This window comes from Balaenoptera ricei, chromosome 1, assembly GCF_028023285.1.
Source record: "Balaenoptera ricei isolate mBalRic1 chromosome 1, mBalRic1.hap2, whole genome shotgun sequence".
NCBI lineage: Eukaryota > Metazoa > Chordata > Mammalia > Artiodactyla > Balaenopteridae > Balaenoptera > Balaenoptera ricei.
Window position 1 is genome coordinate 25,652,801 of NC_082639.1, and position 60,948 is coordinate 25,713,748.

The 60,948-nt window shown below is 51.3% G+C and overlaps 5 protein-coding genes across 9 annotated transcripts in view; 2 read left to right on the plus strand and 3 right to left on the minus strand.

The window, feature by feature from the left end:
• The window catches only part of HDAC1 (histone deacetylase 1), a 43,177-nt gene extending 32,735 nt beyond the window's left edge, over positions 1–10,442 (plus strand). The window contains exons 4-14 of one of the 2 annotated variants that reach the window (XM_059918007.1): positions 2,445–2,519; positions 4,152–4,290; positions 4,751–4,892; positions 5,992–6,084; positions 7,286–7,394; positions 7,476–7,616; positions 8,217–8,325; positions 8,419–8,549; positions 8,806–8,958; positions 9,498–9,546; positions 9,825–10,442. In XM_059918007.1, coding sequence (XP_059773990.1) covers positions 2,445–2,519; positions 4,152–4,290; positions 4,751–4,892; positions 5,992–6,084; positions 7,286–7,394; positions 7,476–7,616; positions 8,217–8,325; positions 8,419–8,549; positions 8,806–8,958; positions 9,498–9,546; positions 9,825–9,852 — 1,169 coding nt within the window. In that variant the 3' untranslated portion in view covers positions 9,853–10,442. The remainder of the gene's footprint in view (positions 1–2,444; positions 2,520–4,151; positions 4,291–4,750; positions 4,893–5,991; positions 6,085–7,285; positions 7,395–7,475; positions 7,617–8,216; positions 8,326–8,418; positions 8,550–8,805; positions 8,959–9,497; positions 9,547–9,824) is intronic. The other variant, XM_059918012.1, reaches the window with a different exon arrangement.
• A 267-nt stretch (positions 10,443–10,709) lies between these two features.
• Positions 10,710–13,008, minus strand: MARCKSL1 (MARCKS like 1). The gene is made up of 2 exons (XM_059896633.1): positions 12,726–13,008; positions 10,710–11,904 (listed from the first exon to the last, which is right to left on the minus strand). Exons 1-2 carry the CDS (start codon positions 12,810–12,812, stop codon positions 11,395–11,397), a joined length of 597 nt encoding a protein of 198 aa, XP_059752616.1. The 5' UTR covers positions 12,813–13,008; the 3' UTR covers positions 10,710–11,394.
• A 21,492-nt stretch (positions 13,009–34,500) lies between these two features.
• On the minus strand, positions 34,501–37,436 carry FAM229A (family with sequence similarity 229 member A). Its single transcript, XM_059918097.1, has 3 exons — positions 35,148–37,436; positions 34,920–35,066; positions 34,501–34,726 (listed from the first exon to the last, which is right to left on the minus strand). Exons 1-3 carry the CDS (start codon positions 35,282–35,284, stop codon positions 34,624–34,626), a joined length of 387 nt encoding a protein of 128 aa, XP_059774080.1. The 5' UTR covers positions 35,285–37,436; the 3' UTR covers positions 34,501–34,623.
• TSSK3 (testis specific serine kinase 3) lies at positions 35,843–37,471 on the plus strand. The gene is made up of 2 exons (XM_059918110.1): positions 35,843–35,987; positions 36,744–37,471. Exons 1-2 carry the CDS (start codon positions 35,843–35,845, stop codon positions 37,403–37,405), a joined length of 807 nt encoding a protein of 268 aa, XP_059774093.1. The 3' UTR covers positions 37,406–37,471.
• A 601-nt stretch (positions 37,472–38,072) lies between these two features.
• BSDC1 (BSD domain containing 1) lies at positions 38,073–60,741 on the minus strand. Of its 4 annotated transcripts, XM_059918044.1 has the most exons (12): positions 60,702–60,741; positions 60,376–60,436; positions 54,861–54,977; positions 53,601–53,651; positions 52,351–52,518; positions 50,943–50,997; positions 48,888–49,003; positions 48,398–48,466; positions 48,150–48,228; positions 46,723–47,202; positions 41,040–41,143; positions 38,073–39,554 (listed from the first exon to the last, which is right to left on the minus strand). In XM_059918044.1, the coding sequence occupies exons 1-12, from the start codon at positions 60,710–60,712 to the stop codon at positions 39,522–39,524; spliced, it is 1,344 nt and encodes a 447-aa protein (XP_059774027.1). In that variant the 5' UTR covers positions 60,713–60,741; the 3' UTR covers positions 38,073–39,521. The 4 variants fall into 4 exon arrangements, with proteins under 4 accessions (XP_059774027.1, XP_059774036.1, XP_059774008.1 ...); XM_059918053.1 differs by lacking the exon at positions 53,601–53,651; XM_059918025.1 differs by lacking the exon at positions 38,073–39,554 and having other exon boundaries at positions 40,330–41,143.
• Between the last annotated feature and the right edge of the window lie 207 nt (positions 60,742–60,948).

The window sequence follows — 60,948 nt, forward strand, 5'->3', positions numbered from 1 at the left end:
AAGTCAGGTTTCCTTGCTCTTGGCTAGAATGTAATTTAAATGCTTTGTGGTCACTTTGAGAATTTGAGAATCTTAATCAGAAGTTCTGACATAATTTTTAATAATTAAAAATGGGAACATAAATAAATGCAATTTTTATTTTTGGCAGATAGTCTATCAAAACATGAGGCTTATGGTAGAAACATGATAAAAGGGACTTGTGCTGGTAAAATTTGGAGGCATTCTTGTCCATTTTGTAGATGTATAAACTGAAACCCAGGGAGGTGAAATGACTTTCCCAGGGTAACACAGCAAGATAGTGGTAGAATGGAGAATGGAACTCCGGTTTCCTGATTCTGGACTATTTTAAAATATGTTGCACATAAAATATTTCAGACACACACACACAAAATATAAAAAATAATGCAATGATCATCCATGTCCCTACAACCAGCCTAAGAAAGAAAACATTGCCAGTACAGTTGAAGCCCCCCGGGCACCTCTTTTTGATCACATGCCCTTTCTCTTCTACTCCCCTCTCCACCCCATTCCCACCACCACCAAGGTGTAAGCACTATCCTGAAGTCAGTGTTTAATCCCATGTGTCTCTTTCTGCAGTATGCTTTTTAGTGCCTTCTTGACCTACGTCTGCCTCCCCATCTCTCACCCAGTATTGCTCCCTGTCAGTCTAAAGCCAGCCTAAGAATGAGAGAAGTATTTATAGTGGGAAGAGGGAAAACCCATAGAAAAGTCCTCCCTAGTCTCACAGATTAGTCCCAAGTGAGGGTCTGCTCTCCCATTTTACGCCTTTTCCATCTGTAATCACACAGCTCCCTTGAGCTGGGAATAATGGACTGGCCATTTGAGCCACATGTTGGTTTGGGGCCTGAAGGAATATATTTTTTCTCATTTCTAAAATACCAATTTCTTGTCATGGGAGCTCCACATCTCAAATAGGAGTATAAGCAAAGGTTGGAAACCCAGACAGCCCAAACCCACTGAAGGAGGAAGCAGCCAGAGAGGGAAATCAATTGCCGATGGATAAATAAATAGCCTGGCTTCAGGGACCAAAGTTCTTATTGACACAGCCTCCCAGTGTTTACCTGGGAAGTGGGGGAGAGAACCACCTACTGCCTACCCCCATACGCACGCCACCCTTCCTCGGAGCACTGTGCTTGGCAGGGCACCAGATCAGAGCACCCTCCAAGTTTAGGGCAGTGCCAGAGGTGGTAACTCTTGTGGTTATTGCAAACCTTGAGCTTCAGCTGTGTCTCAAGAGGTCACCACAGTCTAAGCTGGGCTCTCCTACCCTCCTCACCCTAGGGCTCCTCCTCCTTGCTCTACTTTGGGAACCCCTGTTGATAATAGTGCATGCAATGGGAAGGCTGGGACAAGAGAACAAGGATTTAGCCCCACCCCTGCCTCTAACTTCTGTGTATCATTGATGTCTCAGCAGTTTCCTTTTCTGTGAGAGCAGACTTGGAGCCATAAGGTTCCTCTGTAGCTCTGAGTCTACAGCCTTCAGGTGTGCTTCCCTTCCTGTCTTTTTCATTTTATTTGCATTATTGTTCGCATGTGTTTCCACATTATGTGTTAGTTTGTACTTTTACCCCTTAGGCCTGAAATAACTTTCCTCCAGTTGTCACTTGGTATAGTAGAAAGAGCACTGGACTGTGGGAGTCAAGACACCTGGACTCTGGTTCTACCACTGCCTGGTTATATAACCTTGGGCAAGTCACTTAACTTCTCCACATCCGTTTGTTCCTCTGCTCAGTGGGGTTGATATTTGTCTCGTCCAGCTTTTATGGGGTTGTTAGGAGGATCAAATGAGACTGTGTATGTGAAATTACTGGGGAAGAGGCCAGAGTATATTTTCGTAGGCTTTTAGGACAGGCAGACCAATCCTTGAATACCGCCTGCCATTTACTGACAGTTGACCTCTTTGAGCCTGTTTCCCCATTTATAAAATAGGACCAAATCCTACCTCAGGTGTGTGAGGATAAACGACACCAGGTACTTAAAGCACTGAGCATAGTGTCCGGCACATTGTTAAGCATCCAGTGGATGACAGTATAGGTCTCTGTTCTTCACTTCCTTGTTGGCCAGCTGGAGTGAGGTCCAGGAACAAACCCAGGCTGGAATAAGAGTCTATATTTTTCTCCCTCAGGAATGAACCAACATTTTCCAAGTACTTACTTGCTAAATGCTTCCCCATATAAGATTTCTATCAATCTTCTCAACAATTGGGTAAGGTGGATGTCATTATTGCTAGTTACAGATAATGAACCAAAGCTCAAGAAAGTTAAATGACTGGACCCAGTCACACAGCCAGTAAGTAGTAGAGCCTGGACAAGAACCCAAGCCTTCTGAATCCAAATTCTGCATTTTTTTCCATCAGCTCATAAATATGTAAACAAAAACTAAAGGAAATTGTGGAAACTAATCTTTTCCTATGTTTTTTCAAGTTAACGTTGGTGAGGACTGTCCGGTATTTGATGGCCTCTTTGAGTTCTGTCAGCTATCTACTGGTGGCTCTGTGGGTAAGGAATATACATCCCTCCTTAAAGGCTGTGCTGGGTTGTACTAGTGAGGTCTGTCTTTTAGGCCACTGTCCCAGTGAGGCTGACCTGTGACCATGTAAAATGGTCCTGTGAGTTTTTACCTTAGGTCTTGGAAATGTCCTTCTGGTTTAGTCCCAGCCCAGGTTCAATCTGACATGGTACAGACAGGTGTCCTTGGCTGTCCTCTCCTACCAAGACATCCTATATACAGGAACTCTCTGCAGACCTCATGGGCTTGTTGAGATGCTGTACATAAAAGTAACTTGTGAACTGTACAGTGCTATAAAAATGGGAAGTGTCATCATCTGTGTCTTACAAAAGAGCATGGTAATTACCTTTAGAGGTCAGAAATACTCCCCACACATCTCACACTTCCATTAGTAATGTCTAGATTACCTCCAGGATCACTCTACGCTTTCTTTTTTTTCTTTTAAAATATAGGAAGTTTTTTTGTTTTTTTTTTTAAATTAATTAATTAATTTTGGCTGCACTGGGTCTTAGTTGCAGCGTGTGGGATCTTTAGTTACGACGTGCATGCGAGATCTAGTTCCCCAACAGGTGATCGAACCTGGGCCCCCTGCATTGGGAGAGCGGAGTCTTACCCACTGGACCACCAGGGAAGTCCCACTCTACCCTTTCTTAACAAATGTTTATTTTTCTATGATCATTGTTTTTTCTTCTCCCCCCTCGCTACCACCTCCTAATATAATCTCAGAAAACAGAGAAGTGCACAGGGAAAAAAACTGACTACAATCACACTGTCAACAGATAACCATCGTTACCATTTTGGTGTTTGTACATCCATGCTTTTTTCTGTGTGCATATATTTGGACATAACATATATACATCTATATTTTACAAAAAACGTGTCATATGTATAGTTTTGTGCCTACATTTTTTACTCAGTAAATCTTTTTATTTATTTAATTTTTAAATTTATTTATTTTTGGCCACTCCATGCGGCTTGGGGGATCTTAGTTCCCCGACCAGGGATTGAACCCCGGCCCCCGGCAGTGGAAGCGTGGAGTCCTAACCACTGAACCGCCAGGGAATTCCCTCTATGTTTTTATTGCTGTTAAAGTTATATTGCCACAAAGGCACTTGCACACATAGTGTGTATTTCTCTCTCACTTCTTCTTGGACCTATTTGTACTTTAAGCCTCTACTACATTTGATATCTTCAAAATATTTTGACCATGAACCACATTTAGAAGTATTTACACTTGCAATCCAGGTTATGCATGCACGTGCACAACACCCTCTCTCACTGAAGCCAGTTTCACAAAACAGTGGTTACCTTTACTGTTATTCCGATATTTTTATTCTAGTCTGTCTCATTTAAAAATATATATACTAATCATAACCCACTAAACCAATTTTAAGGCCTACTAGTGAGTTACCACCTTCAGTTCAGAAAACAGTTTTTTTAGAGTAGCCAATATCATGTTTATTCCTGTTGGAATAGGGTAGGGGGAGAGGACTGGCTTGTGAATTGTACAATACAGCTGTTGAATAGGCAGGTCCTACCTCTCACTGGGTTCCCTTGGCTTCTTGGGGGAAAGGGAGAGAGTGGCTTGATAACAGGCTTGTGTTCTTTCTTCCCACGTCCAGCAAGTGCCGTGAAACTTAATAAGCAGCAGACGGACATCGCTGTGAATTGGGCTGGGGGCCTACACCATGCAAAGAAGTCCGAGGCATCTGGCTTCTGTTACGTCAATGATATCGTCTTGGCCATCCTGGAACTGCTAAAGTATGCCTTCCTGGCCTTGTCTCTTGGAGGAGCACCTTAGGCCAGGTTCCCATTTCCCTCTCCCCCGGGCTTGCCTCCCTAGTTTGCTTTTCCTAGCAGTGTGCTGGCTAGGATGTGTTCGGTGAGTGTCTCTGGCCATCTTCTCCTTGACGGGGTCTTGATTTGATCTGAGCCCACGGCAAGATCAGGGGCAGGCGCTGCTCAGATCCTGCCTCCAGAGTGTCCTTGTGTGGCTGGAGTTGACCCTGGCTGTAGAGTAGGAAGATCGGACTTGATCGGCTTGGTCAGGCCTCTGGAGACACCCTGCCGCTCTTCCACCTTCCTTCAGCCAGTTTCCACGTCTCTGGTGCTTAGAGATACCTGAGGGAGGCAGCCAGCCCGGTAAGCTGGGACCTGGCGCCCTTGGCGCGTCCCACTCCCAAAGAGCCCCCAGAACCCCCTGACCCCCTTCTGATCCTAGGTATCACCAGAGGGTGCTGTATATTGACATTGATATTCACCACGGCGATGGCGTGGAAGAGGCCTTCTATACCACAGACCGAGTCATGACTGTGTCCTTTCATAAATATGGAGAGTACTTCCCAGGAACTGGGGACCTACGGGTGAGAACTCCCTTCAGGGGCCAACCAGCTCACCCTCAGCTGCCAGCTCTTAACTCTCCTATCTCATGTCACCAAAAACCACTTCCTGCGTCTTCTGCCATTCAGAATACCACACCCCCGCCTGGGACACCTGCCATGGTCTCTTCCCCTCTCTTATTCTGGAGGAAGGGAATGATGGTACATAAAGGGTTGGAAGGGATGGGGGTCTCCTGACTATTGCACTTCCCTCCTGGCCACAGCTGAGTTGCATTACACTATTCACCTGTCCCAGACAGCTTGAATTTTAGGCTAGAAACATCAGGTTCTTTCTCATGGGCTAGGAATTGGGACCTTTATGGACCATCTCAAGGGTCCTTAATATTTTTAGGTTACCCTCCCCTTTGACCATCTGACTGAAAGCTACGTACTCTCTCCCCATAAGTACATGAAATTTTACATTTGATATCAAATAGTTAATAGACACCTCCTCCTACTGAAGCCCATCCATGGACCTCAGGATAAGAATCCCTGGAAGCTGATTCATTAAACTGTTCTGCTTGTGAGAGCATGAATACAATGAAACCAGCCATTTTGCCATGCCAGTGGCCTTGGGTGAAAAAGTGGCACTAATTCAGTTGTTTGCTATGGCAAGCATTATAATAACTGAGCCTTTACAATTTTGAAGAATTCTTCCATTTCTGCTTTCCTTCCACACCTCCCTAGAGAGGAGAGTGGTGGGTAGAGGAGTGAGCAGTAAAGCGCTCTCGAAAGGAAAGGGTTGTTGTGGGGTAGGTGTTATTTCTATGGTCCAGCCCCCAGCCACCTTTAACCCAGTCCAGAGGGAGAGGTCTCATGCTGTGTGGTAGGATATTCAGTCTCTGGTCCCATAAATGATTCTCAGCCTGGGTGCAGACTCAGTGGTGTGTCCAGAGACGTGAGTGAGACTTGTTCCACTAGTGAGGGAAATGGTGCTAACCTGCTCTGTCCCTGGCCCACCTCATGGGCCCAGCTTATCTCTCTTAGAACCACTGCTTCTTTCCTTAGCCTTCCAGCCCTCATCCTTGAACTTCCTCCTAGCTTCATCATCTTTCAGTTTTACTTTAATGTGCTTCTTGATTAGGATATTGGGGCTGGCAAAGGCAAGTATTATGCTGTTAACTACCCGCTCCGAGATGGGATTGATGACGAGTCCTATGAGGCCATTTTCAAGCCGGTAAGTGGCTTAGGCTTATCCACCACTGGGCTATAAACAGGATTGATCTAAGGGAGGGGTAGCAAAGCACCTCCAGTGTACTTCGGGAATTCTCCCCACTGAGAGGCTGGCTGGAAATGAGATGTGTTTGAACCCTGGATTGCATGCTGTATGGCCAGTTAGGGGAACAAAATTCATCCAGATATTTACTGATGCCTTCTGTGGGTCAGGCTTTCTGCTGGATACAAGAATAGTTAAGACATGATCCATGCCCTTGAAGACCTCACAGTCTGTGGTGTGGGAGGCAAGCACGTCCCCAACAGCATGTGGTCAGTGCTGTTTTTGAGGGATGAACAGAGGAGCGAGAGAGAAACTGCTGCCTGGGCTGGGGAAAGGGTAGTCAGAGATGATTTCACAGAGGTGGTGACATTTGAGCTGGACTTTGAGAAATGAGGAGTTACCCATGTGAAGGAGGCGGGGGCTGGAGGGGAGGGTTGGCATTCAGCAGAGGGAACAGCACCAGCAGAAGCATAGAGGTGCCAATACGTAGTATGTAGGCCAGTATGATGTGGGGGAGGAATGTTGAAGGATGTGGTAGGAAATGTTTGTCGGGGTCAGTATTTCAAAGGGAGCCTTGAATGCCATGCTGAGGAGTTAAATGTTCACCTGTAAGCAATAAGGAACCATTACTAGAGTAGTAACCTAGTTAGGTTAGGTTAGGTAGTCGTTTAGCAAACACCAGGTGCCTACTATGTACCTTGTAGTAAGGGCGACAGAAAAGCCTAAGTTATGGTCTCTGTCCTCAGTTACATTAGAATCTAGTTGTGAGAATGAGATAAACAAAAGTGAAGTGCCTCCTCACAGTATAAGGCTCAAAGTCTGTAGGACCAAACGCATAGAGCAGATGCAGCTAAGGGTCAGAAGGGCTTCTTGGAGCAGCAAAAGAAGGGAAAGATCTAGGGAATTGATAAGGAGGCTGTTTTAGGCTCCTTATTAGAGCTAGAAGCCTCTTGGAGATCCTCTCAAATTGGAAAACTGAACAAATTGGGGAAATGAGAAGCCCAGGCTGGTACTCCCTTTTCTCTACCGCTCAGCCTGAGGGAGAGTGGAAAGGTAGGAGTGAGTGATAAGGAACCGAAGAAAGTGCTCCACCTACACTTTTCAGCCTGAACCTCAAATAGCTTTTCTTGAGGTTGGTAATGACCAGGTTGTGTCCTTTCAGGTCATGTCCAAAGTAATGGAGATGTTCCAGCCCAGTGCAGTCGTCTTACAGTGTGGCTCTGACTCCTTGTCTGGCGATCGGTTAGGTTGCTTCAATTTGACCATCAAAGGTGAGACCAGGTAGCATAGAGACCCGGGGGCAGGGTCCTGCTGGGTGCTCCTGTAACTTGGCACACCTTCTCCCACCAAAGGGCACGCCAAGTGTGTGGAATTTGTGAAGAGCTTCAACCTGCCTATGCTGATGCTGGGAGGAGGTGGCTACACCATTCGTAATGTCGCCCGGTGCTGGACATACGAAACAGCTGTGGCCCTGGACACGGAGATCCCTAATGGTAATAGCTGCAGGGCCAGATTGGGCTGGGCAGCGTGGGAGCTTACGTGTCCTTGAGTTCACAGCCCCTTTCCCATTGGCTCTACAACCTCTCCTCTTCAGACTCTGATTCTCCTGCTGTCCTCTTGTGGTTTTCAGACCATAGCTGTCAGTTTTTTCTGAGTCCTTTAGTTGACCGTGTCCCCTGTCCCTCAGCTGCTAGTCTGGACAAAATTATCAGTGCTTATCTATAGCTTTGGAATTCATACTCTGTAGGGTAACTGGGGTAGTAAGTGAGGGAGTGCTCGCAATGAATATTGCCTAAATTTTTCTAAACCAGGGGCTTCAGCCTGCTCCATACACACACACACACACACACACACACACACACACACACACACACACACGTGCACATGCACACAAACACACCACTGGTGTGGACACTGGAGAATGGCTTTAAAAAAAATTGAAATCCTATAGGTACCCAAGCCTCACCCTATCTTGGAGGCATGCTTCTCTGTTTGATAGCTGGGCTCACAGGTCCACATAAACCTACAAATGCTTTTCTCAGGGTCCCATGGCAGCCAGGTCTCTTAACTCTCTCACCTTCCGCCCCAATTAGAGCTTCCATACAACGACTACTTCGAATACTTTGGACCAGATTTCAAACTTCACATCAGTCCTTCCAATATGACTAACCAGAACACTAATGAGTACCTGGAAAAGATCAAGTGAGTATATCCTCCCCCACACCCCAATTGAACATTCCAGGCTCTGGTTGGTCCCTGAACAGAGCCCAGCCACCTCTCTACCATTGGCCATAGACAGCGACTGTTTGAGAACCTGAGAATGCTGCCCCACGCACCTGGGGTCCAAATGCAGGCCATTCCTGAGGATGCCATTCCAGAGGAGAGTGGCGATGAGGATGAAGAAGACCCTGACAAGCGCATTTCAAGTAAGACCCAGACCCAGGGGCCTCTACCTTCCCACTCTGCAGGCAGTTCTGACTTCCCTCCACTGTTCCTGGCTCCACATTCTCCCCAAGCTGCCCACCTGTTGAGAAACCCAAGTACCTGTGCCTGTAGGGACAATTTATAGAGAGTCCAGGTCCCCTTCCCTTGGTGTCTTTTGGGGGAACATGCAAGAAAGCGCTGGGCAGACCCTGAGATAAAGAATCTGCTCTCCCACCCATATTTCCCATTACCTCCCAGTCTGTTCCTCGGACAAACGAATTGCCTGTGAGGAAGAGTTCTCCGACTCTGACGAGGAGGGAGAAGGCGGTCGCAAGAACTCTTCCAACTTCAAAAAAGCCAAGAGAGTCAAAACAGAAGATGAGAAAGAGAAAGACCCAGAAGAGAAGAAAGGTGGGTTTGGGTTGGGCCAGGACTTGGATCTTGAGCCCCAGGCCCTGGAGGAGGAATTTATGTAGGGCACTGGGAGGAGGGAGCTGACTCAGGCCCTGCCAGCTCCTTAGGGCTCTTCCTTAGCTACTTGGGCCTTTCACTGGTTCCCAGAAGTGGCAGGGCCCACAAAAGAATGAAACTCAATTCGTCATCTTCACTGGCTGATTGAGCCCTGCCAGGCTCCAGAGCCAGGGACATGCCTGGGCTCCCTGTGGTCAGGAGCGTGGCTCTCACATACCACCCAAGCCCTTTTCTCAGTGCTTCACCCGTTTCCCAGGGGGCTGCCTCCACCCACCGGGTTCAGGCTCTAGCAGGCTGGGAAACCGGTCCAACCTGTTTGTCCTCTGCAGGGCTCGCTGGGAGGGCCTGGAATGGGCTTTTCTCTCTTTTGTATGTCCAGTGAGCTGTAGTGTTGGGGAAGGGGTTTCAGAGTAAGTGGAGATCCCATGGGTCTTTCCAGAGGGGCTGCCCTTGGCCATCCCTGCACTCTTATGTTCTAGAAGCCACAGAAGAGGAGAAAACCAAGGAGGAGAAGCAAGAAGCCAAAGGGTGAGGAAGGAGCTGTCTGTCATCTCCCTGGCATTGGAGCACCAGCCCCTTTGTCCCACCACGCTGAGAGGGAAGGCGCAGGGACAGCTGGTCCAGCTTACAAAGGCCTCTTTCAGGGACCAGTCTGTCTGTCTCTGCAGTTCTAGGCAGAGCTAGGAAGCCCCAGCCTTTAGCAGTCACCTGGGCAGCCGGGGTCCTGTGGAAGTCATTGTACCCACACTTTTGCCTCAAAGCCTCTAGGGTGGGTTATCTCATGCCAATCTCTGTTCTCTCCACAGGGTCAAGGAGGAGGTCAAGTTGGCCTGAACAGACCTCTCCAGTTCTGGCTGCTTGCCAAGTTGCCCACCTTTATCCCACAACCCCTCAGATTTTATATTTTCTATTTCTCTGTGTATTTATATAAAAATATATTAAATATAAATATCCCCAGGGACTAGACAGGAACCAGGGCCCTGAGCTCAGGGCACACGTGTTAGGTGAGCTTTTCTAGTAGCTGCCTCGCCACCCATCCCTCCCAAACTCTTAATTTTGAACCATAACGGATGCCAGACCTGGGTGGAAGGGATACACTTAAAGCAGCCATAGGACAAAATCTTGAAGCGCCTGCTTAGTAGCTTTGAAAAGGTGCCCTTATTGAGCATTTTAGAAGGGGTGGCTGGGTCTTCAGGGACTCCCTGTTGTTCTCAGGCTCTTGTCATCAGCCATTTTTAGATTGATTCTGTTCTCATACCTTCCCACTGGCCCCCAGTGAGCCAAGAAACTCACACTGCCTGCCCTCTCTGTCCTCCCCCCAATTCTGCAGATGAAGATTGGTAGTCTAGTTTCCTTTTTGAGATACTATTTTCGTTTTTGTGAGAATCTTTGTAATAAAATGGTACATTTCTACACCCTCCTGAGCTTGTCTCCTAGTAGTATCCCTGGGTTCATTTCGACTCCACTTCTCTGCCCTTCTGGTGTCCATGAGGATCTGGGCAACCCCTCAAAAACAAAAGAACCCCACAAACTTACCTGTCTCAATCCCCCCTCAAGGTCTGAGGTAGACCAATCTTCTCACCCTACCCCAGAAGACCACTCATTAAAAAGCACCACTAAAGGGACAACATTTATTCCTTTTCCAAATGTTACAGTAAAACCAGGTGGAAGAGAATGGTTTTAGCAGTTAGAAAAAAAAAAAAAAATTACAAATCTGGGGTTTGGCCATTAAAAGTTATTTACAACAATGGGAGGGGAAAAAAAAAAAAGACAACAAGAAGTTGTTTCACATTACATACCTCCCCCCCACCCCAAAGCTTAATACTTGCTTACCAAGTCAAAAAAGAGACACAGTTGATTCACAAGCTGGAGGTTCGAACTTGAGTAAGACATTTAGAAAAACCTAGACAGGGGCAGTGTCCTCCCCAGCCCAGGGGCCACTAGGCCCAGCACAGGAGACTACAAACAACGGGAAGGTGGACACTCAGGGCGTGGGAGTAGGCACCCCCACCTCTGGCTCAGGGATTTGGGGAGTAAACAAAGCCTACTTGGAAAAGAATTGGGGAAGAAAACCAGCAATTGCCTTCTGGACAGGTGGGGACAGGGAAGGAGGCAGGGACAGGAGCAGGAGCATTTCACATCACTAACCTAACTTGGGAAACTGCAAGGGACCATCTTCGACTGGCCTTAAGAGGAAGACCAGATGGATGATGGGAGAATCCACAGGAGGGAGAGGAGAGGGAACGTGGCTAGGGGGCAACAGCCCCTTCCTTTCTGGGGCACAGGAAGGCAGCCAGGGCACCAGGTCCAGGCAGTGACCTCACAAGGACAGCACAGTTTTTGCAGCTTAGAGATCACCCACCTGCCCCCACCCAGCTACTCATTCTGCTCGTTCGCTGGTGTAGGGCCACTCTCCGGCCCCGAGGGAGTGGATGGCTCTGCGGCCTGGGGCCCTGCCTCTTCTGTGTCTCCTCCCTTGGAGGCAGCGCTAGCCTCTGCCCCTTTGGCCTGGGGCTCCTGGCTCTCAGGGGTGGCGGCAGCCTTCCCTTCCAGGGCAGTGCCTTCCTCGCTGCAGGCACCGATCTCCCCCTGCTCCTGCTCTTCCTCTGTGGGTGAGGAGGCAGACGAATCACCCCCTCCCTCCTTCCGATTTCTCTTGAAGGACAGGCCACTCAATTTGAAAGGCTTCTTGAAAGAGAATTTCTTCTTCTTCTTGGGGGTCTCCTTGGGGGGGACCTCCCCCTTGGCCTCAGCGCCCTGGCTAGGGGGTGCCGGCTCGATGGCATCGCCAGTGGCCCCGGCTGCCTCCTCTGTTCCGTTCACGGGGGTCGACTCCCCTTCACCTTTGGGGGATAAGTCTCCATTGCTTTTCACGTGGCCGTTCTCCTGCAGGGCAGAGGAGACAGCAATGAGGGCCGGGGCTCTTACTCCCCTCCCCCAGCCCGCCTCTGACCTCTTCCACGCAACGGGGTCCCGACTCATTCCGCCGCACCCCCAGAGCCTGGTTGTAGCCTCACCCCACAGCCGGCATCCCGTCAAACCTCTCCCTCCTGCCCCGCACAGGCGCGCAGGGGCCGCGGCCAGCAGGAGGCGCTGGGGTCCCGGGGCCCCCACCCACTTCCCCGGGGGCGCGCTCTCTATTCCACGCAGGGCCGCCCGCGGCCGCGTATCCCGGGCTGGCGGGCGAGCCGTGCAGCCGATATTGGGCGGGAAGCCGCCCCGGGGCGCTGTTCCCCGCACCCGGACGGCCTATTTTCCCAGCCTCCTGCTTTGTGTAAACGGCCCCCACCCACCTCAGGCTCTCCCCACCTCGCGGCTCCTCCCTAAAAAAAAGCCGTGGGCTATCGAGGTCGAGTCTGCGGGGGGAGTGCCCTCCCCTCCGGCCCCCGCCCCGCGGCCCCCGGGCGCCCCCTTGGCGCGGCCCAGCAGCGCCTTTGTTCCCCGCGCGGCACTCCGGGCGGCCGGGGGGCAGCGCCGGGGGCCGGGGCCGCGAACAAAGAAGGCGGCGGGGCCCGGCCGGCGCCCCCTCCCCGCCCCTCCCCTCGCTTCGCCCGCGGGGGCTGCGGCGCCGAGAACAAAGGGACCGGGCGGGGGAGGGGGCGCCGCGTGTCCCGGGCCGGACAAAGCGCGCGGCCCCGGCCCGAGGCCCTAGAGGGGGCGAGGTACGAGAGGAGAGGGCCGAGTCGGGCCGTGCCGAGCGCACCCACCTGTCCGTTGACCTTAGCGGGGGAAGCGCCTGCTGCCTCCTCGGCGGTCACGTCGCCCCGGGGAGCCTTGGAGCTCTGGCTGCCCATGGTGGGGGTTCTGCTGGGGGGCGCCCGGAGCCGCCCCGGGCTCGCGCCGCAGGGGATAGTTCGGTCGGGTGGGCCTGGCCGCCGGAGGGGTGGGGCTCGCGCCTGAGGGGGAGGGGTGTCGGGGGGAAACCGAGCTGCACCCCCGCTCCGCGCCCAACCCGCTAGCTGCACCCGCCGCCGCTCCGCTCCGCGCCAGAATGCCGCCCGCCGCCCGCCGAGCCGCCTATATATATGCGCCCGGAGCTCGGGGCGGAGCCGGACATTTAAATGAGCGCCCAATCGAGGGGCGGAGGCGGGCTCAAGTCGTGGGCCCCACTTGAGCGGTGGGCGACGCTGGCGGTCTGGTCCCCCCAACCCACACGGCTCCCGGGGGCAGGTGGGGTCCAGGGTGGGAAGGAGAGCGGCGGGTCCCTGAGGCGAGCCCAGAGGCGAGCTGGGTGGAGGGGGGCTCCTAGAGGAAAGAGGACAGAGCAGTCATCCCCTCCTCTCACCGCTCACCTCTCAGGTGGACGCCCCAGCTCCTGGAGTGGCCCCCATCGCCTTGGTCCCGCATTGGCAGCCCCTGTCAGTCTCCCCCTAGAACTCTTCGAAGGGCTCACATGCCCAGACTCGTCAGCCGGCTGGTCCCGAGTTATGCTCCAGAGAATGTGGTCATGGAAGTCGCAGGGCCCTAGCTGGGTTTTGTGCCCCCTCAGGCCGGGAGACCGGTCCGAGGTCCCGCCAACGTGCCTGCCTGTCCCGGCCAGCTTGGGAGGTCTGACCCACCGCAGGGTCACTCTGGTCAGACTGGTGAGGTTGTCCCTCATCCCTCCTCTCAGTCTCTTGGTGGCCCGTCACACTAAGCCCCCACAGATAAGCTCACCTTTGGTCCCTCCTGCTCTCAGCCTGGACCATGACAAAGTCCCATCTGGGGTGGTGCCGTGATCTTGAGGGGCATCTCCATCCCCATGTGAAAGCCGAGGAGCCTGAGGCTCAGAGACCTGGACATAACCTGTCTGACTTCGGTGCTCTCCCTTCACATCTGCTCCCCTACATCAGGGTTCCCCGAAGCCGGCAGAGGAGGCCCGCGGGTTGCGGGGGGCGCTCAACAAACCTTAAAACACTCCAGTTCCTGAGGAGGAGGAGCCTTGGATGGCCCCTTCAGGACAGCCCCCAAGCTGCCCAGTCCAGCCATCAGCCCCACCTGAGTAGGGGAGCCCGGAGACAGGGGCAGGGTGGAGGAGGCTGGGGACTCTCCAGCTGGAGTCTCCTGCCACTCCCCCTAGTCCGGGCCAGGGGGAATCCCAGAGTCCTGGCTGGCCCCGGTTGTGTGTCTGGCTGCCTGCCCTCGGCCCCCAGGAGGACGGGGATGGGGGCTGGAGGAAGCAAAGTGTTGCAAAAGCAAGGCTGTGTCCTGGACAGCTCAGCACGTCCCTCCCGTGCCCCCTCCCTCCTACAAGTATGGCCTCCTGGGAGGCCTGAGGCTGTGAGGTGTGGAGACACCCCAGGGCCTGAGAAATCAGGAACTCCCACAGATCTGACAACAGAGGGGCGGGGAGAGCTGAGGTGGCTTCTACACACCAACTCATTCCTGTAGCCTCCATCCCCACCCCCACTCTGAGACTACAGAATACTCTCGGCTTCATTAGCACCCCCCATTTTACAAACTAGGACACTGAGGTTCAGAAAGGGAAAGTGACATGTCCAAGGGCACATAGCAGATACCAGTAGCTGAGGGTAAGAAAGAGTTTGGAGAGACCTGCAAAAAGGGGCTGGGGGCTGTAAGGAAAGTCCTGGAAGGAGTCTCTGTTGAGATCTGGGGCTGCCTGGTCAGCGTGGGAGGCGAGAAGAGCTAGCTTTGGGGAGAGGAAGGGGCACTATGCCCCACTGCAACTCACTGACAGGACGGTGACTTCTCTACCCACCGCCACTAAGGGATGGACGTTGTGACCCGCGTCTCTGTCTCGGCCACAATAGGGAGCCCACAATGCTGCCAGGCGCGGCCCGCACTGGCTGGCAGGGCTCAGATGGAGGGTGTGTGAGTCCTGGAGGAGTTGGAGTCCGAGGTTAGGAGCAGATGCTAAGGCTCCCGATTTCCAGGCGCTGCCCCGTGGGGATGAGAGGCAAATCGCCGGGATGATTCCAGGAGGACAGAGAAGCATCAGGGCTAAAGGACCCCGAGTCCCCAGAGCCCCAGAGGGAGGCTAGTCCACAGGGGAGCCCAAGCGTCCCCCACCAGACATTGAAGGAGGCTGGGGAGGGGGCACCTGGGAGCTGAATCCCTCAGCAAATCCAGGTCCCAGCCGAATCCGGCTTCTGGAAGAGGGAAGAGGCTTAGGATGCTGCGGGTGTGAGTGGGGGTGGTATAGCAGACCCCACGGCCTCCTCCATCCACACTCGGCTCCTTCTTCCCCAGCTGCTGCCCGCCCAGACAATGCGCCCATTGTTCTGTATCTCCAGGGGCCTGTGTGCAACTGTGTGCGTCTGTTTTTCTCTGTGTGTGACTGTGTATTGCTCGGTATCTGTCTGTGTGTGAGAGACTTTGTGACTCTGTGTATGTGTGTGTGTGTGACCAGGTGTGTACTTTTGTAGTTGTGTGAGTCTGCATCTTTGTTTGGCGATGTGTATTTAGGGTGAGAGAGAGAGACTTGGTGACTCTCGATGACTTTCTGAGTCTTTCTGGGTATGTGCCTGTCCGTCCTTGAGGTTGTGTTGGTGACTGTGTCTGGCTGTGATCGGGTGTGTAACTATGAGTTATGTGCATAAGAGAGTGGCTACTTGGTGTTTGTGTGAGTGGCTGTGTGTGCCTCAGCCAGGCAGGTCGTGATGCTCAGGACCTTTGAGATGTGAGCTTTTGCCAGGGCAGAGTGGCAGGGGAAGGAGGAGTGGGCAAGACAGGGGGACTCTAGGATGGATGGGGGAAGCTGCAGAGTCTAGACTGTTTCGCACATCCCCCATCTGTCCCAGTTCTCCAGTGAAGGCTCAGACGCTGGTCCTGGCCTGAGATGCTCCTAGTCCCCATGGACAGAAGGGAATGGGACCCTGGGAGAGCACTGGGTGGGGCTGAAGGAGGGCAGAAAAGAGCACCGCCTCATCGAGAAGGCTGTGGGGACACTTTGAGGCCTCTGAGGAGGGCCCTGTGGTGGTGATCAGGTTAGACGCGAGGTGAGGGGTGAGGGCAGTATCTTGTCAGAAATGGAGGATGGGACTTCCTAGGGGAGGGACCAGCATATGCCAAGGCCTGGAGAGGGGAGGAGACACCAGGGGATGGCCAGGTCCCAGTGGAGGCCTCAGGAACGGTGACTTGGCACAGCACAGTTCCCAGCCCCAGGGTCCCCATCTCCTTCCCGGGAGCATCAGCTGGACTCGGAGACCTTAGTTCTGGCCCCAGGTCTGCCTCCTGCTTTAACCGTAAGCCAGTCCTCTCTCCTCTTGGGCCTCAGTTTATTCATCTGCACAGTGACAGCTTGGCCTCTGTGATTCATACTCATGGAGACTGGAGTTCCTCCTTCTGCTCCTGCATGGCAGAGCGCCAGCTGTGAGTCACGCAGGGCCCCTGCCCTCAGGGCTTTCCTGGCAATGCCTTCCGAGGACAAGAAAGAGCCAGAGCAGGGTCAGATGAGGGGCCTGTGGGGCGGGGGGGGGGGGGCGCTGGGGATGGAGGAAGGGCTCCGAGGGCACAAAGGGGAACAGCAAATGGTTTGTATGGGGTGGGGATGAAGGTAGAGGCCTTGTCTGGAGCAAGATTTAAGGGACAGGATCCTAGGATTTGGGGACTGGCTGGCACCGGGATGGGGGTGGGGATATGGGAGTGATGATGTTGTAGCCCACATTTCTGTTTTGGGTGACACCTGCCAAAATGGATTCATGACTGAGATAGGGCATCAGAGGAAAAACAAACTTGGGAGAGAGTTGCTGAATCTAGCCTTGCTGAGTTGGAGGTGCCCAGGGAATATTTGCGGGGGACATCCAGGAGGAAGTCTGAAGTCTATATGTTTCAGCACATAGACATGTGATCATGTTTCCTGAGCCAAAGGCCAGGGCCCAAAGGCTAGGGTCTGGCTGGTGACCTTAAAGGGATAACAGATAGAAGTTTTTCAGTCAGAACTGACCCCAGGAAATCTGGATCTCTGGTTGCTGCTAGTAAGAGGGTGACTGGAGCCAAGCAGTGCATGAGGTCACCCAGGAAGTCCCCGGGCGGTGGGAGCTCTGCCACTGGTGGGGCCAGCAGCAAGAGAGGGCCCCAGGAAGGGAGCCAGCAGGGAGGAGGAGGAAAAACCCTAGAGGACAGAATCATGAGATCCTTGACCACACGGGAGAGTTTTAAAAAGGTAGGAATGGGGACTTCCCTGGTGGCGCAGTGGTTAAGAATCCGCCTGCCAATGCAGGGGACAGTGGTTCGAGCCCTGGTCCGGGAAGATCCTACATGCCGCGGAGCAACTGAGCCCATGCACCACAACTACTGAGCCCGCGTGCCACAACTACTGAGCCCGAGCGCCTAGAGCCTGTGCTCCGCAGCAAGAGAAGCCACCGCAGTGAGAAGCCCCCGCACCACAACAAAGAGTAGCCCCGGCTCGCTGCAACTAGAGAAAGCCGGTGCGCAGCAATGAGGACCCAATGCAGCCAAAAATAAATAAATAAATAAATTTACTTTTTAAAAAAAAATGTAGGAATGACCAACGGTGATAATAATCATAGCTGCCAGCATTGATTACATGCCTATTGTATGCCAAGCCCTGTGCCAACTGCTTTCCATACGTTACCTCGTGACCCGGTGAGATGTGTGGCATCATTGTTCCCCCTTACAGAGGAGGACACTGAAGTCCAGGGAGGCGGAGTGTTTATGTGAGCAGAAGAGGAGGAGGTCAGGACTCAGAGGAGCGCGGCCGTGCTGGGTTCAGCCGGAGGCCTCCACACAGGGTCCTGATGCTTCCAATTTGGGAGAAGCAGTTAGGGATGTCGGCAGGGAGAGGCAAGGCAGCTGCAGGGCCGGGATCCCTGGGACTTGACTCCCCAGCACCATGGGCACGCTGGGTTCCGGCTTGTTTGTCAGCAGGACCCAGGTGTGCAGCCTTCCTGCCAATCCTGGGCCTTGAAACTGGGTCTGGATACTGGGGCACCTCAGGGGCCCTTCACTGGGACCCACCATCCAACCAGTCACCACATCACAGAGACAAGGGATTCTGGAAATTCCCTTTCAGGATTTTAGGCCACCCAAAGCTTTCATTTCTCCCTTTCCCTCCCTCTTCCCCTGGTCTCTGTGTGTGTCTGTGTGTGTGTGTGTGTTGGGGGTGGCTGTGCAAACTGGACAGGACCCAGCCACTATCTAATAGAGCTGTATCTCTGGGGCTCAATTTCTCCAATAGCTAAAGGTGTGTAATCCCAGCTTGCCTGCCTATCTCCCCCAGGCTCAGTGAGGTCACCAGAAATTCAACCCAGTTATTCTGGGCTGCCCTCAGCCTCTCCCTTCCTCCCTCCCTCCCCTTTCCCTAACTTTCAGTTTCTTTTCAGATCCTGGGTGCCTTTGGGGGAAGAGGTGGCCAAACCAGTGGAATGTGGACTGCTAACAACTTTCCAACCAAAACCCCCCATTTAGGGGAAGTCCCTTTAACAGGAAAACTGAAACTCTCTCCTAGTCCAGTTCCCAGTCCCATCCTTCCCTCTCCACACTGCTCAGACCTTAACCCGTCACCTCTCCCATTCAGCTTCGTCCCCCAAATGATCTGGATCCAGACTACAGCTACCTTCCAGCTTTGTGACTCTGGACAAGTCCCTTCCCCCTGCTGAGCCTCGCAACGCCCACTCTGTAAAACAAGGACACCAGGTGCCACTTCGAGTTGTGGCAAAGGGTTCAGTGAGGTACTGCTGTGCGGAGGCAACTGTAGTCGTGAAGAGCTGGCTCCGTCATATCCCAGCGGTGTGGCTTTAGGCCCTATCTGAGCCTCAGTCTCCTCATCTGTAAAATAGGAATGATGATCATACCTACTGCTCAGGGTTATTGTGAGACAAATGACCTAGTACCATGACGTAAAGTCCTGAGAACCAAGCACTTGAGGCGCAGAGCACGCGGGAACATTCTACAATGTTCCCAAGTGCGATTACATGAAATGCTGGGCAAGGGCCATTCCCTTCCCTTCTCTTCCCTTCCTGCCCTAGGGAGAGGAGGTAGGTGTCTAGGACCACCCTGGGATAACCTTGCGCCCCCTCCATCAGCTTTCTTCTGGGGCAGGTGGTGGAGGACTGTTCTAAGGATGCTGAAGTGTTCAGAGGGAAATTTATTTGGCTCAGTCAATTCCTTAAATGGTAAAGGAATCTGCCTCTCCCCAGAACCCTGAGGATTTTCTTTCTTTCCTCTCACACCCCAGAAGTATCCCCCGGGGACCTCCTTTTGGTGACTTTTCCCAGAAAAGACATACTCTGGACCCCCCTCCAACGCACACGTCATCTGTCTGTCTCCTCCCAGCCTCTCACATTCTCCTTCCCTCCCATCTGTCTGCACAGGGAGGCCTTACATCCCAGGGACTGGCCCTCAATGCTCCATGTTGTGGCTCAGAGAGATCGGGCTCCCAGCCTCACTTCCTTCCTCTTGCTCCTTGGCCCACTGATCTTTAACTCTCCTGACTTTTTAGTTCCTCAGAGCTGAGCCTCTCCCTCCCCAGGGCCTTTGAACAGGCTGTTCCCTCCACCTACAGTGTCTCTCTCCACTTCTCTACTTGCTGAATTTCTACTCTTCTCTTAAACCACTCCTGAGGACTTTCCAGATTCCCCAGGAGGAAGGGATGGCTCTCCCACCACCCGCTCCACACCTCTGGGCTTAGGGTTCCCACCACTCGGTTTCCCAAACCAGGAACCTGGGCTGCATCACCAGGCCACCCCCGTCAGCTCATCATCCCCTGTCTCCACCTCCATAACTGGCCCTTCTCACCTGGACCTGGGCCATTTCATCAGCTTTCTCACCTGTCTTTCTGCACAAGTCTAGCCCCTCTAGCTGTTTTCTGCCTCAGGGTCACTTTCCAGTAGAGGGTGCTCAATAAATATCTGTTGACTGATGGAGTAAATGAGTGAAGGAATGAATGAAAGAGTGACAGAAATGTAGAATCAAGCATATCCCCCTTGGCCTTAAACCTTTCCATGGCTCCCTACTGCCCTCAGGACAAAGTCTGTGCCTTATATTTAAGGTCCTCCCTGTCTGATTCCCCATAGCGCACTCTGGGCTTTTCCCCAAGCTGTACGCCGTTCTCCTTCCTGCATTCATGTAGCATTGTCCTTCTTCCCTGCTATGCAGCAGGGAAACAAGATGGGTTGTTGAAATAATCCAGGCAAGTGATGATGGGGAACCTGCACTAAAGAGAGAAGGGAGAGTCAGCCAACACCAACATTTCCTGAGCTAGACTCTATCCTCAGTGCTCGGGACTGCGAGTGTAGCCTTGGAGCTTAAGTTTGAGATGACTATGAGGGTCCCCGTGGAGACACCAGGCTGGCAGTTAATCGATCTATGAGCCTGGACTTCAGAGGCGAGCTTGGAGGCCTCCCCGAATTTTTTTTTAAATAAATTTATTTATTTATTTATTTATTTATTTATTTATTTATTTATTTATTTATTTATTTATTTATTTATTTTTGGCTGCTTTGGGTCTTTGTTGCTGCGTGCCGGCTTTCTATAGTTGCAGAGAGTGGGGGCTACTCTTTGTTGCAGTGAGTGGGCTTCTCATCGTGGTGGTTTCTCTTGTTGCGGAGCATGGGCTCTAGGCGCACAGGCTTCAGTAGTTGTGGCTCGCGGTCTCTAGAGCACAGACTCAGCAGTTGTGGCGCACGGGCTTAGTTGCTCCGCGGCATCTTCCCAGACCAGGGCTTGAACCCGTGTCCCCTGCATTGGCAGGCAGATTCTTAACCACTGTGACACCAGGGAAGTCCGGCCTACCAAATTTGAAGCCACAGGACTGGATGGGATCCACCGAGAGGAGCAGCTCAAGAAGACAGTGCCGGGGGCTCTCCAACTTTGAGACTCTGGGTGGGGGACCAGCAGGGGGATTCAGCTTGTGGGCAGAGAAAGGAAGAGAACCAGGAGCAGGGGTGTCCTGAAGGCTGAGGGAGTAAATGGCTTCCAGAAGGAATGCGTGATCTGCCATGTCAGATGCTGCTGAAGGTGGAGGAAGACAGAGGGGGAGAGGTATAGGAGGGGTCCAGGGGGCAGAAGTGACAGGTCTTAGCAAAGGACTACGGATGTCGGGAGTGAGGAGGAAGGACCGAGGATGGCGCCTGAGGGTCTGGCTTGGGAAATGGGTGGAAGGAGGTGCCAAGCCATACACAGAAGGCCTAGGGAGGAGCAGCAGGGCACCATGGAAAAGGAGAGGTCAGCTTTGGACAGGTTGAGTTGAGGTGCCTTTGGAATGTCATTCGGATCTATGCATCTGGAATGAAATGTGTGTTGGAGAGAAAAAGAGAACATCCCCCTGTGTGTATGTGTGTGTGTGTGTGTGTGTGTGTGTCTGTCTGTCTGTCTCTGTCACTCTCTCCTCTATCTTTTTTTTTTTTTGGCCGTGCCATGTGGGATCTTAGTTCCCTGACCAGGGGTCAAACCCGTGCCCCCTGCATTGGGAGTGCAGAGTCTTAACCACTGGACCATCAGGGAAGTCCCTCTCCTCTATCCTTTTCTATGTGTATTTATGAGAGAATCTATATGCTGACCGTTATGAAATCTCTATCTCCAGCCCAGATCTCTCCAGAACTCTGGCTGCCCTTGGAGATCACCCCGGATGTCCCACAGGGACCTACAAGACACAGAAAAGCAGGCTCAGGACACAGATTAGAAAGGACAGAGTTGGAGGCGAGATAAACCAGGGAAGAGTTGATCAGACTGGTCCAGACAATGGCAAAGGTGGCCTGAACTAGGCAAGGGCAGAGGGCAGAGGAGATGAAGTGCAGAGACATTCAGGGAGCGGAGAGAACCAGAGATGGGGGCGAGGTTCCATGTGGAGGGAAGAGGGGCTAGAGGAGGAAGGGAGACGGCTCTAGGGGTCCGCTGGGTGTGGAGAGTGGGGGCAGCTGCCCTGCAGTCACCTGTTTATGTGACTGAGACCCCTCCCAACAGGGCAGGGGAGGAGTCATAAGTGGGTCTTACGGAGTGGGGAGGGGGCTGCTGTTGACCACAGTGTGCGTGAGTCAGGGTGGACACCCGAAGACTCCTTCCTTTAGCCATTGGCACCCTCTGCCGAACCCCTGCAGGGAGGCATGAGCGGGATCCACTCCCAGCCTCAGTCCCAGGTAGGACCTGCGAGAGTGTGTAAAGGGGAACACAGGGACAGGTGCTCAGGGCCTTGGACCTAGTTGAGGGCCAGAGACCACTTGTTGCCCACCAGAGTGGACTCTGAGACCCTGGGAGGGCTCTAGGCTTAGAGATGCCACGATGGGACCATGTCCCTCCCTTGCTTTAAACCTGTCCATGGCTCCCTACTTCCTCTTGGAGAATGTCCACCTCCTTGGCCTGGCCTTCAAGGTCTTTGAAGCTGCAGGCCCAGCTAGCTTCATCTTAGGCAGAGCCCACCTGGCTGCCAGTCTCACGGTTCTCTCAGCAGGATGACTGCTTTGATGATACCATTTCAGGCTGCAAATCACCAAGCCTTTCTCCATGCTGCCAGTTCTTCTTGGATTGCTACTCCCTGTGTAGGGCCTGCCCATCTGTCAAGATTCAGCTCAAGGTACCCCTCCAAAAGGCTTTCTTGATCTTCCAGAGGAGTCACTGTGCCCCAAACAAACTAATGTCACCCTCTGTGGCACTTTACTGAGCTGGCGTATGTCTCTGCCTTTCTCTTTCTATGGCCTGTGAGAGTCTGGGGAGCAGGAACAAGTCGGGTTCACCCAGTCTACCCCATGGGGGGTGGTCATGGGTGCAGTGGGACATTCAGGGGTGGCTACAGAGGCCCTCCCAGCCCTGTGGGTTCAGTCTAACTCAGTGTGTGTGGATGGGGAGAACAGAGATCATCATCCCCCAAAGTAGGGAGAGCCAGAGAGCAGTGAACGCTGCTTTATTCGAGCAGTGAACGCTGCTTTATTCGAGCAGTGGAGGGCGGAAACATGGAGACGCCAGGGGATAGGGCAAAGGTGGACAATCTTCATCCACTGAGAGGGGACACAGGACTGTGCAGTGTTCCCAGGCCATCTTCCTGCTCATCCTGGCTTGGCACAAGTTAGCCTCGGGACCATGATGAGATGAACCTGAAGCCTGTCTTCTCAAATCCCTGGAAAACAGACATCCATGACACTCCTCTGGGACCTGGGGCACAGGTTGTGTAGCTGAGCACCCTAGACTGTCTGGGGTCTCGTCCAGCTCTGCTGTGAACTCGCTGGGTGTCCTCGGGCAAGTCATTTAATGGCTCTGAGCCCTGATCAGTCTCCTTATCTGAGAATAATGGGAATAACAATGGTACCCACCTCAAAGGGTTGTGATGAGGCCTGCGAAGTGTTAGCATAATAACTGGCTGAAAGTAAATGTGGAATAAATATGAGTTGTTAGGATTATAACTATTCTATCAAGAGACCTGGGTTCTGGTCCCAGTTCTGCCATGTTTTCCTTTCTGGATCTGCCTGAGTTTCCATCTAAAAAATGGGATATTGAAGGATTAAATGAAATAATGGATGTGGCAGAGGCTCCTAAGATGAGTGATGGTCTCTTTCCCTCTGAGGTTCACCTCCCTGGGGCTGCAGAGGGGTTGTCACCTCCACTCTGTCAGGTCTTTATTGGGCTCTCTGTCCAGGCAGGATCTGCTGCCGCAGGGCCAGCCCATCTCCTCCTCTTGGCCCATGAGGCAGAATGAGAGGAAAGGGCTGCGGTTGCCCCAGCAGGGACTGTGGTTACACAGGACGAAGGACTTCCTTCCAGACTGCAGGATGCTATCCTGGGAAGGAGCCAGAGATCGTGGGACAGAGGCTGCTGAGGGGAGGGATTGCTTCCAGGGGAATGTCCAGACTAGGCTGGTTAGGCCAGAGTGGGCCAGTGGAGTGCATGAGCTCAGCAGTGACCTCACTTCCAGAGAGCCTGGAGGGGTCTTGTTTAAACCTGCCCCATGGCTCCCAAGATCACAGAGACAACAGACAGGAACAGAGACATAGCCAAAGGGGTATTCCAGGACAGACAGCCAGGGGCAAAGGGCCACCCACGAGACATATGCATGCTGTTCCCTCCACCCAGAACACTCTTCCCAGGTCTGGAGTGGCTGATCTCTTATCCTTCAAGCCTTGATTAAGAGTTACCTCCTCAGACAGGACCTCTTGGCCAACCGATTCATTCATGCAATCTTTAGTGAGCCCCAGTTATGAGTCAGGCACTGTTCTAGATCTGTGAACAAGACACAGTCCTTGCCCACTCCATATAATGTAGCACCTGGCCCACCTCGATCTTCTCAAAGAGAGCACACTGTTTATCTCTTTTTTTTCTTTTCTTTTAAATATTTATTTATTTATTTTGGCTGCACCGGGTCTTAGTTGCGGCATGCAGGATCTTCGTTGTGGCATGCGGGATCTTTCAGTTGCCGCATGTGTGCTTCTTAGTTGCAGCATGCATGTGGGATCTAGTTCCCTGACCAGGGATCGAACCTGGGCCTCCTGCATTGGGAGCACGGAGTCTTACCTACTGGACCACCAGGGAAGTCCCCATATCTCTGACTTCTTCTTTTTTTTTTTTTTTTTTTAATTTTTTATTTATTATTTATTTATTATTTTTATTTTTGGCTGTGTCGGGTCTTTGTTTCTGTGTGAGGGCTTTCTCCAGTTGCGGCGAGTGGGGGCCACTCTTCATCGCGGTGCACGGGCCTCTCACTATCGCGGCCTCTCTTGTTGCGGAGCACAGGCTCCAGACGCTCAGGCTCAGTAGTTGTGGCTCACGGGCCCAGTTGCTCCGCGACATGTGGGATCTTCCCAGACCAGGGCTCGAACCCGTGTCCCCTGCACTGGCAGGCAGATTCTCAACCACTGCGCCACCAGGGAAGCCCCTCTGACTTCTTTTTATTGTGGTCTTCCCAACCAGAATGTAAGTGCCATGAGGACAGGGACTTCAACTGTTCCTTTCACCAAAGTGAACTCAATGACTCAGAGTATCAACCTGGCACAATCCTCTAAAATAGGCCCTTGATAAGTATTTGTTGAAGAAATAAATGGACACAGAGACCAGGGATAGACAGACACACAGAGAAAAAGAGCCATGCTCAGAGGTGATGTAAACATTCAGAGATGCCCCAAAATATGAAGCACACACAGACACACACAGGACAGTGTCCTTCAAGCAGGCCGCTTCCCTTAGGTCATTCAGTTTGGTCATCAGGCCTGGGGCTGGGGTGACTCCTGTCCCGGAACCGACCCAGTTGGTGCCCAAGGTCATGACCTATTCTGGTTCCCACACTCCCTGCGCGGGGCACCAAGTTGGCATTATGTTTGAAGAGCTCTCTTTGGAACTCTATTTTACTCCTTTAGTTGTCTTTTGATGAACAGAAATTTTAATATAGTCGAATCTGTCAATTTTCCAAAAAATGTTTGCGGTGGTTTGAGAAGGGCAGGGATGAATAACCCCGAAGAAACCCACGCCCGGCCCGCAGGGCCTCTCTCACTGCGGCTCAACCCCTCTGGGTCCTCGAGCCTGTAAGGCAGGGCGGACCAGCCTCGTGCCCGGGTATCACCCTTTCCCCACCCCAACCTCCGTCAGGCCCCGCCTCTAGACCCGCCCCTCCGAGATCGCGCCCTCTTCTGGCCCCGCCCCTCACCGGCTCTCACGGGCGCAGGGGAACTAGATGTCTCTTCCTCTTGCCCAGATATTGGTAGTTAATATTCTGCCTCCGGTGCTTCCACCTGGAGGGAGGGAAAATTGGGCCGACAGGACGGCGGCAAGGCTCCCCGCCCCCTCTGGGTCTACGTCCGCTTCGCCTAGTCCCTTCCGTGGTCAGCCGCTTCAGGCCCCGCCGTCCCCACCCAGTTCCGCCCACTCCTCCCGCTCCTAGGTACAGTCAAGCCCAGCCTATCCAACCCCTGTCCGACCCTCGCGTCTGGGGATCCGCCCCTTCCCACAGACCCCTCCCCTGCCGTAGGCACCGCCCCTCCCACCCAGGGCTTCCGCCCCGCCCCGCGCGCTCACATGAGGCGCGGGCGCGCGCTGTAGCAGCTGGGCCAACGCGCCGAGGGTACGTCCGCCAGCCCGGTGGCACCCGGCAGCAGCAGCAGGAGGTTGCGCGCCGGCCAGCGCCAGGCGGCGCCTGGCGGGCGGCGACGCTGCAGGCTCAGCCAGTAGTCGCCCAGGCTGCGGTGGGCGGCGGGCGCCGGCATGGCCGGGCCCCGGCAGCCCCAGAAACACAACTCCTGGTCAAGGCGGTGCGGGGGCGTGGCCCGGGGGCGCCTGCGGGGTAGACGGGCAGCGGTCACCCCAGGAGGCACGACGGGCGGGGAGTAGGCGGCCGCCTCGTGTCAGACGCGGCGGCGCGAGGGTCGGGGTCACTCCTGGCCCATGTAGAGGGGTGGGGAGGGGGATTGGAGGCCCCCCCTCGGGGCCTTCCCAAGGATCTGGACTCCTCCTCCCCCCCAGCTGCCAGCCCGGGGCCCTTCATCGCGCCGGCACCCTCCCCCGGGCCCCCTCACCGAGAGAGAAGAAAATTCACCACGAAGTGGGCAGTCTCGGTGAATAGCATAGTGTCCAGTCTGCCTGGCCCGGCTTCGGCCTCTTTAATACCTGCTGGGACTTGGAGGGGGAGGCCTGAAAACCCGTAGTCCCCCCGGGCCCCGCTGTTTTTAGCAGGAGGCGTCAGCTGGCAGAGCGGGGTGGGGCAGCGCCAGCCCCTCTGGCGGGGTCTAGTCCGTGGTCTGTCTTCAGCTGCTTCAGTGGGAGGGGGTTGGTCACCAGTGCTGGAGGATCCCCTGAGACCCTCCTCCCCCAGGGACAGAAAGGCAAGGACAGGCAGAGGCAGCAAGAGGGGGCCCAGGATAGGAAGGTCAGCTGCCGTTTGGATAAACCCTTCCTTATTTCACCCAGGGGCCTCCAGCTTCTGCTTACACACCCCTGATGGTGTGTTCAGGAAGAAACCACACCTCAAAAGGCCTCACTGCTCCCGGGCTTAAGAGCCTCCCACCTCTGCCCCCGTGGCCCTTACAAGAGCCTTTCCCCTGCTCTGGGGCACTCTTAGATATCAGAAGCAGTAGGCTCCTCAGCCACTTCTAGTTCAGGAGTTCTTATCTGGAAGCCAGGAATGAGTTTGTGGAGACTTAGGAGGCCCGAAACTGTTTGCAAAGTTCAAACACACATATATTTCTGGAAGGAAGCTAGAAAGGGTCCCTGACACCTCCCCCAGCCCCACCCCCCCACCCTCCCGCCAAAAAAAAAAATTAAAAGCCCACATTTTTTGCAGAAAGGAAAACAGTTTCAGAGAGGGGCAGAGAAAAGCCAGTAGTAGGACCCAGGCTTCCTACTACTCTGCCCATCCTTACAAAGGGTGAGACAACCTCTCTGTGCCCTTGTCCTGCTCAGGGCATGGGGTTCCGGGCTCAGAGCCCAGGCTGGGCCCTGCTGCCCCACCCTCTGGGGATCCTGAGGAGCATGCTGGCCCCGCTCCCTTTCCCACACTGCCTGTTTGGGCTATTTCCCCCCAGTGACTCACGCTGGCTGCTGGGGAGAGTGGGCAGCTGTTCTGAGCCCCCAGAGCCCTGTACGGCCCTGACTTGCCCCCCGCCAATTGTGTGGCCATATTTGGGGATTCCACCTCCTCTTTTCCCTCCTTGGGGAATTTCCCTCCTCTCATTCCTTCCTCCTTTACCTATTTCCAAGCTCTCCCTCCCTGATGGCTCCTTCCCAGCAGCAAACAAACAGGCTCTAGTCTTTCCTATGTTTGAAAAAGAAGAAAGCCCTCCTTCGACCCCAGGTCCTTCTCCAGCTCCCCTTCACAGCCAACATTCTTGAAAGAGTTGTGTACACACGTTTCCACTTCCTCACCCAACCCCTGCAGTCTGGCTTCCTCCCCCGCCATTCCACAGGGACAGCTCGTCAAGGTCACCACTGACCTCCCTGTTGCTAAATCCAAGGGATGCTCATGAGTCTTTATCTGATTTGACCCCTTAGCAGTGGCTGACTTCGACACAAACACTCCCTCCTATTTGAAACACTTTTGTGCCCTTGTTTTTCTGGACACTGTGGACTCTTGATTTTTTTGCTATTTATTTGCAACCGTGTGGTTGCCACCACATGGCAAATTTCTCATCCTTCACTCACTGCCTAATCATGGGTGTTCTTGGGCCTTCTACGGTCTGTCCCAGGGGATCTCATGCATTCCCATGCCTTTGGTGCCCACCTGTGTCAGAGACTCACTTCTCTCTTTCAGCCCAAGCCTCTCTTCCCTGCCCAACACCTATCTCCTGGCCCCGTCCCCCTGGATGTTTCACCTCACAGCAAACATGCCCCACACCTGCCCTTCCTCCCATGTTCCCCAGCTTGGCCGTTTTCTCGGTTGCCTGAACTGGAAATCTGGGCTTGGTTCTAGACTCTTCCCTGTCCCTCCCTTTTCATATTCAAGCAGTTGGGAAATCCTGTCCTCTCCAGGATATGTCTAAAATCCAATTGCTTCTCTCCATCTCCACTGCTAACACCTGGTCCAAGGCCCCATTGCCTTTCACCTGGGAGCCTGCAGCAGCCTCCTGAATGATCTCCCCGCTGCTACTCTCAATCTCTTATGTGGTCTGTTCTCACAGAGCAGCCAGGGTTGTCTTTCCAAAACGTGAATATGTCCCTCTTCACCGTGTCTTCAGCACCACGTTCACTCGTGGCACAGACAAGTCCCAGGGCCAGGGATATTTCCCACCGCCATGTCCTTGTCTGGGTAACTGCTTCTCATCTCAGTTCCAGTGTCGGTTCCTTAGGGAAGCCATCCCAGATCCCCCAGCTGGCTCTGCTATTCCTTCTCCTCTCAGTGCTCAGCCTCTCTGTAGACCTATCAAGCAGTCATTCACTAGCCAGTCTAATCTGCAGACATTCTACCAACTCCTGAACCCTTCCATTCTAGGCCCCGGGATGTTAGGATGAATATGACACAGCCCCTGCCCTCCGTGAGTCCATATTGTAACGGGGTAAACAGGCATTCAACAGGGATCAAGGAAGAGATGAGTACACAGTGGGACAAGCAGGTGCTATGGGAGGGGAAGGACAGGTGGTCAGAGGAGGCTTCTTTGAGGAGTGACAATTGGTGGAGATCTGAGAGGTAAGGGGGATAGGAGGAGGCTATTCCAGGCAGAAGGAACAATGTGCTGAAAGGTGGGAAGAAGGTTTTGTGAAGAACTCAGGGGTGTCCACATGGCTGGACAAGTGATGTAAAGAAGCCATTGATGAGATTTAAATAGGAGAATTACATGGCTGGGTTGTGGTCTTTATAGAATAATTCTGGGCTAGAGGAATCAAGCAGGGAAGGAAGCACAAGACCGGTTAGGGGGCTACTGGAGTAATCAAGATGAGTAGCGATGGGGGTCTGATTCAGGGCAGTGCGGTGGAATTGAAGCAGAATAGACTGTGGGCACCAGAACTGGGGATTGGAGAAGAGAGAGGGAGTGAGAATGATTCCAATGTCCTTACCCCAAGGGCAGGTGAGGAGAGGCCAGTGGGAGCTGGGACACCCATATTCCTGTGGGGTCCAACCCACTGATCTACCTGGTGTTAGGTTGCCTGAAGTCTTCCCACGGCCCTCATCCCTGCTTTCTCCGAGAGGAGCGGATGGAGTCCCGAGTGTTAGATACCTGCTAAGGAGGCCTAGGAAGAGGCGGGCGGGGGGAGGAAGGGGAAGTTGGGTCAGGGTCCAGACGTGATGGGGTTGCAGGGAAAGTGGCATTGGGGTTTCCTCAGAGTCTGGAAGCTCCACTGTCTCTGGCTTCACCTTGAGACCCCCCAGTTCTGAATGCTCAAACTCAGGGCCCAGTCCTTAGGAGTTCTGGGGGCCTTTTAGGGGCTTCAAGTCTATATCTGAGAAGCCACAATGCCCTGACAAGTCCCCAGGACTCTAGAGAGTCACTAACATCAGTGTGCACTTCCCACGAGCTGGCCCACTGCCTATTACCTGCATGATCCCCTGCAGTCCTCACATTAACCCTCGGAGGCATGTAGCTTACTATCCCTGTTGTACATACTAGACTTCCATGGTTAAGGGACTTGCTCAAATTCAAACAGCTAAAACGATGCAGAAAGAGGATTTGAACCAAGGTTTGACTGACATCAGAGTCTGTGCTTTTAACTCCTGTGCTATATTAAGCCTGTCGACCCCTTGGTTGATTGGCTCAGTAAAGGGAGGAGGCTTTGTGGGGGATTTGCTTGTGGTTGGGGTGGCTGCCCCCTTCTCATATCAAGCGATGGGAAAGGGTAGCGCTGACGTCAATTGTTGCCATGGAGATATAGCAACCCTTTCCCTGCCATCTCCATGGTAACCTGGGGGGGTCCATCTGTACTTCGCCCCCTCCTTCTAAAAGAGGGTCCCTTAGGGAGGGGCTGTCTAATAAGGTGTCTGAGAGAGAAGTCAGGGAAGGCAGTGATTCAAGTATCCTCCTTCCCCTGGGCCCCTCCTCATTCCTCAAGCTGAGAATGAGGCTGGGATGAGGGGGTCCTGCCTGGGGGTCTGGGGAAAGCTTTACCCTCTAGGGTGAGGGAGGCAGTTCTGCCTTTCCAACCTGGGGATTCCCCTGGAAATGACCACCCCCCCCCACCCCCCCACCCCCCCCACCAAGTTCCTCAGCACCTGAGCAGGACTGCCAGGAACTTGGCAGAGGGAGGCGAGAGAGATTCCCCAACCCTCTCCAAGGCTGGGCATCACCCAGCCCCTGGGGACACGGCTGGCTGGCTCTCTGCTATCCCTTGAAGCCAAAGGTAGGAGCAGCAGCAGCCTCTCTTGCTCAGTGCTAGTGGTGCCCGACATTCCTGCCTGGTGCTCTATGTGCATGACTTTACTGAAAGCTTCCACCAGGTTTCATTAGCCCCATTTTACAGATTTGGAAATAGAGACTCAGAGAGGCTAAGTATGTAGCCCAAGTTTGCACAGCTAGTAAATGGCAATCAGGACTCAAATCTAGGACTAGAGTTTAGGCCAGTGACTTTTCCAGGGAGAAAAAAGGAAGAAGCAACAGAGAACATGATGGAAAAGGAGAAGAAAAATAGAGTGAAGTGACCAAGGTTGGAGCCTGTCGTTCTCCCTGTCACCTACAGAACAAAGTTCAAACACAAGGCCTCCCTGATTCAGCTTCTCTTCTGTTAACTCATCCCTGGATCCCTTGAATCCTGAGCTCTGCAAGGGCAAGGGATCTGTCAGATAAAGGCCTGGGTTCTCAGCACCTCGTGTGGCCCAGGTAGGTGTTGGTGAAAGTTGATTGAACTGAGTTCCTTGAAATTGTCCTCCACTTTCCTGCCTCAAGGCCTTTGTCCACAGTGTTCCTTCCACCTGGAATGCCCTTTCCCCTTGCTCATGGCCATTCTAGAGCTATGTAGCCCCAGGGTCTGGCCCACTGGCAAGGTGTTTGTCTGTATTCTTTGCATCCCCCACTAACCAAGCATATGGGAGGTAGCAGTAAATCTTTTTTGTTTGTTGTTTTTCTTTTTCCTTTTTTGGCCACGCCACACAGCATGCGGGATCTCAGTTCCCTGACCAGGGATTGAACCCGTGCCACAGCTGTGAAAGCCCGGAATCCTAACCACTAGGCCACTAGTAAATCTTTTTAAATTTTATTTTATTTTTAAAATTAAAATAATTTTTTTGGCTGCATTGGATCTTCGTTGCTGCGTGCTGGCTTTCTCTAGTTGTGGCGAGTGGGGTGAGCAGGCTTCTCATTGCGGTGGCTTCTCTTGTTGTGGAGCATGGGCTCTAGGTGCATGGGCTTCAGTAGTTGCGGCACGCAGGCCCTAGAGTGCGCGGGCTTCAGTAGTTATGGCGTGTGGACTCCGTAGTTGTGGCTCACGGGCTCTAGAGCGCAGGCTCAGTAGTTGTGGCGCACAGGCTTAGTTGCTCTGCGGCATGTGGGACCTTCCCACGTCAGGGATTGAACCCATGTTCCCTACATTGGCAGGCAGATTTTTAACCACTGTGCCATCAAGGAAGTCCCAGTAAATCTTTTTTTAAAGGAAAGGAGTGTCAAGAAGATTGGAGAAAGGAAGTGAGGGAGATAAGAGAGAAAGGAAGAATGGGAAGGATTCAGCATTTGTGGGCTGGCAAGGTCCATAGAGATCACTGGTGCTTTTTTTTTTTTTAAACTAGTGAGGAAATGGGCCCAGAGGGAAGGGATTTGCCTCCCAGCAGGTCATTGCTAGGCCATGTGAGTTCCATGAGGGTCAAGGCCCATGTCTGTCAGGTTCATCGCTGAATCCCCAGTGTCCTGCACAGGCCTGGCTGGTAGACTTGTATTGAATGAAACAGGGACAAAGCCTGAAGGAGAACCCAGTCACACAGAACTCCTGGTCACACTTTCTAAGGCTCCTCATTGCCTTCAAATTGAGTTGTTACACTGGCCCCTGCCACTCTCTATCCCTTTTTTTCGGGCTTCTTTTCCTCCCGGGGTACTTGATCTTTACATAAGCTGTCTCTGCTCCTGGAATGTTTTTTCTCCATCATTACCCATTATTTTCTGGTGATGCTGTCAATCACCTGGCTGTGCTTGCATCTCAAGTGTAGGCTTACCTGTGGCTCAGCCTGGTCAATTGTAGTCTCCCATCCCCCTGACAGTGGTAATTGGCCCAAGGAATGTGCATGTGATTTAAGAAGGGCCAATCACTGGCCTTCCCAGGGATAGGTATACCTAGACTGCGAGAAAGCAGGTCTCCCTTCCTGGGATATTTAAAATTTTTTAATTTTTTTAATTTAGGCTGTGCCGGGTCTTAGTTGCGACATGCGGGATCTTTAGTTGTGGCATGCGGGATCTTTTAGTTGCAGCATGTGGACTCTTTAGTTGCAGCATGTGGTCTTCTTAGTTGTGGCATGTGGACTCTTAGTTGTGGCATGCATGTGGGATCTAGTTCCCTGACCAGGGATCGAACCTGGGCCCCCTGCATTGGGAGCACAGAGTCCTAACCACTGGCCCACCAGGGAATTCCCCCTTCCTGGGATTTCTAAGCTGATGCAGCCATGTTGCCATGTTCCCTGCCCAGAGGAGATAATCAGGGATGAGAGGAACAAAGCAACAGTCCTGGTGGGGTTGAATCCTTGATTCCAGCCCAATGAATGCCCTGGTTCCTATAGTTCTTCCTTTAATCACTAACATATCCTTCCCAGCAACTTGAAACAATCAATTCCTTTTTTGCTTAAGCTAACATCAGTTGCTTGCAATGGAGAGACCTTATCAATACAGAAGCTGTTTTTTTTCTCTCTAAAATTACAAGGGCCTCCTAAGGAGGGTGAGTACTGTTTACTGGCAGGGAGGCCCTTTTTCTGCAGAGCAGCAGAATGGGTTGTTAAGCAGACTAGGACCTGCATGGAGTTTGGTGGGGATTGAAACAGCTGGATTACTTCACTTAATAGAAGAACAGAGAGTCCCGGTGGCGGGGCGGAGGTTGGGGGGCGTCTCCAGGAGGTAAGGGTGAAGGGGGAGAGGAGGGAGGGAGAGAGAAGCCAGCACTATGGCCTGAAGCCAGGGATTATTCTGGTGAAGGGGAAAGAAAGGCATGGAGGCGCTTTTAAGAGCCAGGATGTTAAAGGACCGGGGCACTGAATGGTCAAGTCTAAAGTCCAAGTAGATCCTTTTTGACAAACATCCTCTCTTCTTTCAATAAGCCTCCTACATCTGGGACTGCCTGGGAGGGAAGTCGTGGAAGTTGAAAAGGGTGGCCCTTTCTGGTGACCACGGGATCTGAAGTGCTCTGGGAGGCTTAGACTTCTACTCCATGTGGATTAGAGGAGGGGTGTTGAGTCAATCGTACTTAAATCTCAGGGGACAGGAGACTGAACATGACCTTTGGGTTACATACATTTTTTCCAATATTAAAATAATACAGGTTCATTAAAGCAAAATTGGAAAGTGGGAAATATTCAGCTTCCAGGCAGCCTTCCTGTCATGGGCCCCTCCTATGCATGTATTTTGGGGCCTCAAGTCTGAGGACGCTGAGGAGTGCGCTAGCATCACCTGTCGTCTGGGGGACCCCAGGCACGTTGCTTAAGGCTCAGTTCCCTCACCTGTAAAAAGGAATAAGGAATCGAAGTTTTTCAAACGACTTCTTCCCCAGTCTTCTGGCCCCACCAGTCCTAGGAGAAACCAAGGCTCAAGATGGACAGGGACGGGGCAGCCCCTAACCCCTTCAACAAAACCAGAGGTGCCCAGGGTCACAAAACAGCAGGTAGCAAAACCAAACTCCATCTTGGGAGAATTAAATGGGCCTGGTGTGGGTGGCCATTCTCGTTAAGTTCTCTGTCCACCCCCTCCAGTCCCAAGCTTCTCTGGGCCCCCAGAGTCCAGCACAGTAATGCTAATTTTACTGGAGAACCAAGGAGAGTGTTGGGGAGATGGATGAGGGCAGAGAGAGCCTGAGCAGAAAGGCAGCCCTGAAAGGGATCATGACCAGCAAGAAATGGGGGAAGGGCTTGGTGTCCAGGGAGAAGAAAGCGGAATCGGAAGGGCAGGCCCCTGGGGCTGGGTCCAAGTGAGGAGGCAGCAGAAGGGAAGATGCCTTTGGATGAGGCGGAGCAGCGGGCAGCCCGATCCGACGGGATAAGCATACACGGCCAGCCCGGAGTGGAAAGAACAGTTTATGCTGTGCTTTATTAAAATGTGCATCCGTTCTTTTATTTTAAAATGTGCATCACTGTCTCGTGCTCGGCGCGCGCGACCTCAGCGGAGCTGCGGTGCACAGGCGCACTCAGGTGGCGCGGACCCGGGGGCTCCCGCCCAAGGCCAGGTAGACGTCGATGGGCACGTGCAGCAGCGTCAGGCAGTGGCAGCCGGGGCAGCGTCGAAGCGGCCTGGGGAAAGCGGGGCGCGACAGGTGGCGCTGAGGCGGGGGCCGGCTCATCCTGTACGGGACGCATCGGGGAGTGCACTTGGGGTCCCAGAGGTTCGGGCGTGGATGTGGGACCTTACGTGGGGCGGGGGTGGGGCGGTCGGGGGACGGAAAGTGGGCCGGGGTGGGGCGGCGGGGAGGGGCGCCGGCCTCACCTGACCGGGTTGTGCTCCGTAGCTACCCGCTCCGAGCTGTCCTGGGACTCGCGGGGGGCGGCAAAGCCAGGGGAGTCTCCGGCCTCAATGGGGAATCTCCGACCCTGCGGGGCCTCCTGGGCACTCATGTCCGGGCCCCGGGGCGCTCTGCGCGGGGAGTGGCGGTCAGGCAGCTCGCGGGCCGCCGGGCGCCCCCTCCCCGCGCCCGCCCCGTGGCCCGTCCCTTACCTGCCGGAGGCCGAGGCCGGTCCCAGGCTGGAAGCAGCTGCCTGAGCCCTGGCCGCGTGAGGACGCTCCGGTCCAGGCGGAGCCTGGCAGGTGTCTGCGGCGCGTCGGGGCCCGGGCGTCGAGGGGGAGGGCTGCATTGTGACACGGGCTGTGGCGCGCTGACCTCATAGAACCCGTTCCTCCCACCGGGGAACCTCGCGCCGCCCTGGCACTTAGCGCGGCGCGAGCCGGTAGTTGGAGGGCTCTTGCCATGGGTCGCGCAGACCCCCAGCTGCCCGATGGGGGAGCAGGAGGCTGTGTCCACAGAAAGGAGCCCGGCATCCCGGGCCGCGCGCAGACGTCCGGAGCGGCCCCCACAGGCGGGGCTGCGACTCACTACCTGGCGCGGGGGCTGAGCGCAGCCGTGACTTAACCCGTTCTGGGTTTGGTGGTGGTGGTGAGGGCAGGCAGGGGGCATTGCCCATTTTGGCCAAGAGTCACACAACATCTACATCACAATTGGGCCAGAGTTTTAAAATGTCTGACCCTCTCCCTCCCCACCACCCGCGGCTTGTGTGTCCAGACGGAGAATGTTACAGCGCTGGGGGCGGCTGCGGATGAAAAGGAGCAGGCCAAGGGCAATGGTGGAGTAGAGCTGCCTCACAGAGGCAGCATGAGCTGAGAGGGTGATAGGAAGGAAGGAGGTGCTAGACAGCATGGAGGACTTTCTGCTCTACAATGGGTACCAGCTGGGCAAGACCATTGGGGAAGGGACCTACTCAAAAGTCAAAGAAGCAGTTTCCAAAAAACACCAAAGAAAAGTGGCGATTAAAATTATAGACAAGATGGGAGGGCCAGAAGGTGAGCTGGGGCCCCTTTGGAGGAAGCGAGGGCTGGCTGAGGTGGGTAGCTGCTTCCTCCAGTCAGAAGGATCATTCCCTCCTCCCCTTTAGTCTGGAACCAAGGAAAGCAAGAGAGACTGTGGCTCTGGGGTAGGTCAGTGGGGAACACAGGGATGCTGGGAGTCCAGGAAAATCACACCCTCTAAAATCCAAGATTAAAGTGGAAGGAGGTGAAGGATCCTCAGAAGCAGAGCTGGAGCCCACTAGGCCTTTCCTATTCCAGGAGGGGAACAGAGACTGGCGAGGCCATGGCTAGCAGAGGGCAGGAGCTGGAGTCAACGAAGGCAGAGATGGGGAAAAGACAGGGCTCATGGAAAGAACTGTGGGTCAGGAGGCAGACGTGAGAGGAGCGGGCTCACCACGCTGTGGGCAAATCAGGCCTCGTAACTGAGATTCAATAGCTTTGTCTAAAAGTCCCTAATAGTCTAAAAGTCTAAAAGCACTTTGATATCCATGGTCTCACAGGCTGCTCACAACAGTCCCTGAGGCTGACAGGGAGTAGTTCCTTTCAGTAATTAACTACAAAAACAATAGAGGTGAACATTCTTTGCAGTGTCCAAGCAGACAGACATTAAAGACTATGAAAGGGAACCAAGGCACAAGACCCAGACATGGTGGGGAGATAGGCAGACAGAAGTTGGAAGGCAGCAGACAGGAGGGAGGAGTTACGCCCTTCTGCACTTGATGCTCCATCTCTTTTCCCTTGTTTCCGTAGAGTTTATCCAGAGATTCCTGCCTCGGGAGCTCCAGATTGTCCGCACCCTGGACCACAAGAACATCATCCGAGTGTACGAGACGCTGGAGTCTGCTGACGGGAAAATCTACCTGGTGATGGAGCTGGCTGAAGGAGGGGATGTCTTTGACTGTGTGCTGAATGGGGGGCCACTGCCCGAGAGCCGGGCCAAGGCCCTCTTCCGTCAGATGGTCGAGGCCATCCGCTACTGCCATGGCTGTGGTGTGGCTCACCGGGACCTCAAGTGCGAGAACGCTTTGTTGCAGGGCTTCAACCTGAAGCTGACAGACTTTGGCTTCGCCAAGGTGTTGCCCAAATCATGCCGGGAGCTGAGCCAGACCTTCTGCGGCAGCACAGCCTATGCCGCCCCAGAGGTGCTTCAGGGTATTCCCCACGATAGCAAGAAGGGTGACGTCTGGAGCATGGGCGTGGTCCTGTACGTCATGCTCTGTGCCAGCCTACCTTTTGATGACACAGACATCCCCAAGATGCTGTGGCAGCAGCAGAAGAGGGTGTCCTTCCCCACTCATCTGGGCATCTCGGCAGAATGCCAGGACTTGCTCAGGCGGCTCCTGGAACCAGACATGCTCCTCCGGCCTTCAATCGAAGAAGTTAGTTGGCATCCATGGCTAGCAAGCACTTGATAAAAGCAATGGCAAGTCCTCCCCAATAAAGTAGGGGGAGAAAGCAAACCCAAAAACCCGCTTCTAAAATGGTGATATATATTTTACACTTTAAGTTTACTTATCCTAAAACTTACCTACACCCTCTCCAGCCTTACTTCCCTTTCCCTTTAAAGATCTTCATGGAACCAGAGGGCCTCATTCAGACTTCCCTTTTATTATAGCTGACAAGTGATTTTCATACAGGTGTTTAACTAAAGTTAATTAAAAATAGACCCCAGAATCATACACATACAGGGGGAGGAGAGGAGAAAAATGACGAAGAGCAACTGGAACCACTGTTGTTGCAACTTCCTTTCCAAATAAAAGCAGAAGCGTTGGGAATGCAGTAACGGCCTCTTGACTCCTTGTCTTGGTGACAGGCCTGTTGGGGGCCCTGTCCCTTTCTCATCCCAAAGGCCAAGGTGAGCCTGGGATGAGGACAAGGGACTTCCTCAGAACCCAGGCTACCTCCCATCCTAACCCCCAGGCTCCAAGCAGGAAGCCACCCTGCGCACAGTGTGCTTCCTGCCCTGGCTCTGGGGCAGCTGCCGCAGGGTACAAGAACAGAGCCCCAGACACCTTCCAGCTTCTGTTGAATCTCTTTAATAGCTGTTAACGGCAAGTCTGGAAAAGGTTCAGGACAAAGTTCTTTTTTCTTTCTTTTTTAATTACAAAACTAACAGCTGTTAGAGTCTTCTTTTTTTTTTTCCTTTTTTCTTTTCCTGGCTACAAAATACTCTGGGGAGATACATTATAATTTAAAATATATAATATTGCACAAACAACCAAAAGGTTAATTAAACTAAAGAAATAATTACAAAGAGAAAAACCCCATCCCATCAAAAAAAGATTCAGCATTCTCTCCATCCCACCCCCTCATCGAAGGTTTGAAGTGGAAGTGACCACCACTCTCTTGGCGTCCCTGACCACAATCACTTTAAATCATTGGTGAACACACCAGATTATGTACAAGAATCACCAGAGCAGCATCGTGAAGCACCAGGGTCTCCAGGGATTCCTGCAGCCCCTCATTCCCCCAAGAGAGGTGCAGCTTTTACCAGAGTGGAGGGTGAGAGCCACAAGGATTTGATCTGCCTTCAGGAAGAAGAGCTTTTGCAGAAACCTGATGACAGTCTCAAGAAGCTCACCCCCAGCATATCCCTTCCAAGACGCAGAAGGGTTGAGGTGGAGAAGTTGGGCTTATCAGAGTTGTAAGTACTCAGCTTTGATCACTGCTCTGTACCGCTGGTAGCTGGCTTGTGTCCTAAGCTACAGGGGAGTCGAGGTGGGTAGCTGGTTGGACAAGGTATCCCGCCAGGTAACACACAGAAGGGCCTGAAGTGGCCCCCTCCCTTCTTGGGGAGGGGAAGAAGAGCAAGAGCAGACTCTTGCAGGTGGCACAGCTGGGCTAAGGACTCGGGTGCATGTGACATGAAGAAGCCTTGGGAAAGGCGTTGGGGACATACCAGCCTGGACTGGGTAAAAGGGAGTTTGGTCTCTAGATTCTGAACCACAAGGAACCTTTCCAGGAATGGAAGATGCCTGGGAGCGGGAGATTCCTAAGAGAGGCAAGTTTCCCAGAAATGAATGCCTCTTACCTGCTGGGATAGGAACCAAAATGTGTTCACCATCCCTGTCTAGCCAAGGGCAGGTGGCATGGCCTTCTTTGCCTGCTTATGGGTGACAGAGTGTGTTGTCTCGGCGTCCTCCAAGAGACTGGTAGCTTGGCCTCTGCCTACACAGGCAGATGGGCTAGGGCTATCCGTTGGGACTTCCCAGCAAGAGTCCCCAGGAACAGTGGGTGTTCAGCAGAGAAGTGTAGGCTCTTCTGGTGAGGGGGGTAGGTTTCCTCCCCGTTGGGTCATCCTATGGTTGGCACAAGTCAGAGTTCCTGGTTTGGATTTAGCAAGCCCCTTCCCAGATGTGAGCAGAGGCCCAAAGGGCCAACAAAGAACAACCCAGAATCTGCCTAGAGCTCTGGCTGACAGAGGCCATTTGGGGGACATTCTTAGTCAGTGTCTTCCAGGGCCGGGCGGAGACGAGCGAGGGAGGTGGGAAGTGCTGTGGGTAGGGGAGCGGCTTGCTCTGGCTCCCCTCATTCCCAGTCCTCCCACTCTACATCTTCCAGCTGCAAAGGGAGGGGATAATGGAGAGCACAAACACGTATTACTCCTCTGAGTCAAGCTGAGACCCAAGCTCCCCGGCTGCCTCCATTTTGGGATAGCCCTCCCCGCAGCCCCAGCCCCAACTCTCCTGGGCCATACCCGGCCTCCTCTCAGAGCGAACCACTCGCTTCAAGGAATGTCTGGGGAGCAGAGCTGCTCTCTGCCCAAGCGGTGGGCCTGCTGCTCTGATGGTTCCAGACTCAAAGGAAATGCTTCTACCAACCAACACTGGACACCACAAGAGGACGCCCTGCCTACAAGAAGCCTGTCAGTCAATCCCTGAAGGAGAACTTGTCTCCTGCGGAGCAGGTAAGAACATGGCCCTGAGAGGCAGGGAACTTTACAGTGGTGCTGTGATCAGAAGCAAGCGTGGCACTGGACTACAGGTGCTCACAGGGCCTTCACTAGGGGCTCCAGCACCCTAATTCCCAGCTGAAGTCTCCCCAGGCAACCCTCTCTTGGCCTGCTGTCAGCAGATCCCCTGATATGATGGGTTATAGAATGATTTTGTTCAGGTATATTGTATGTCGGGTTTTAAAGAGGGCTGTAAAGACACCAAAGCCATGAAGGCCACGTGGCATAAGAGGTGCCATGGGCCTTCTCTACCCCGGGTATAGTGAGGTCACAGGTGTAAAATACTCTTGTGTAGGTCACTATCTCCCTCCAGGCTTGTCTCTCAGCATGAAAAACAAGGCCCTTCCCATTCTCTCTACTCTGTTCACCTCTTTATAGCAGGTTCCTGAGCTACATGTTGGAAGGAATCATGGGGTTCTTGTGTGACAGTGGATATAACACTGACTTGAATCAGATGTGTGGGCTGGAGCCTCAGTCCTGTCCCTTATTAGCTATGAGAGATTTTTGCCCAGCCCCTCATTCAAAACGACCATCCTTGATTCTGAGAGGAAGTGAAGAATAAGAATAGGCCTCTGAGCTTATAACTGTTTTGTGGTGGTTTCAGGAACGTCTATTAGTGCGCCCATGTCCCCGGGCACTATGCCTAAGGTGTGCACATGCATCATCTACCACAGCATGAGATTATAATGATCAGTGCCATATTTTAGATGGGGAAACAGAGGCTCAGGTTAAGTGATCACATTGTCTTTTGTCTCCAAGGCCAGAAATCTGCTCAGGTCCCACACCTGGCGACCATGAGTCAGAAGGTCTGGGGCAGGGTTTGGCATCTGTATTTTTTAGTAGTTCCTCAGGTGATTCTGATAGGAGCTAATGTCAAGAACTCCCCCATCCATCCCCCTGGAATTGAGGGGAAGCGGACCCTGCTAATGACTACTGTTCAGGGCCTGAGTGGGAGGCCCTAGCTTCCTTCCCGCAGCCTGCCACCTCAGACAGGAGCGGGATCCACCTTGAGGGGACAGTCGGGCTTGGCAGGGAGAGTCCTCAGACCTGGAATCATTGCACTTGCCTCCCTGTGGCCAACCAGGTCCACTCACCTCACCGGAAGCATCCACTTTGGAAAGTGCCATCTGCACTTCTTCTTCAGTCATGTCCAAGTCAAAGTCCTTCTCCCAGTCCTCACTGATGTCTGTGCTTGAGCCTGGAACCATGACCCATAGTGTGAGAGACAGGAAGGGGGATGTGAAGAGGCTGTAGCTGGGGGTGATGGAACTCTTTAGAAAGGCCTGACAAATACACACCAAAGGTCTTTACATTCTGTTTTCTCTGGCTCAGTGATCCCACTTTTAGGAATCTATTTTAAGGAAAAATCCTGGATTCAGTAAAAAAATTTAACCAAAAGGATGTTCACTGTAGTGCTGTTACAGTGATGAAAACTTAAAAAAACTACCTGAAAGTTCACTGATAGGAAATTACAAAAATAAACGGTATAGTCATATGATGGAACATTATGTGGCTTTTAAAGGTTAGGCTATAGAACATTTATATACATGGCAAAATAGTCTTAAACTATTAAGTGAGAAAAAGCAAGTTACTGAATAGTGGAGAAGTACTGTGGTCCAGAAGCTCCCTAGGGGCCATGGAAATCTTCCAGAAGAAATAAACAATGAACCTCTTCCTCCTCAATCACTCCATTCTACCTACACTGATCCTGCTACTCCTGAAACACACCAGGCACATTCCCACCTAGGGCCTTTGCAAGGACTGTTCCCTGTACCTGGAACTCTTCCTCAGATACCCACAGGCCAACTCGCTTGCTTCCTTCACACCTTTACTCAAATCTCACCACCTAAATGTGGCCTACCCCGACTGTCCTATTTTCAGTTGCACCCTGACCCCTCACTCTGCTCTGGTTGTTCTTTTTTCTATTGTATTTACCACTTTCTAGTGTATTACATAATCAGATTCACTATGCTCACTGTCTAATAGTAGAGGAGCTGGAATGTGAGCTCCCGAGGACGGGGATCTTCTGTTTTCTTATGTATTCCAAGTGACTAGAACAAATAGTTTGTACTCAGTAAATATTCGTGGACTCTTTCTCTAAATCAGGGGTTGGCAAACTATGGCCTGTGGACCAAATCCAGCCTACTGTCTGCTTTCGAAATAAAATTTTGGAACACAGCCATGGCCACTTGTTGACATATTGTCTATGACTGCTTTCATGCTGAAACGACAGAGTTGGGACAGAAACTGTATGTCCCCAAAAGCCTAAAATATTTGTGACCTGGCTCTGTGCAGAAAACATTTACTCCTCCCTGTTCTAGGTAATTCTGATGCCTGCTAAGGTTTGACAACTGCTCCAAACATTCATATTTGGGTATGCTTTCTTACCGGCAATATAAAAAAAATGTACACGTGAAAGTTATTAGTAAGAAGAAAACTACAAAAATCATTCCTGTAAAAAAGAGTATATGCAGTATGATTCCATTAAAAAAAAATACGCTCACAGATGCATGCACACATACGGAGAGAATGAGCAAAATACCCACAAGAATACTAACAATAGTTATCACTAGGTGATGAGGTCATGGGGTAATATATTTTTTTAAATGAACACATATTACTTTGTAATCATTTTTTTAAAAAGCACCTTTAAAAAGAGTAAGCTCTGATCCCCCAGTGGCACCACCTGTAAATACCTTGTTTCTTCCTGTCCAGCTTCTTCCTCACCATGCACCCAGGCTCTGAGACCTCCCCAAGCCTGGCCTCCGCGTTCCTTATTAGGGTTCTTGCACTGTTCTCTAGTCACCCAGCTAGCCATAAGTGGTGTGGTAACAGCAGGGTCTCTGGAGCCAAGCAAACCTGGGTGGAACCCTAACTCTTTTATCTATTGTGTAGTCTTGGGCAAGTTATTCTGGGCTTCAGTTTATTTATAAAATAAGGATAAAACCACCCTCTTTGCAAAGAACCACTGGAGGAGCTTATTAGAACGCAGATTCCTGCTTTCCCATCCCCCTCATTCAGATTCAGCAGGTGTAGGTGGTGACCCAGAATTCTGCATTATAAACAGGTACCTAGATGATTCTGTATAGACCTTGGCCTGCAGTTGAGATACAACAGTGTTAAAATTAGCAGTATCATGTAAAGTGCCTGTAACATATATACACGGTGGATATTTAACAAATGGAGCTGTTAAAGGCCTGGTCCCAGAGTTAAGTAATTTTGCACATGGTCCCACAGCCAGTCAGGGGCAGATGTGCAACCAAGACCCAGTTCTTCTGACTCCACATCTAAGGCTCCCTGTGCTTTCAGGACACTCTTGGTGGCTTGCGTCTGGTTCCCTGTCAGTGCAGGCTTCCTGTGGGTTAGAAGCTGGACTCCTGGCTGATTTCTCCCTCCAGAGCTGTGGCTGTGGTCATGACAGCTTTTCCTAACCCCAGGTTGCCCTCCAGGGATTTGAAACTCTCCTCTTCAGGCATAAATGCTAGGGCAGACCCTTCGGGGTAAAAAAGAAAGCATCAGCTAACATTTTTGGAGCACTTTACACCCACCCTCTGGGATATGTATTAACAGTCCCAATTTACAGGTGAGGAAACAAAGGCTTTGAGTGGCAGAGATGTGAATCTGGGCTTTCTCTGTCACCTGCCTCCTCCCACCATCCTGTCCTGTCACACAATGAGAGTACTAAGCTCTCCTTTACACTGTGCACGTGGCAGAGAACTGATCTATGCAACAACAATTTAAGATTTCATGATGAAGTTCTACTGTTTTCTTTTGTTTGTAAGAAAGGGGAGTTTTCAGGTGATTATTAACCTCGTGGTGCTGTCACTCACAGCTCATTTTATTCTGTTTAATTGGCTCTTTGCTTCTCCAGAGAAGAAATGGAAGCAAATGCCACTCCCAGGTCAGTCAGTTGTGAAGTGGCGCTTTAAGCCCAGAGCTCCTTCCAGTCCGCAGGCCACAGGGCCTGCCCTCATCTCCCCTCTCTGCTCCCTGCTGAGGGAGCCTGAGCAGGGTAAGTCTAGTCTCCTTGCTCAAATGGATCTCGGCACAAAATACAGGTGGGAAGCAGCTCTGCAATGACAGGCATCACCCTGGGACCTTAGAGGTCCCTGTGGCTGGGCCACCTCCAGAGACTGCTGTATCCAGAGACCAAGCCTCCCTCATGTCATCTGGACACAAGAGGGAGAAGGAGTCACTCTGCCTCCAAGCCTCTTTTAAGATTCTTCCTCCCTTTACTCTGTCCCCACTGTCCCACCCTAGTCTAAGACCCCAGCTTCCCCCCACTAAGTGACTACAACTACTTCTGGTGGGTCTTCTGCACTGAATCCCCAGGTCCTCCTTTTGCGAATCCCCCAGTGCATTAGAGGCAGTATAGCGCACTGTTAAGAGCTCATGCTGCATCTTCCCCATAATCTCATTTCTTCCAGTCTCTACCCACCATTCATTTTTTCTCATCATGCTCTCCAATAGCCCAATTCCCAATGGAAACAATAATTCTTTAACCTTCCAACTGTTTCACTGTTATTCCCTCCCTTACCCAGCTCAGATTCCATGAACCATCATTCTGATCGCTTCTTGCATACACTTGGACTCTTGTCTTTCTGAGTTCACCTGGGTAAGCTTGAACCCTGATTAAGTCCAACTCCCCATCTGCTCTGTGCCTGCACCTGAGCAACTGAATGTGGCTGGACAAAAGTACAACTGTGCTGACTGGTGTCTCTTAAAATTCACGACCGTTATCTCAAATGGACCCTTCGTACCATCCACCCAGCAACCCCACACCACCTATTGGGTCCATCACCTACTCTTCACTCTCCTAAAGGCAATGTCACACTTTTCTAAATACCTACTGGATGGGTGATTGATCTCAGTTTCCTACCAGTAACAAAAAAAAAAAAAAAAGGAAAATCTCACAGATCTCAGGATTTTTGTGAGGATTGAGTGATATGCATATCAAGTGCTTAGCACAGAGCTATACAGACATACAGAAAGTGCTCAGAGAACGGTACCTCTTATTATCTTCATCATCTCCCCAAAGCAGGGCTCTACCCAAATTTCTTCCCTAACTGAGGACCTATCAGGAAATAATTACCCCCAACTTACAGAGGAGAAAACGGAGGCTTAGAGAAGATCAGTAGCTTTTCTGAAGTCACATGGCTCATGAGAAAAGTTGGGATTTGAACCCAGAACTGTCTGAACTCCAGAGCCTGAGCCCTTAGCCTCTACATGTAAAGCTTTTACTATAGGTTGGGCATATAAGCAGCATGCCCTGTTGCTTTGTGGCACCAAGTCCAAGTTTCTGAATTCGGCTTAAGATTTTAAGTTCTTGTTCCTCCCTCTCCTGGGAACAATACAGAAACGTGGGCTTTGGTCACCCCCTTCAATGTGCCCCATGTCCCCATGTCCTTAACACACGATCTGACATGTGGGGGACTTTGTAGGCCCTCTCAGCCTGGACTACCGCTCCCCGCGCACCTGCCCCAAACTCTCCAACTCTCCTATACGATGCCTGTCTCCTTGGTGAAACACCTGCTGATGCGCGGAGGTTCCTCCTTTCTCTGAACTCCTGTACCAAGCCTGCCTCATACTGCTTCGTGCCTCATCATAGACTGCAGCCTTTACCCCGCCCTCCTCAGTGTCTTATAAAGAGTAGGTAGGAGCTCAATGGATGACCTCACTGAATCAGAGTCAGAAGGAATACACTGTGTTGGAAACTGGAAATCAGCCTGTTTCCCATCCACTGCAGTAAGCCAGCCCCTCACTGCCAGTAGGCCAGTGCTCACCTGCTGGGCAAGCTTTGTGGCCAACTGGTGCTGAGTGTTGGCAGACAGGATGCCTGTGTGTAAGGAGCTGAGGGGAAGTCTTGCTGACAACTGGCTATCTCTGGAGAGGTATTTTGGATGTGGCAAAACAAGCTGACACCAGAGCCATCACTGTCCTTTAATTGCAGGAGTTAGAGAGAGGTCCCCCCTTGACATAAAGTCAAAGTGTCTACAGTCTAAAATTTCATTATGCAGATAAGAAACTAAAGCTCTATTACTTAAGCTGGGTCACTGCAAGTTCATGAGTATTCATTTTATTCTTCTTTAAACTGTACATGTAAGTTTTGTTTATATATTTTATAATAATAACAATTAACACAGGCCTAGGGAAGCTAACTGACTTTCCTGAGGTCATCCATGGAAGAAGACCCTTGACAGCAATCAATGTTACAGGAGTACAGGAGTTCCCACCCCAAAGTTGAACTGTTCAAAAGGATAGAAACTGACACAGTGTGGTAGTTAAGGGCATGGGTTTCAGGTCAGACAGAGTTGGGTCTGAATCTGGGCTTGCTACTTCCTGGCCGTGTGAATTTGAGCAAGTTACTTAACATCTCTGAGGCTCACTTTCTTCATCTGTAAAATGAGGACAGTTATATGGAGTTGTGAGTTGTAAACTGGAAATTAACACGCTCCCCTGGTAACTGAGAAATTAAATGCAATATTACATCCTTAACACATGATTTGACATAAACCTTATTTTGTTGAATCTAAAACCCCAACAATTGTAAGATGCATCCTAATTTCAGAGAATAAATGCATCTTGGAATTGATGGAATAGAGTATACTAAATACTCAACCTATAGTAGCTGTCATCATCATCATCATCAGTAGCACAAATGAAGGCCATCTGCTCCTAGGATCCTCACATGGGACAAGGAGACAAGTCTGCCTTGTGAGGTGGCAACTCTCACCTGCCCTGCCCGCACACGCTCCCTGGGCTTTGGCCTTGGCTTACCTTTTTTTCCATTGTTGGAGGGTGTAGACTTCCCGCTGTCTGAATTCAGCTCAAACACCCGTAAGTCTGTGAGTACCTCCTCCCTGAGAGTCTCTACTCTGGCTGGAGGCCGGGGCTCTGGACCGCTGGGGCGGACAGCAGGGGTGTGGGGCTTGGACTGAGCTAGGGGTGGGGGTCCAGTCTCGCCCACATCCACAGCCAGGTCCTGTTCCTCCAAAGATGCCTCTAGAAGCTTTTGGGACAGGTCCTTGGGCAGCACTGGTGCCTCAGACGCAGGGGTAGGTTTGGCAATCTGTGTCACGAGGGAGATGCTCTCACTGCTCTCCGATGGAGTCACCTCTGTTGGAGCCTCAACCGGGGTCACCAGACTCTCTGCACAGGGGCTCCGGGGGCCAGGTCCTCCTTCAAGGGATGTGGGAGTTTTGGCCACAGGAAACTTGGCCTCTTTTGGAGATGTGGGTGAAATGCCCACAAGCTCCTCTGTCAAGAGAGAAAGGTGGGGAAAGAGAGTGATGTACCCTGCTTAGCCCCAAAACAACCTTGGAGCTCTCTGAAAACAGACCTCAGGTTCCCACCAAAGTTTGCTCTAACCAAAACTAATGGGTGCCAGTTTCCTCACCTCCCTCTCCATCACAGTTCTTCTGCAGATAATCCCTGTTGGTCAAAGTCTCTCCCACCCTTGAGGCAGAGCACGTGCCTGGTGGGCACTCAGCTTCTAGCAGTGCAGCCCAAGATAATATTATAGCTTAGAAAGCCAAGACTTTAAAGTCAGTCAGTTTGAGGTTCAGGTTGGGCTCTGCTATATCCCAGGTGCATGATCTTGGGCGAGCCACTTAACTCTTCTTTAACCTACCTGCCTCATTTGCAAAAGAGGGATAATGAAGTTGTGGTAAGGACCATACATGTAAAGCTTATAGTACAGGTTGGGCATATAATATAAGCACTTAGTAACTGTGTTAACACACCATGCAGCTGGCTCCCACACACTGTCCTAAGCTGAGCTACCAGGTAGAGGGAGCTCAGCTCCGTCCCTAAGCCAGCAGTTCCCAAGTCTGGCTGGCCATTAACATTACCAGTGGAGCTTGTTAAAAATACAAGTTTGGCCACATGTCCATAGAGTCTTATTTAGAAGTGGAAGAAGGGAATCTGGAATTTCAATAAGCATCCCCTACTCTGAAGTACTGGTCCATGGGCTGGCAGGGAAATCTGCTTCAACTGACATATGCGATTTCTGTACCTAAACCTGGGATCCACCAGCCTTGGTAAACCCCTTGTTAGCTCAGCGTATCCTGGCATGTGCAAACACCATATTCATTCCCTCCTCTTCCCTGGGGTGCCATGTCCCTCCAGGCTTCAGAGAGAATGGCCCAGACAGTCCCCCACAGGCAGGACTTGGTACTTTCTCATCACCTCTCGATACCTCTTACCTTCTTCCTCCTCCCAGCCAGGCTCTTCAGAGATGCTCTGTTCTGCACGCTGCTTCAGGGCATCCCTCCGGGCCTGCTCCTGAATGTGGGGGAGTAGATGGCCAGGAGCAGTCAGGGAACCCTCTTTCCCAGACTCTGGTCCTGACCGCAGAACTGTTGGCACCCTCTGTCCCCTTATTCCCTCAACAAAATCCAGCCCCCTTCCCCCATGGCTGAGTGGAGTACCTTCCCTGGTTAGGCCAGCATACCTGCTCTAGTTGATGGACTTTATAGAAATACCGATGCCAGAATTCTGAATGGGAAACAGCTGCAGGCACCTGGAGGGAGGGGACAGTGGAGATGAGACTTTGGGAGTGGGTGTGTGGGGTCTATGTCCCCAGCCTCATCAGCCAGCTCCCAGCCACTCTGGATATCAGATGGGATAAGTGGCTGAGTAGTGATTCTTAGAGCACTTCCACCCCCCAGACCCACCTTCCTGGCCCAGCTTGGCCAGGGAGGAAGAAAAGAACTCCCATCAGGCTTTGCTGGCCCATCCATTTCTCACTGTGATTGCCAGAAGCCTGGCAAATCAGTTTCCCCCACGTGGATTCTTGGCTCAGGAGCTGGCTGGTTTGGCTCCACAGGGCCTCCTGCTGCTCTCTAGGCCAGAGGACTCCACAATGACTCTGGACATGTCCCTCCCACCTCCCCACACCTCAGGCCGGGAGTTGGTTGAGGTCCTGCCAGCTGTGCCCTCACCATCTTGGTGTAGAGGGCCCGGATGGAGGGGCTGCCTACAAGGAGCTCTGAGATCTCCCCCTTCTTCTCCTCCAAGCAGAACTGGGAAAGCCAGGTGTCAAACAACTCCGGGGGCCCTGCAGAGGGACAGACACTGATGGTCAGTTCCGTGGGTCTGGAGAAAGAACACTGGGCCTAGAGAAATCACACCTAAGCCTGGACATGGACAAAGAGGAAAGCTTAAGGTTTTTCCAAAGCCATATGGCCCAAGGTGGGGGGTCAGGCAGGGTGAAGGGGTGGGTAGGCCTGATATCAGGGCATGGCCCCTAAGTGATCACTGGGAGGGGCTGCAGTCTCCATTCTCTCCCATGCCTGCTTGCTTTTTATCCCACTGCACTTGGCTACTGAATCCTCTCCTCTCTGAAACAGCTACTCTCAGGTTACCACCAGTGACCCTATGTTGCCAAATCCAATAGCAGATTCTCTGTCCTCCCTCATGTGACCATCCTACAGTTTCTGCCCTGGGAGCCACTACCTTCCTCTTGAAGCCCTCTTCTCTCCTGGCTTCTCACTCTTTTGTGTATTTCCTACCACTTCTCTCGTTGTTCCATCTGAGTCTTCAGTGGGCTCCTCTTTTTCCTTTCCTTATCTCTTCTTGTTTTCCATTTTCTCCCAAGATAACCTCCACTAAACCACGAGTTTCAACCTCTTCCTCCCACTGACAATTCCTCCATGTGTCTTTGGAGCACAGGCTACCTTTCTGGGCTCCAGATCCAGAGGTCCAGGTGCCTGGACACATCCACCTACACATATGCTGCAAATACAACGTGTGCTCATCTTCTTCCCTCCCCCACCTGTCTCACCCAGTTATCCACTGGAGAGCTGGAGGCCCTCCCAGACTCCTCCCTTATGGAGTCACTCTGGATTCCACTTCCTCAGCATCTCGTATACATGCATACCTTCCTCTTCATTCCACCCGCCCCTTCCCTGGTTCCGGCTTTACCTCTGACATGAGGATTCCTACCAAGCCTCGTAACTGGTCTTCCCATCTACCATCTCTCCCTCTCTATTTCATCCTACAAAACACTGCTTGAAGGCTCTTTTATAAAATGCAAAATCTGATCACATCAGGTCTCAAAATGCTTCAACAGTTCTCTACAGGAGGGCATTTTAGGCTATGGTGCAAAGATGGGCTTCAAAGGGTTAAAGAATTCCCATATGCATATAAAATTCTGTTGAGAGAGGGCTTGTTATTTTCAACAGATTTTTAAAGGCCTTTGTGACTTAAAAAAAGGTTAAGAACCACTATCTTGAGCCTTTTAGGACAAAATTCCAACTGCTTAGTCTGGTACCCAAAGCCTTTCCAGTCTGGTGCCCCTGGCAGCTCTCACTGCCCTCATTTCCTCACATGCGCCCTTTGTCTGGCCTTCCCAAATGCCTAGGTTTTTCGAGAACTTCAAATTCCTGTTGTCCTGCTTGAACACCCTTCCCCCACTTCTAAAAGTAAAATTAGTTTACTTCTAATTCATCGGTAAAACCTCAATTCAGGTGTCACATCCTAGGTTTCCCAGGCTGGGTTACATGCCATCTTCTGGGATCCCACTGCTCCCCTCTTTCTGTGGAAGCAGTCAAGTCACTCTATCTTTAGTATCTTTGCTTCATTCCCTGTTTCTGTCTCCTAACAGCAGGTTCCTGGAGATCTGGACAGGGTTGATTGAGGGTTCAACTCATTTCTGGTGTCTGGTTCCCAGCCTGGGGCTTGCTGCACAGCAGGAGCTTAGCAAACGGGCCAAAAGGAAGGCAGGCAGGGCAGCAGGGCTGGGAGAGAGCCTAAGCTGAGGATGAGGGACGAGAGGAGCAAAGCCTCTGTAGAAGGGGATGAAGACAGTCTGGGTTCAGGGAGGAAGGGGGACCATCAACCCATCTCACCAGATCTAAGGGTCAAACTAGCCCCACTCTGGTCCCTCTACACAGGGGGTGCCTGGCCACTGCTACCAGAGACAGACAGGGTGCGCAATCCAGACCCGCTTGGTCTCCCTGCCCAGCAAGCCTGCCCCCTCATCGCTACCCCCTCACCATCTGGTTCATTGCAGTAGGTTGCTGGGTCTGACTGCAGGCTATAAAGGCGAGCCTAAAAAAACAAGAGAAAAGAACAGAAATTCTGGGGTGATGGGGATAGAAAGCAACCCCTCTCTGCCAATCAACCACAACCCAGCTTCTCCCCTGTTGGCTACCATACCCACAGGGCACCTGGCAATTAACACTGTGGGCTATGGAGTGGAGCACTGGGCTAGGAGTCCAAAACTGGGGCTCCTAGAAAAATGGTCTTTCACCCAGTATTCCACCCCTGGAAACTAAGAAAATAAAGGGTAAGCAGGCTATAAAATTATATGTATAAAATGGTTTTGAATTATGTGAGATATGAAAAATGTTAGTGCAAATATATTAATAAAGTCCAAAATTTACTGGCAAATTTTGAAATATTTAACTCTCTCAAATTAAAACAATTCATCAAGAATTTCTTAATTTCATAGCCAGTCTGCCAAATAAACTGCAATCTATGTTCCCATTAGAGCCACAGGAGTGGCAAACTTTAGCTGGTAAACGGAAAGCCCCTCCTTCCTTCCTCATTATTGCAGGAAGCATGGGCTGGCTGTATCACAACTTCAGCAAGCTATTTTGGTGATTCACTGTTATAATTTAAAATCCTATAATTAAAAATTTTTCACAATCCACTTAAATGTGTACTAAGTGGTGGTGCTAATACTAGTGTTGAAAAACATGCTTGAAAAATCATGTTTGGAATTGAAATCCAATGTGGTAAAATGCTATGAAGAAGGCCAAACTGCTGTGACACCACACTGTGAATCTGGGAGAAAACGCTCCACAAAATATGAGGAATAATGGTGAGAAGATAAAATGCAATAGAAATATACTACCATTCTTGTTGATTTAATTGCTTTGAAGATATCCTCCCCCTGTACATTTATTCCTATTGGAAATTAGTCTTAAATAACACAAATGTGGAGATCATGCCCGTAAAGATGCTGTCCAGAGCATTCCTTATTATGGATGAAAGCTGAAAGGAATCCAAATGTGCAGCACTAAGGAAATGACTGAATAAATTATGCTATATACACTTGCAAGAAAGTGATTAGAGGTGATTAGGAAAGATGCTAATAGTTAATTGTAAATTTTTTTTAAGTGGGTTACAAAATTGCATGTATAAAGTGCTTTTTCTATTAAAAAGCAAAACCCCAAACTATCTTTACCAGTGTTTGCAAGCAAAAAGAAATGGAAGGTTATACACCAACGAAGAATCAGTGGTTCTCTTTGAGTGATGGGATTACGGGTTTAGAAACAATTATCTTCTTGCTTATTGGTATTCTCCAATTTAATTATATACATGTATTTATTTTTTATGAACATGTACTGCTTTGTGAGCTCAGGTTGGAAGCTAGAGCCCAGTGCCACTAGTGAATACCTTGGTGCCATCATAGGGCTCAGCCGTGCCAGAGGGTGTGCCCATCAGGGTAATGACATCGCAGTCGATGGTTTTGTCTGGTGAGGGTGCAAAGGTGTCGGAGATCACCCCTAGGAAGTCAGACAGCCCTTTCTTCATTTTTTCCGTTGCTCCCGAGGAGCCTTCAGTCTGCAGAGAGAAGCCAACAGAGGAAGCAAGTGGCCCAGGAGCAGGCTGCAAACTGGGGTACAGGGTATGGAGGTATGAAGCATCAGGGGTCAAAGTGTACTGTGTGTGGGGACCAGGGAAATGCTCATGACCTTTCACCCCCATCTCTGGGGTTGGAGAAGGAGAGAGGGGCAGCCAGAGTCCCCGTCCCCCAGATGGGGGTGTGGAACAGGGCCACAGTAGGCCTGTGTAGGTCAGAGCAGAGCTCCTTGACTGGCTGTTTCAACAAAATTTCAAGGTCGACCAGGCTGATCACAAATTGACAGGGGAGGATCCATGCCATAGACATTCAGTGGGGAAGAGGACTTATGGGTAGAGTGATGGAAACGGTACTAGCTTTGGGGTCAGTCTTGGATCTGAATCCCAGCTCTACTACTTGTTGGTTATGAGACCTAAACCCTCTCAGAGTCTGTTTCCTTATCTATAAAATGCAGATAAATATACTGTGGCGATTAAAAGCGATAAGGTGTGTACAATGCCCAGCACATGGCAAACATTTAATAACTAGCAGTACTGTAATATCACAATCTCATCATCATCATTGCTCAGGAAGTATTTTGTATGAAAGGTTGAGGACATATGGGTAGGATGAGAACAGACAGCCTTGTCTAGAGGCAAACCTGGGACCAGCTGAGGGCCAATGTATGGACCTCCTAGAAGAGGCAAGTGGGGCACCAATCTTGAGCCACACTGGTCAGAATGCCCTTGAGCAAGAAGGGATGGGATGGGACTTCCCTGGTGGCGCAGTGGTTAAGAATCTGCCTGCCAATGCAGTGGACAGTGGTTCGAGCCCTGGTCTGGGAAGATCCCACATGCTGCAGAGCAACTAAGCCCATGAGCCACAACTACTGAGCCCGCGTGCCACAACTACTGAAGCCCGCATGCCTAGAGCCCGTGCTCTGCAACAAGAGAAGCCACTGCAATGAGAAGCCCATGCACTGCAACGAAGAGTAGCCCCCACTCGCTGCAACTAGCGAAGCCCACATGCAGCAACGAAGACCCAATGCAGCCATAAATAAATAAATACATACATACATACATACATAAGTTAAGAAGGGATGGGAGGCTGAGAGACAGGACCAGGCTCTGCAAACCTTGTAGAAAAGTGTCACATTTACTCCTGATTAGGCTGCCCAGGTATTTTAAACCTAGAGACTATCAATGGTGCCTGGCACATGTTGGCACAGGTATATAATCATATTTGTTGAATAGAAAAGGAGTAAATAAATGAAAGAAACAAGTGGCATCTCTGCTACTGGCTGGACTTGCAGCAGTTCAGCTCGATTACTACTTGTTATTCACGCTCATCAGTAGCTGTGGTTAGCAGGCAGACAGTATTTTACAAGATTCAACAAAAGAAGCTTGGCTATAAAAACTCCATAACATGTTTTTCATAACATGGCCTCTAATTACAAGGCAACTGATTCAGCTGGTGATCAAAGAAACTGAAATCTGTTCCAATACTAAAGGAGAAACTGTAATATAAAACCAGTATACTATATACTTCATTGGAAATTTGAGGTTTGCAGGGATATCTCTGACCATATACAATTTTCAAGTTTCATGCTGACTTTAGAATCTAACTCCTATCTCACAAGAGAATTCCACTATACATCTCTGATTGATAAAACCAGGGCCAGTAAGAATATAAGCTGGCAAAACCTTTCTGGAGGACAGTTTTACAGTAGATATTAAAAGGTCTAAAACAACTATATTCACCCTATATCCTTTCCAATACCTTATTAGGAAAAAAATATTAAGCAGAAAGATTAAGCAATCAGCATGTTCACTGTAACTCTGTTTACAATACTGGAAAAAACAAACAGGAAACTAGGAACTGGTAAAATCCACATAACAGAATACCATGCCATTTATGATTCTGTAGAACGAGGTTTGCAATGATTAAGTCAAAAACTAGGTTATGAAACATGGTGTTCATTTGATCCCAGTTTTGAAAAAGAAAGTATACATAAGGGGTATACTCCTCAAGTATTAACAGTAGTTAATCTCTGGGAGAGGGACTTATGGGTATCTCTAGGTCTTTCTTTTTCTTTTATTTATCTGTATTTTCTAAATTGTCTACAATGAATGACTTTGCTGATCTGCTAAAACAATACAGAAGTGGGAAAGCTTATTATTACTTAACATATGTAGCTTGTTTGCTTGACAGACATAATTTTCAAAATGGGAGCCTATGGGAAAAAACAATCACTTAACGGTAGAAAGGTTGGGAGCTCCCACCAGGGTCCCAGGCAGGTCAGGCTATGGGGGAAAGTCACTTGGAGGGTGTAGGTGGTACTCACAGCCAGCTTCTCCTTGACCACGCTGGCAGTGGCTGCAATGGTGCAGGCTGTGTCGTGCTGCACCACCTGGGTGAACTCTGTCAGGTCCCGCTTCATGAACTCCAAGGCTTCGGAGGACTAAGGGAAGACAGAGAGGAATGACAGAGCCAGCTGGTGCCACCACCCTTTGTTCCTATTCCCTGTGCTTTAGTATCAGACAGAAACATGGAAAACTCAGTGACATGGGAAGCCTGGGCTCAGAAACAATGCTTACTTGTCCCAATTCCATGACCTGGGATTACCCAACAGCAGAGAGCACAGAGGAACTTCCTGCTGCTCTGAGAACAGGGACTGAGCTCAGCCCAGACACTTATAAGTTATGTGGCCAGGAGGAACTCTCATCTAGCCCTCAGTTTTCTCCTGGGAAATGAGGGAGGTGGAAGAGATCAGTAGTTCTCATGAGCAGAATGGGGAAGGGGGCACACGCAGTCTGAAAACAAAACAGACTTTGATGCATCACTGCTATGCTGTAAGTCATGACCTTTGTTTCCAATTTCAAACACGAAGAGAAGGTGTGTGTGTGTTTTTTTTTTAATCAAAGGAAAGTGTTTTCTATTTTTACTTTTTTTGTCACAGGGAAATTCAGTTGAAACATGAAACAGTAGGTGAAATTATTTGTGTGAAAGGTTTTATAAATATGTTGTACTGGTAACAGCAATAGTTTAGAAAGCTTTTATGAGCAATTTTTGACACCACCAGTGAAAAAGGTGTGTGATTTTTTTACATTCAACAAAAGGGGTGTGAAAAGAAATACTGGATCGGATTCTCTCCTAGGCCGCCTTAGTTCCACCATTGCCCAAGGTTCTGTTCATCCATAGAGCTCCTTTGGGCAGAATTGATACTTGCTTGTCGGACCGGTCTGACTCTCACTCTGCACTCAAACGCAGTGTGAGACTGCAGGCCCTCAGCTCTTGTCTAAGCCTTACCTCGTCTTGCTTCATCCTCACCCACTCTAAGACACGTTCCTGGACTATCACTGTGCTCACCCCTTCAAGCCCTTTCATTTTACACAGGGATAATCACCTGCATTTTAAAAGCATGTTTTTGAATGTTCTGGTGATTTTTTTCTTTGCAGAAGAGCCTGCCTAGTTTTCATCATCCTGGGAAGTCTCTGAATGGGACAGTCTCACCTATCAGCCAGAGGCTTCCCTGCGAGTGGGAATGCCTCCATTTCAGATTCAGGACTCCTTAATTGGAGTGGAAGAGTCATTTATTAATTCTCTCTCCATCCACACCGCCACCACCTTAGTCCAGGCCAACCTGCTCTTTCAACCGGACTCCTTTCCCAGGTTGCATCAGATACCTCTATTACCTTCTCCTCCTGACACCAGTGGGAGCTTTGTAAGTCAGAGCAGACCACGATGCCCCTGCTTTACATTCTTCAGTGATTACACGGTATCCTATGGCAAGTATAAAATCTTTACCTTCACTTACAAGGCCCATATAATCCCACCTCTGGCAGACTCTCATCCCCTCCCACGATGCCCCTCACTGAGCTCCAGCTGGCCTTCCTCAAAAAGTTTCCCAAATGTTCTACCATCTTCCCTAACTCAGGGTATCTGAACACATCATTCCCTCTCGACACATAGTTCTAACTCTTCAAAACAAGCGAACAAACACAATGAACGAACCCTCTCACCTGGCTATGTTTACATGTCACTTTCTTCAGATGTAGGTTGGCTCCCCTGCTCATGGGCACCTGCACGTTCTCTTCTTTAACATTTACTGTCCTTTAGATTTATGATTACCTGTTCGTGTCTATCCTCCTGGATAAACTGTGAGCTCTGTAAACATAGAACCTTTGTTTTTTGTTCACTGATGCTCTCCCAGTGTCTGACATAGAGCCTGGCATAAAGTAGGCACTCAAAAAATGTGTGCTTGTTAGACTGGTACGTACCAGGGCAATTTTAATTATATAACCATTTACATGATTATTTGATGAATGGTTGTCTCCCTCACTAGACTGTGAGCTCTGAGGGGACCAATATGAACAGATATGGTGCCAGCCCTCCAGGTCACAGTCTACTGGGGAAAATGCTCACGTAACAGTGCTGATGTGCAAGGGCAGAGCAGTGACCGGTGTATTGTGGGGAGGTTGGAAAGACTTGTTGACAGGCCTGGACTGAGCCTTAAAGAATGAGCAAGAGTCATAAGGAAGCCTGGGCGTGGTGAGGCCTGGGGTTTACTGAGGCCTACAAGCACTTCAGTCCTAATGAAAATAAAGGGTAACGCAGAAGTGGTGAGGGATAAAGCTTGAGACAGCAACCTTGGAGGGCCTGGTCAGCCCTGCTGGTGACGGGGAACCACCAAAGTCTGAAGCAAGTGGAACATAATGAGACTCGCGTTTTTGACAGGTCACTCCAGAGACTGGCATGGACTATAGGTCCAAGAGTGACAAGATCAGAAATGGAGGAAGACCAGTCAGGAGGCTGTTGCAATAGCCCAGGAAAGGAAATAGAAGAAAATGAACAAGGACAGTGCTGGTCAGGATGAGAAGATGGGACTGGTTCAAGAAATACTAGGCAAAAAAGGTGGATTTGGTGATTAAATAGATGTTTTGACTCAGGACAAGAAAGAGTCGGGAAGAGCTACTGGCAACTAAACTAGGTGACTGGGTGGTTGCAGTGCTGCCAGCTGAGGAAGAAAATGCTGAAGGGGGAGCGGGTTTATAGAGAAGATGGTGACAATGATTTTGGTATGTAGTATCTGCAGTGACTGTGGGATATCTGGGACACCCGGCCAGCTGGAGCTCTTCTCAAATACTAAATCTCACAGAAAAGGATTAGGAGTCTTCCTAAAATGAAAGAGTTTGTTGAGTGAACAGAGCAATGTGTGAGGATAAGGTTCCTCAAACACCACCTTTAAGGGGCAGGCAGAGGAAGAGGAATTCGTGAAACAGGAAAGGAAAGCCTGGAGAAGTATGTGGAGAACTGAGAGAGAATCATGCCACAAAAGCCAAGGGAGTAGAGTTTCAGGAAAGAGAGAGTGATCACTAGTGTCTAATGCAGCAGAAAGGTCCAGAAAGATAAGACCTGAAAAACACCACTGGATTTGGCAAGTGGTAGGTGAAGCTGAGTGTTTATATAGATAAGTCTATGTGTAGTGGCTTCAGGGGTGGGGAGGGAGTTAAGAGAGATCATGTTGTTGACTTCAAATTTTAAAAAGTAGGAGGTGAGGGCTTCCCTGGTGGCGCAGTGGTTGAGGGTCTGCCTGCCAATGCAGGGGACACGGGTTCGAGCCCTGGTCTGGGAGGATCCCGCATGCCGCGGAGCAACTGGGCCCGTGAGCCACAATTACTGAGCCTGCGCATCTGGAGCCTGTGCTCCGCAACAAGAGAGGCCGCGATAGTGAGAGGCCCGCGCACCGCGATGAAGAGCGGCCCCCACTTGCCTCAACTAGAGAAAGCCCTCACACGGAAGCGAAGACCCAACACAGCCATAAATAAATAAATAAATAAATAAAATTAAAAAAAAAAAAGTAGGAGGTGAGCTTGTCTCCTGGAAGTAAAAGAGGAAGTGGTTGGACAGGGGACTTGAGGAAGAGTTAGCTTTGGGGAAAGTTTCTGAAGGCAAGGGGAGAAGCAAATATGAGACTGAAAAAAGTTGCTGGGGCAGGGGTGGAGGGTGAGGGGCCCAAGCCCAGAGAGTTTGGGGAATCTGCGGTGGGCCAAAGAGCATCGTGACTTTCCCTACTAGTGTCCATGGGCAAGCAAACACACACACACACACCCAGAGGAATGAAGGGGCAGAGGGAGGCAGATCACAGCACCAAGGGCTGTATTTTCTGGGGCAATATACGCTATGGGGTGCAAGAGAATTGGGGGTGCTGGGAATTGAGTGGTCCAGACAGAGCCAGCATAGGGAGGGAAGGAAGCAAGGCCAGGAAAGTACTGAAAGACCAAGAACAAAATGGAAGGAAAAATGGACTGCAGGTATTTAAGAGGTTTCCCTGTGGCTCTCAATACTTAATAATAAAAATAAGTACTTAGGGCTTCCCTGGTGGCGCAGTGGTTGAGAATCTGCCTGCCAATGCATGGGACACGGGTTCGAGCCCTGGTCTGGGAAGATCCCACATGCCGCGGAGCAACTAGGCCCGTGAGCCACAACTACTGAGCCTGCGCGTCTGGAGCCTGTGCTCCGCAATAAGAGAGGCCGCGATAGTGAGAGGTCCGCGCACCGCGATGAACAGTGGCCCCGGCTTGCCGCAACTAGAGAAAGCCCTCGCACAGAAACGAAGACCCAACACAGCCAAAAATAAATAAATAAATAAATATTAAAAAAAAAAAAAGTACTTATTAGTACTTACTGTATGCTAGATATTGTTCTTAGTGCTTTACATATATTATCATTTAATCCTCACAACAATCCTAGCAGGTAGGTATTATTAGTATTCCCACTTTACAGATGAGGAACTGAGGCTTTGAGAGGTTAAATATCTTGCCTAGGTTCATATAAGAGTAGGCAATTTAAGTCTTCTCTTTCCAAACAGGGAACTGTCAAAGGCAGAAACAACACCCATTCCCCTTGCTTCAAATGAGAGAACAAAGATGGAAGGCTAATCAACTACCTATTTTTCGTGAGTTATGGTAAGACCAACGTTAAGGGTAACACATAGGAGGCCCTCACACAACATTTGCTAAATGAACGTCAGACTCTCCTTCCAGTAGACTGCTCAACGAAAAGCAAGCTCCTTTGGGGTCTCTTCTATTAAACCTCAGTTTGAAATTCTCTGAGTCTTCATCAACAACATAAACAGCTCAGGTCATTCTCAGATTTTGCTGGGCTGTAGTGATGCTACACTACAAATGCTCCCAGAGTAGAGGATTGATTTAACTGAAGCCAGAAGCCTCTTGGAGTCTGCCCTGAAGCAGGACTCAACCCAGCTGCTTGAGCTAAACAGTAATTAACTTTTTCCAGAATTCAGTTGGGTTGGTTTTGACAAACTAGCATGGACTGAAACAGCAACACACAATGGCATTGCCCACCGGCAGAGCCAAGCCTCACTCGTCCCACAGGGATTGCTGTTTCCCCACTAGACTGTGAGTTTTGGGAGGTCCAGGATTGCACCTGCTTGGCTAACGTCGGTATCCTCAGGACCACAGAGTCAGACAGTGCTGGCTGTGGCATATACTCTAATATTTAAGACTAGAGGAGAAAGTTTCTATCGCTAGAATCCTTTTTCTTCAAGGCCGAGATCAAATGTTCTCTCTTCTACGAAGTTGTGAATTTCCCAAGCGGACATAAACCGCTCCTTCCCACGGATTCCTACCACAGGGTCGCTGCAGCCTTTAAGACCGTATTTATTTCACTGTAGCTAGAGTCACACTGGTCTAAGTTGGGGTCTGTCTACCCGTAGGGCCCAAGTCGGCCTCATCCCTGAGGTCCGGCGCCCACACGGGTCCGGCGGGACGGCTCGGACCAGGCTGCAGTGAGGCGGCGCGGGGCCCTGCCGGAGGAAGGGCGCCGGCCCAGCTTACCTTCTCCTTGACTGCCTGGTAGCTCTGCTGCAGCCAGCTCCGCCACCATCCCACGTCCTCCCTGTGGAAGACAGACACATCTGGCGGCCCCCCAGCGCGACTCTCGCCCGCGCAAGGATCGGGTCTCAGTTCCCTCCTTAGATGTGGCCCGCGGGCCGAGACTTCGCAGGCCGCTTCCCCACCCCCTCATGCTGAGACTCCACCCCGTCCTTTCAGCTCTGTCCAGGCCCGCGCTAGCCTCCTGTTCCCCGCGGGGACCCTGGCCCAGCACCCCAGCCCTGGGAGAATTCAGGGCCCAACGCCCGAGAACTGGATGACTGGCTCACCCTTCCGCCATCTTGCCCGCATGACATCACCACTATTTACTGACCTTTGACTTCCGACACGGCACCGCCCCCTCAAGCACCGCCCCCGAGCGCGCGGCCCAATCCTCGCGCCGACACCGCCCTCAGCCCAATCTCCACCCCGTTCCCTCATTAGGCTCCGCCTCCTTAAACTAGGTCCAGTCTCGGTCCAGAGTTCGGACTTGAAACTCGGCTCCTGAACGCTCGGTCCAATCCTCACCCAGTACTG

Excerpts from the sequence above, each read along its gene's own strand:
- MARCKSL1 (XM_059896633.1), bottom strand. The coding sequence starts at position 12,812 with ATGGGCAGCCAGAGCTCCAAGGCTCCCCGGGGCGACGTGACCGCCGAG. Across the intron at positions 11,905-12,725 it reads CCGCTAAGGTCAACGGACAG|GAGAACGGCCACGTGAAAAG; the intron begins GTGGGTGCGCTC and ends TCTGCCCTGCAG.
- FAM229A (XM_059918097.1), bottom strand. The coding sequence starts at position 35,284 with ATGCAGCCCTCCCCCTCGACGCCCGGGCCCCGACGCGCCGCAGACACC. Across the intron at positions 35,067-35,147 it reads CCGGCCTCGGCCTCCGGCAG|AGCGCCCCGGGGCCCGGACA; the intron begins GTAAGGGACGGG and ends CTCCCCGCGCAG. Across the intron at positions 34,727-34,919 it reads ACGGAGCACAACCCGGTCAG|GCCGCTTCGACGCTGCCCCG; the intron begins GTGAGGCCGGCG and ends CGCTTTCCCCAG.
- TSSK3 (XM_059918110.1), top strand. The coding sequence starts at position 35,843 with ATGGAGGACTTTCTGCTCTACAATGGGTACCAGCTGGGCAAGACCATT. Across the intron at positions 35,988-36,743 it reads CAAGATGGGAGGGCCAGAAG|AGTTTATCCAGAGATTCCTG; the intron begins GTGAGCTGGGGC and ends TTGTTTCCGTAG.
- BSDC1 (XM_059918025.1), bottom strand. Across the intron at positions 54,978-60,375 it reads ACCAGGCAGTCAAGGAGAAG|TCCTCCGAAGCCTTGGAGTT; the intron begins GTAAGCTGGGCC and ends GTCTTCCCTTAG. Across the intron at positions 49,004-50,942 it reads CTACTGCAATGAACCAGATG|GGCCCCCGGAGTTGTTTGAC; the intron begins GTGAGGGGGTAG and ends GTCCCTCTGCAG.